The sequence below is a fragment of the Lactuca saligna genome, chromosome 6, assembly GCF_052625555.1.
Source record: "Lactuca saligna cultivar CGN05327 chromosome 6, ASM5262555v1, whole genome shotgun sequence".
Classification (NCBI taxonomy): Eukaryota; Viridiplantae; Streptophyta; class Magnoliopsida; order Asterales; family Asteraceae; genus Lactuca; species Lactuca saligna.
Genome location: NC_136422.1, coordinates 45613663 through 45685751, shown reverse-complemented (window position 1 = coordinate 45685751; position 72089 = coordinate 45613663). Strand labels below are relative to the sequence as shown.

Here is a 72089-nt window from a genome sequence, read left to right as displayed (position 1 = left end):
TCAAATTCTTATTTTTGTTGCAATTGTCTATTTAAATCATAGTTAATTCTAGTTTGTTTCAAGTATTTCAAAATATCAAAACCCCCATTTTTAATTTATTGTCATATTCCAAGTATTTTACAAAGAGATTTTTCATAGAGTTATCAAATTGAACCAGTCTCCGTGGATTCGATCCCTTTACCACTATACACTATTTTAGTGTGTAATAATTAGGGTTATTATTTGTGTTGGCCTCGACAACCACCAAATTTTTGGCGCCATTGCCGGGGATTGGTTTATTTTTAATCAATTTGTTTCTCTATGCCTAGATCTCATTGTGCAGGTACTCAAATTTAAATTCCTGAAATTAAAAAAAAAAAAAAGAAGTATGGTTCGGAGATGAACACTCCTTGCACCGAAGAACGACTTTTTGAGCTAGCTCAGTTAGTTATGATGATTGAAAGTGACCAAAGTGTGCAGCCCACACCTCTTCTTTGCGATTTTTGTGCCCAAAATGGACATCATTCCAACATGTGTTCATATTTACAAGGAGAATGGGGAGACGTGCAAGAGAAGGGAAGCTACTATTTGTCAAACCAATCGAGTTATGATCAACCTCAACATGATCAATGGTGGGACAACAACCAAGTTTGGGGAAATAACCAATACCAAAACCCATACGAAACTTGGGGAAATAACCAATACCCACCAACTCCACTGTTCCAAGAACCCTATCCTTACCCTCCTCAACAAACTGAAACGACAAGCATGTCCTTAGAGGACATTGTTAAAAGCATTGCCACTTCTACCCAAATTTTTCAGGAAACAACCCAAGCTAGCCTCAAAAGCTTAGAGCAACAAATAACACAAATTGCTCAATCAATTAGTTTAATGGAAGCTCAAGACAAATTACCATCCGAAAAGAGCCCATCGCATAGTGGATGTTCCATTCCTTTGAATGATGAGAAAATTTTTGATGGCCCAAGAGTGTTATATGAAGAAGAGGAAGAAGAAGTAGAAGTGGAAGAGGTTGTCAAAGAAGAAGAAGAAATTGAAAAAGCTGACAATGAAACTATAGAGGAAGTGATAGGGGTTAATGAAAGAGAGGTTGAGCCGCCCACTACCATTAAGAAACTAACTCCATTGGTAGACCAACCACAAGAGATGGAAGCGATAAATTTGTCGGACTCTTCAAAGGATACGTATCACAAGAAAGAAGACGCCCAACCGGTCACCTACTCAAAAACCATGTCAAAGAAGGAAGAGTTGGTCACCTTAATGAACAAGTACAAGAAAGAATATGGTTGGATGATTGCTATTATCAAAGGTTTGAGTCCGGTATGGTTCTCCCGTAAAAAGAAAGTCAAATACAAGAAAAGAGTCTCAATGGAGGTGTGGAAATTAAAAAATGTCGACACGGGGAAAATTTACAAGGTTAATGGACATCGATTGAAGCCATTCAATGAAGTTTTTGATTCAAATGTCCAAGATGTCGTCCATTTGGACGCCCCAAAGTGTTAAAGTGAAGTTTGGAGGCGTCTCGCCAAAGACGTTAAAGAATGGCATTTTTGGAAAGCATTGTGTTTTTGTGTTTTTAATTTGAATAAATGACTTTTGAAGATGCTTTTGGGATTCAAAAGAATTGTTTTTGAAGAAATCAAGAGTTTCTAGGTTTTTGGGGCCTTCCAAAGCGAGAACGGGTGAAAAACGAAGAAAAATGAAGCAAAAATGAAGATCAGGATCAGGGGGTTGCGCGACCCGCGTGCTGTTGCGCGGGTGGGTTGCGCGGCCAGGTGTGATGAAGCGACATTGGCCCAAGACTTAACTGCAAGGTCTGCGCGACCCGCGTGCTACACTGCGCGACCCGCGCACTGTGCTGGGCAATTTGGGCTATTTTTGGCTATTATTTGACCAGGTGTTGACCAAAGGTTTTAATGAGTTGACCTTTTGACTTTTCTTGACCAACATTGACCGAAATTGACCCTTTTTGACCCATAGATTAAAATGTTCAGCTTCTCTTCTTCTTCATTTAATCATCTTGACCTCCCACTCCATTCCTCTCATATAACCTTCCAGCACCCACCTCGCTTGAAAATTCAAGATTGGCGGAGTTCTACCGGTCGTAATTTCACGAAACCACCGCCACAGACATTTCCCGCCGCCCGACCCTCCGATTTAGGTCCTTTCCGCCCTTTCCTTAAGCATTGAGGACAATGCTTGTTCTTAAGCTTGGGGTGGGGCATTTCCCTTTTTTTTTTCTTACTCTTTTTCATGCATTTTTAGTTAGGTTGCATAACATATTAGTTTAAGTTAATTTGCATTCATTTTTTTTATTTTATAAAATTTCAAAAAGATTTTATTTTCTTCTTTTCTACTTTTTATTTTTGCATAACATTTAGCTTAAGACATTAGCATTCATGCATTTTTGTTGTCTGTTTATTCTCACCTCTCTTGGATGCCATGGAACAGGTTCACAGTTATTGTATCATTATTGGTCCAGGATCTTGTTGCTATCTCACCCATCGAATCGGGACCACTAGCTACAGTTTGGGATTTCATACTTGGGATCAGATGCTGGTAGCTTAAAGGGGTAAGTGATCATGGCCAGGTAGTTTCATGAAGAATTATGCATACAATACTAACAACTGTAGGATATACTATAGCAATGGGTGTTCTTAGCCTTGCGGTCACTACCGCGGAGTGGATCACACTTGATCATGTTTGAACTGTTAGGATGAAGCATTGGTGCTTGTCCCCGAGTAGAATACATATCCGGTCTCTTTACATCACCATATCTTTTTGCGATTTTCTTAGAATTTAGAGAGCCTTTTAGTCCACATTTGGACATTTTCATTATCTTTGAAAAACCACAAGTTTGAAAAGGAGCTTACATTACATCTTTATGCTCCACACATGGTCATTTTTCACACTTAGGCCATTCGGATTATATCATTACCCTTTCGGTTCCACCTACACACCTTTGGGAACCAAATTTTGAGTCAAAGGGTTTTCTCATCAAAAAAAAAAAAACAAAAACAAAATGAAGCATGCAAATTTTCAGTTGCAACTATCTTAGATAGGTGGCCGGTTCATTTATTGAACAAATTTCCCAACATCTTGGTCACCCGGCGTTTGATATTCATTTATTTAGGTATGTTTTATTGTATATAGATCGAGTTGTTTTTCGCAAATTGGTGATGTTAGGGAGACTGTCGAGTCGGATACTACGGGAGGTTTGGGCCAACACCAAGTGAATCGATTCCTACAACGGTGCCCGAGCGATTAAACCTAGTTACACATGAGAGAAACCGGCAGATCAGAGTGTGCACTTAAAGAAGAGCTCCACCCGAGCCCATCCAGTTGCTTTCTCCCTACTACAGATGTTCTTCATTGTATACATGTTCCATTGAGGCTGCGACTGCTCATCCCTCCTTACTCACCTAAAGGAGTTGTCCTGGCTGTGGTTTATGGTTCCATTGTCATTGGATGAAAAAGTTGTGAGATAGCAACGAAATCAATTCTGACCATGTTGACTAACGTCGAACAGGTTCCATGGTTCTATCCATTCTTTTTATTTCTAGGGTAGTTCATCCCAAGTTCATTTAGTCTTGTCTTACTTGAGGACAAGTAAGGTTTAAGCTTGGGGTGATTTGATAGCTTCATTTTAATTACTTCTTTTTATAGTTTATTTTAGCATATTTCATTAATAATTTAAATAATTTCCATGCATATTTTCCTTTTTGTTATTTTATGACTATTTCGGGTACTCTCGAATCTTGTGAGCATAATTGCAGGTTTTCGGGTCTAGCGGAGCGGGAGTGTTCGGGACGTATAGGAGGCGATGAGATTTGGTAGACAAAAATGACGTTGGGCTTGATGGGTAGTGGAGATGATGCATAGAGTGATCTTGATGATTATTTGAAGACTTGGAGAGAAATAAACTTTAAATTTGCAAGATGCAGGGGCAATTTCGGAAATTCTTCTTTTGAGCTATTTGAGGAAGGTTGGTGCCCATCTTTTGCATACTCTTGGACACCCGATTTTTGAAGATTCTCTCTGGAGTTTTGGAGACTTTTGAAGGCCAAGAACCCTTGAAGAACATCATATTTTTACCTCTTGATTCTTGCTTAATGTTTGGTACAAATTTCTCTAACTTTGTTTCTTTGGGTTTAGCCATGCTTGGCTAAGCTAATCTTGGTTGACTTTTGGTTAATCCTTTGAACTTTTGTTGAATGTTGAAGAATCCATGAACATGTTCTTGAATCTTTATGGAAATGTTTTGTGTTTTAACATCTTATCATTACTTGTATGTTTTAGTTCATGAGTTTAAATGTGTTTGTGGTGATTAGTTGGCTAATTTCTTGATTAAGTAAAGGATCCTCAAATTAGCAAACAACAAATGATTTTTGTGTTGTTTTTGCTTCACACAATCATAAAAACATTTCCTCCAACATGGTGGTGAAAGCATTTGACCCCTCTTGGATTTGGTGACTTTTTGGTTCTTAATGCTAGTTGACTTTCACTAATTACATGCTATTTGGAATTAGTGACTTTGACTAAGGAAATTGTTATGAGCTTCTCTAGCCATTTCAACAATTAAGAAAAGTCTAGGTAATCTCAAGCTCCTTGGATTACTATAGCCAAATTGAGGATTTAAAACAAGTATTGCACCATTGAATTCTAATGATATGTTCATCAAAAGTCAAAGTGAGAAAACTTTAAGTCAACCATCTTTCCCTTATTGATTTTACATCAAATTCTTATTTTTGTTGCAATTGTCTATTTAAATCATAGTTAATTCTAGTTTGTTTCAAGTATTTCAAAACATCAAAACCCCCATTTTTAATTTATTGTCATATTCCAAGTATTTTACAAAGAGATTTTTCATAGAGTTATCAAATTGAACCAGTCTCCGTGGATTCGATCCCTTTACCACTATACACTATTTTAGTGTGTAATAATTAGGGTTATTATTTGTGTTGGCCTCGACAACCACCATTAACCAATGACAAGCCTTGGCGAGCAATGACGTTTTTCAAGGCGTGACTATTATATATATATTAAAAGAGATAAATCATATAATTATTGATTTTTATCAAGTATATCAAGTTTTTAGAAGGGTTATATTAGTATTTAATATAAAAAGTTAACAAAAACTCAATTATTTTAGGCCTGATAAAAAAAATAAAAGAAAAAAAAACAAAAATAACTCACGCCTTGAAAAAAACTCACGCCATATCGCGATAAGGCGCGCCTTAACATGTTATTTGGGCGTGACACTTAACAAACCCGCCTTGGACGTTTTCGTAACGGCTATACCACGCCTCGCGCCATGGAACGCCTTGAGGTGTGCCATGACACGTTTTTTAGAACCATGATTACAGATAACATTATATTTATTAAAAGAATTGAAAAGTTTGGGATATTATAACTATAACTATACCACCAGTAATCACCATTAAAGTTCCACCAGTTAAAGCAGCAACTCCAATAATACTTCCGCGTCTCCACTTAGCCCACATGCTTTTTGGTATTATATCAGGAAAAGGAAACATCATGAATGTTCGAAAGCACATATCATCACAAATGGCATTCACAATGTCCTACCTGAAACAAAAAGAAAAGTATTAGATTGATGCCAAACAATACTTGTAAAATAGAAAAAAAATTGAGATATGATTAATTAATAGTTATACTGGTGCAATCGGCTTCCATTTCAAGTTTTGCAAGCATTATAGAAGAACCTGAAAAATAGAAACAAATTGTTAAGAATATAAGTATAATACCAAAAACTTTTAAAAATTGATTGTTTGAAAAAAGGTTAAAAAGTAAAAACAATGACCTGGATCTTTTTCTGATGGTTTTACAATGAAACTATTACCACTGATAATAGCAAGTGGAAACATCTGCAAGAAAAGATTAAATAGATGATTGAAGTTAACATATTCTTGTTTATTCATAGTGAAAGAAAGTAAGGGAAAATTGGGAATTATAATCATACCCACATGGAGATTTTCATTCCCATCCATTGCCTACTGATTCACAGTTTCGTTGGAATACTTTTTTGATAAAAAATTCCACTTAACAAATAAAAATAAAAAAGAGCGATGGTAGTTCCCACACAATTAGAATCTTTATGTTTTAAATCCAAACATACAAAAAACATAAAAATTAAAGCCTTTGATGCTTTGAAGGCAGTAAAAAAGTAATTAAACACCTAAACTTGTATTAGTTGTATAATTAACTGATTATTAAACGTTAAAGAAAATCTGAATCGAAGTATGAAACCCTAAGTAAGAAAGTCACAAGTTTGGGTAGAAGAAATTCAATTCAACTGCAATCTTATTTTCTTTTTTCATTATATCATAAGATAAGTCATACACTTGTAACTCCAAGATAATTTGCATTGCAGTAAATAAGGATAGTTTAGTAATTCTTACCTGGCCATATTAGAAGACAAATAAATGATTGTCATCAAGCATTCAAACTTATAAAATTACTCTAACAATATCTAGTTTCTAACATGTCTAAAAATGTTTAATTAAGAAATAAAAAGCATGGAATTAAGTAAAGAAAAGGACATAAACAACTTGCCATGATGCTCCCATATCAAATGAGTTATCAGTATGAATGCAACCACCAATTCTATCACATGATCCCAATTACACCACTTGTATGATACCATTTTTATTAATATAATGAAAAGAAAAATAAAGCCAAATATGATTTTTTTTTTTTGCATTTCATAAGAATATCACCTCAAATTTATCATTTTTTTTTGGAAAGGGATCTTCCCTAATGAGGGTTTCCGGGCCAGCTTTCGCGCACCGACTAATCCCCCGCTGCAAACATAAAGCTTTGCTTCATGCCCTGGAGTCACTGCAGGCGAACCTCCATGGCCACATGGGCTGAGTGGTGCCAGGATTTGAACATGGGTCAATAGGTTATCCACCATATCTTCCACATGCCTTACCACGTCACCACAACCCAAGTGGTTACCTCAAATTTATCATTATTAAGCCACCTTGAGGATTGTTATGTACACATCTTACACGCTTAACATTTCCCTTCTTAATCATAAACCCTTCTGGCCCCTTCCTCACCTCATCTGTGAAAGAAACCAAAGTATCATAAATTGATATTAATTTGCATACTTAGAACTGACTAAAACACCATAACAGATTGTTTATCTTACCAACTTCAGCTACCTTGGAATCAACAAAATCAGAGTCATGCTCATTGAAACTCTCTGCCATAATTTCAAAACCCATTAACAAACAATCTTGATTTTTTTTTTCAGTAAATAGGATTTGAAAACTACACATTTCTTTTAGACATCATACTTTTCATAACCCACAAACAAAAAACCAAATTTTACATCAATTAACCTCACCATATAAGTTCCCCAACCTTATGTGGTCCCAATCCCTTGAGAATGAGGAAGAATAGTTGGTAAATTAGTCTGATGAGTCTATAAAAGAGGATCAAATACATATGTTGCTCTTGGTAATGACCATGTAGAAAAATCATTGATAAGAGGTGCAACCTTCTATTTAGATAAAGATGTGAACCTTTAAAATCAACCACTACTTGAGTACATGTCAATATGGTTCCACCACCATTTATTATGGTTCTAGAACCGAAGCTTCTTCCCACTTTTAACCTTTGGAAACCTTCAAAAAACTATCATTTGTTTAATAAATGTTACCATGAACTACTCAAGTTTTATAATTTCATATATTCTTGAAACAAACCTTTTGGAACTGAAAGATTGAAAACTTGGCCAACTCTAGCAGCTGCTTTTGCAACTATATCCCTGCCAAGACATCAACCTGCGACGACCTTCAATGGATGAAGCCATGGTGTAGGGTTTAGACGCCATCGCTGCACTTTCCGGTGGTCGGCTTTTTCTCCACATCCGGTTTTTCTAGGAAGACGGTGAGAGTAACGATGGAAATCAGATCGGAGAAGAAACCCTAGAGATGATATGAAATCGGTGGAGATTAGGTTTAAAATGAAAGCTTTAGTTTGTCATTTGTGATGCTCCCGAAACTCAATCGATCGATGACGGTGGTACGCAAGGCGTCTTCAAGTGGTTAAGACGATTATAATTCAAACGAATGTAAAAGAAACCTAGTCTGTGAAAAGCGAGGCGATGGAGTAACATATAGCAAAAGGAAGACACACATCGCGTGAGCAGAAGGCACGTTTGTTTTTGCCAGTGCAAAGTCATCGACTCCAAAGCACCTGGTATCGAAGCGGGCATCAAACCAACCATAATATATACAAATGAAGGTGGTGGGAGATACCTGGAAGGTAGAAGGAAACGACACGTATAGCCAATATACGGTGGAGTAATATTACTGGGGAATATAAACGGTGGGAATAGAAATGGTGGAGTACACTGTGTTGATTTCAGCAAGTCGATGGAGAAAGAGAAGGACGCGTGGAAATAACAAAATAAAATAATGAAAAGTAGACCAAAAAGAAAAAAAGGAAAAAAAACTCACCAATCACAGGGAAGTACTGTTCATCTGGTCCTTCTACATATATATATATATATATATATATATATATATATATATATATATATATTGATATAAAATATATTAATACAAAATATATTAATAGAAATAGAAATTCATTAATATATTAATTAATATGATGTGGTATTTAATAGGTGAAATTTGAATAAAAAATGAAAAAAAAAATATAAAAAAGACTAGTGGAAAAAAATAATTCTAAAATTCCAACAAAATGACATATGTCAAATTCAGTGAAGAATTGATATATGACAAAATTATCTTTATTTATTATGGTAGAAAAAACATCATAACACAAAAACTTTACTATGAATTAACTCAATGTTTTTTTAAACTTTTAAGTTTTCTATAAAATTTTATGATTTTATTAGTTTTGTCTTTTTGGAAGTTTTCATAATAATCTTTATATTTTTAGCTATTTTTTCCAAATAAAATTATTCAAAATTCTAAAATATATTAAAAAAGCAATTCTACTAAAAAACATTAAATGTTTTTCATAATAATCTTTATATTTTCAGCTATTTATTTTTCAAAAAAGTTACTTAAAATTCTAAAATATCTAAGAAAAAATGTTCATATTAAAAGAACATTTAGAAAACTATACATATTAAAAAAAACATTTTAAAAACATTTTTTATTATACTATCTAATTTGTGATCATGGAAGAGTTTGTCAACTGTGAAGTGTGAAAATGGTAATTTCTTACTAAAATTATAATAGAAATTAAGATTTCAAAGAGTCTCACTAAAAAGCCCTTAACTAAAGTATGTGAATAGCTCTCAGCCCTAACTTAATTGTGGTTAAGTCACTAGGTATAATGAATTTCGTTTTATAAAGTTTATAAAAGTCAAGTATGCTTGGTATGTATATAAAAGTGTAATGTACTCGCTTTTATAAAGATGTATGTTCCAAGGTAATGAACATATGTATAAACTTTATGTATTTAAAGATATAAATATACGTGCATAGCAATAGCTTGACTCTTTGAAATACTATAAAATTTTATGATGTGTTTTCTATGATATACAATGTCACATAAAAATCATATATTTTTGTATCATGTAGCATTTGTTATGTGGACTAGTTATTTCACGATAAAATGACTATAATATGTAGATGAAAATTTTAAACTAGTTTATTTGTAACAATATGTTACATTGTTATAACATTTTTATAAACTAGACTTATTGTATTTTTGCAAAAAAGCATAATTTGTTTGTATAAACTAAGTATACAGGCACATGTATCCCCCCCCCCCCCCCCCCCGAAATATTTTAAACGGTCTGTAAGCACTCACTCTTCAAGAGTGAGTTCCATTTGTTCAAAGTCGATTTTTAGAAACTTGTCGTGAGAAAATGCAAAACCTTAATTCTTGAACTTTGAAATACTTTCGGGACCGTTTTGTGACAAATTCACACTATAAGGGTTGATTTGTAACTTCACTAATTTAATTAACCAAAAAAGGACTACTTTGGTTAAAATAAATCAAGGGAGGAACTGAAATGGTTCAAATGGAATTAATGTTTCAAAATTTGGGATGATTTGGTGAAGAATTTCCAATGAAGGGGCTGAAATGCTTATTTTAATTCAAAGTTTGAAGATTTGGGATTTATTTTGTTAAAAAAACTCATTGAGGGACTTGTTTTGTTTAATGGCCTAAACTAACTTATATGTCCCATGTTTTGTTTGATCAAGGAAATAGAAGGAACAAAGATAGATGTGAACGATCAGCGGAAAACGAATGACAACAACAATACACCTCCGATGGTTCGAAGCCGAAGGAGAAATCGAAAAAAATTTCGATACCATCGTCTGATTGAGAGATGAGGAGCAAACGAAGGCACTAAAAAACACAAAAAACAAAGTGAAACAAGAAGGTAGAACGATGTTCTTGGGTCCGGTGGTGGTTGTCATATCGTGAAGAAGAAGGAGCACCTCTAGTGTGGGATTGATTTAAAGAAGGGAGAAATTGAAAGCAAAATCAATGAAGGGTTCGATCCCGGTCTAATCAAGATAAAGGAATGAAAAAAAGAGGAAATAGTTTTGGTCTTTGATCAAGGAAGTAAATTAACGACAAAGTCCTGGAGTAACTTTGGTTTGGTGGTTTTGAGTTTATGGATGGTGGGTGAACAAGGATGGAGCACTATCGGGGATTGACTATTTTGAAGAAATAAGGTGACAAAAATAACTAGGGATGCCATTACTTGTTACATATGGGGAGGGGGTTTGCTCCGGCAGTTGCAAGTAAGTGGATGGGAGCTGCTTCGGAATCTCCCTTGTTGCCTCCGTTTTTTTACAAAAATCAATGGGGCGTTGGTGGGTTTTGGGGTTTGATTTTTGACAGGAAAGAAGGAAGAAATTAGTAGGTGTTTCGTTATTTCATTCGATAGGAAGAAGAAGAAAGAAAACAGGAGTGCTGTTGTCCCATTGATTTGTTGATTTCACAAGAACAACACCTCCAATGGAGATGTTCTTGGTTGGAACGAAGGAAAAGAAGAAAAAAGACGTGATGTTGTTCTCTTAGTGTTTCACTGAAAGCTTCATTTGAGAAAAGAGTTTCTAAGACGTTTACTATATGTGTGGTTTTGTATAAAAATGATATTCTAGCACTTGTAGCTGATTTTTAATCAAGATATCGGAGATATGAGTTTTAAAAATTGTAGGACATATACTCAAGCAAGCATATGTATTGTTGAGGATTAGCGCTACCGGTTGATCTAAAACCAATTGGTGTTAGAAAGGGCGCAACCTTACCCATATAGTGTATTCAGCCCTCCAGGACCAGGCATTCAATTGCAGCACTCCAAGCCATCGTGTGAAGACTTGGTCGATGCCATTTCTGACCCCAACAATCCCCCCTCCCTAAGAAATTGCTCCCTGAGAGAATCGAACCCTTGCCACTGGCTCTGATACCACTTGTTGAGGATCAGCGCTACCGGTTGATCTAAAACCAGTTGGTGTTAGCAATGACGCAACCTTACCCATATAGCGCATTCATCCCTCTAGGACTAGACATTCAATTGCAGCACTCCATGCCATCGTGCGAGGACTTGGTCGATGCCATTTCTGACCCCAACATGTATTCTTATGATTTTGGGAAGATTTTGGTTGTACTCCTATGATGTCTGATGTACTAGATCAAATTAATGAAGATTTGCTTAGACTTTTATGACAAATTACCTAGATAAACAAATATATATATATATATATATATATATATATATATATATATATATATATATATATATATATATATATAAAAGGTACTTTTAATTTAATATTTAGTGAGGAAATCATCACATGTTTTCTCGATTTTTATGTTAATAGATCCTGCTATGTAAAAATTATTATAAATGTGCATGTTTATTGTTCCAATCGTCATGATTCCAAATATACAGACATAACTAAATTTCGATATGTTGATCTTCATGAAATCGCGTTTAAGGTTTCGTGATTAACTAATTCAAAAAGTCAGATTGTTCGACTTTTATAAATATTTTTACTAAAAATATTTGAAGTATGAAATTTAATATTAGACTATATCTTGAGTCCAAAAACATTCTCGAAATTTCTCTTTGAGGTCTGCAAGTCCCTGAACGAATAGAAACGGTTTTAGCAGTTTTAAAAAATAATATTGGTCTAGATTCTTAAAACGGTCGTATCTATTGCATATGGATTCCGTTTTGGATGTTCTTTATATTATCTTAAATAAGGGAACATGTACAACGAGACTAGAATGTTTCCTTTGTTTACATTGCTTAATACAAAATTTTAGTTTTTCAGATGCATTAACTAGGGTTGTAGTTTCAGCTGTTTGATTCGTTTGTTAATTTACATATTTAGATTAGAACTCAATGAGTCAAATTACGAAAAGATTTATTATGCATTGAACATCTACGGTCTTTGACCTAAATTTGAGATCTATGATTCTTCATGTACTTGTAATTCGTTTGAAGGAATGATGCCTTACAGAAAGCCTATTATTCAAGATGTTCAAATGCATGAAACTCAAAATGTTTGTGTACGAAAGGCTTATGATACTTAAATTCCAAAATGTGATGAGCTTGTTTAGATCTGAAAATTAGTTCTGAAGTCTTGAAATTTGAAAAAGAAGAAGAATAAGAGAAAGGTGAAAAAGGTTTGGGTGCAAAAGGTGAAAGTTTCTCACATTTGTTAAAAAGTTGAGAAAACTGAAACCAAGACTGTTGACTCGCATATTCGTTCTTAAAAGTTTGATAAAATGTAACATCCCAAAAATTAAGACAAAAAATTTTCATTTTTAAATTAATAAAACTGTAATCCAAACATCATCATAAAACCAAGATAGAACAAAGTGTGTCAAATACATCATGAAACATTAGAGTAATCATAAAATGCGGAACGAGGTGGTGTATGCACATCTGGGTACTCCCGTACAGTCAACACATCTGGCTCTTCTCTTTCGAACCAGAAGTACCTGAAATATAAAGTGAAAGTCGTAAGAACAAATCTTAGTGAGTTCCCCAAAATACCACATCTGGGTACTCCCGTACAGTCAACACATCATCCACGATCGCCTTAACCTTATCACGGATGTCCATAACATTGATGACAAATCCTAAACAACCCTGTTGAATATAATATCTGGCCCTAGCTGCTGACCATAAAATCAGCCAATGCTGAGCTCTCTCCCTAAATCACCAACTCTCCTCCACTTGGGTCCAGATACATACCAACTGATGCTCACAATCAATCACTTCCCCATTGGGGCTCAACCAGACCATCCCTATAATAACCTTGTTCTTGCACAAAGGAATGCGAACCAAATCAATCAGATACGGTTCGTTGAACATCTGAAGAACGCAACCATGATGAACCCTTGATATCCAGACAAAACGATCATCTGCAATCTCAATGGCTAAAGGAAAATCCATCACCCATGGAGTTCCGACAAACCTCTAGCTTTAACTGAGAGAAGACCAACAGTCGGTTCGATCTTTGGTGGTATCCGCAAGAAACTCAAGGAATCCGTAAGGTGGGTATGCTAGGTTTGAATGCAGGATTTTTAGGGGTCTTTTGGGGATACGATGCAATAACAAATTGGTTTGATCGTGGGTGTAACATCGATAATTGTCAAGTTTATACCTTCCAAGTGTGGTCAGTTGCAGGTTCACATTGGGATTTCCCTAGTACACGTAGGTCATTGAATTCGTTGAGTACCTGTTTTGATAATTTAGATTTTGTTCTTCGTCATCCGATAAAGTTTTCGAGGACATGGTCATAGATTCAGTGGAAAGTGCTTGGGAATATTGAGCTTGTTGAGATGTTGGGGAGTATTCATCTGACTTTGGAGTGTGTGACAACTAGAAAATTTTGGATCAAACAATGTCTAAGAGGTCTTGTGTATAAGAGTACCTACAACACACACACACACACATATATATATATATATATATATATATATATATATATATATATGTATATGTATATATATATAACCTTGATGCAAAAATATTTATTGAAAGCCAAGAGGGCACCATTGTATGATTAAAGATAATATACACTGGGAAATCCTATTTATAATAACCTCATGGAAGCAAACAAGATATAACATGGAAAGACTAGTCAAATAGATGGAATAGAAACCATGAATTTAAAACAATGTTTTATTGTGTTTGGCCTACTACCCCACCTACCCCAGAACACCCCTAAACTGAAATCACCATGAAAGCAGGGGTAGGACCGAAATCACCAGCTAGGAATGTCACTAAGGCCAAAAACTCAAGCCATTGGACCACACAAGGCCGAAAACACAATCCTAGAACACCCTAGGACCGAAAACTCCCATGGTAAGCCCACTAAGGCCGAAAAGTGTTGGATTATGTGTCTAAGCCCATAACTATTATTGGTATTTATTTAACCCGATAGTAGCATGGTCTATTTTGGGTTGCATTCACCAGAACAATTTGATAGGATGAATATTTGAGAAAGCAGTTATTTGTGATTTATTAATAGATTATAAATATAATATATTAATTAAGAAATCATATTATTTAATTAGTATTGATCAAGAATTAATTTGGAATTAATTTTGTTATCAAAAGAGACTAATTAAATTAACGGAGATTGATTACGTAACTTAGTATTACATATAGTTTGGGCTAATGATCCATGTTGATTAGAATGGACTAAAAGTTAGTCCAAAGGGATTATTGGATTCTAAGCCCAAAGAATTGAATTAGGGTTTACAAGTTGAAACCCTAGGAATTTCACACTATAAATGTAACCCCTAATGCACCTAAAATTGGTGGAATGATTCCTAGTTGAACCCTAGCCGATTTTAGTGTTTTATGACCTCTCTCTCAAGTCCTCCAGTTGTTGGTGGTGTTTTGTAAACCATTTGAGGCATCACACTTGAGGTTCTAAGCTCTTGAAAGTCCAAAACTCTACAAGCTACAACAAAGAGGTAATAACTTAACGTGTTTTATGTTGCAATATTAAAGTTGTATTCCATTTATAGGTTTCATGCTTTGGATAATTTTTTGTTGCATGTATAACTAGAGAAAACTTAGATCCAAGGAATTAGGGTTGTATGTGAACCATAGGAGTGTTACAGTACATAAAACCCATCAGTGGTATCAGAGCCATGAGTGTTTTATGTTATATTGATGGATTGGTTAATTGTTCAAAGTTGAAAAAACTGAAAAAATTGTTGTCTGGAAAGTGGAATCGATGAGCCCATGAGTGGACTCGATGAGTTGACTCATATGACCATGAACTAAACGAGTCCATAGCCTGGCTCGACGAGTTGGATCATTAGATGGAATATTTTTTGAGTTTTTTTTTTTTTTTTTTTTTTTTTTTTTTTGGCTTATTTTGGATTAGGATCATTACCACAAAATGTTTTAGATCATAAAATTCGATTTCACTGATATGGTAATGATTGTTCCCATCCAATTAAAAGATAAATATCAAATATTAAGATAATTACAAGTTATATGATAAGTTAATTATTTGTATTATTTGATTTATCTTGCTATATGAATTATGATTAGGTCAAATTGGTAAAAGATAATATGATTATTTTATTAGTTAAACATATGATCTAAATGGCTTTGAAGAGTTTCATAACTAGCCCTCAAGTTATTGAACTTGGAAAGTTTCTTTTATGACTAAAGAGAGTTATAAAACTTGCCATCAAGTTCTGAAACTCAAAAGTTTTTTAAGGAGTTACAAAAGTTGCCATCAAGTTTGGAATTCAAGAGTTTTTGAATCAAGTTTTGGAATTTGAAAAGTTTAATTAAAAGGTTTTAATTTGAAACATTGAATTCTAAAACATCTAGTAATTTGAAAAGATTTCAAAAGGTGCAACTATTGGGTTCATAACTTAAAAAATTAATTACATAAATTTGAATTTTGAATTTTTATAACCTTGATGTTTTTTGAATAGTTCAATTACACTTTTATGGATTTTATTAAGTTAATTAAATGTTTAATTAAGAAAGTTAATAAATCCATAATCATATGGTGTAAAGTTAATTAAATTAAAAGTTTAACTTATTAATAGATTAAACCACTTAGTATTTTAAAAGTTTAAAATACACCTTTATAATATATAAAATTAAAAGTTTAATATATTATATATGTATAAGTTAAAATCCAGTCTTACTGTTAGTATGCCTTATTCATGAAGCTAGTCTATAAGGAGTGTTTAAGGAAATTGCCTATAAAATGGCAATTGAATGAGTATCGACTCTTACCCACCACACTCTTGACTAGTGGAGGGTCGTTAGCCGAACAGGTTTGATAGGACATTTAAATCCTCAATAAAAGTATAATGAAATATAAAGTAACTAAACCATTTATAAATTCTCAATCTTAGTTACTTTAGGAAAAATGTGAATTTGATACTAATCCATGAAATTGCACTTTGCGCCTTGCCAAGTCGTTAGTGAAGAGTGTGTGGTTAACTTGCACACTAACTTGGACTAGTAAGGGTGACAAAGGGTAGCTCGATCTTTATCATTAATCAATGGAGCATGTGTGGTTAACCGACACATTGATTAGGTGATAAATGACTTCGAGAGTACCAAGCTAATTTGCATGGTTATTCACACTGTGTTTGTGATCCTCGGTATCCCAGTCACAAACTTGAAAGGCATAATCGAGATTAAACATGCCATTGAAAAGTTAAGTGAATCTCAAAAGATCTAGGAATTTCAATTCATTTATAACTTAATTCGTTTAAAATTTCGTTTTTCATGGTAGAAGTTGGTAAATCGTCACTTACCTACCAACAAAAAGTTTGTAATTGGATTACAACATTCCTCTTCCGAATTGTGAATTATTGTGTTAGGTCCTAGCCTTAATATTTCATTTGGGTGTTATATTAAGGACTTAAATCAACTTACTTGAATTTCTCCCCTTGTAGATATCTAGTTTTGACAACTATGGTCTTCCCGATTCCTTTGCAAAAAGCTTTCCTCATGAAGATGATGTTCCATGCTTCGATCATGAAAATGGAAATAATTCTTCACTTCCTCCACCTCCTCCAATTATTCTTCCTGATCCATATGCTTGTCAAGTTGAAAAGTTCAAGGTCACTTAAGCCCTATTAGCAAGCAAACACGAAGATAGAAAGTATTTATGTGCTCACGTCTTGGAGATGAAGTTGCACATTAATAGGCTGGGAATGTTGGCTGTTGTTTTCCTGAGAAAGTTAGCTGTTGACTTGGTTCTTCAATCACTTACCGAGTTGTATGGTCGGTTTGTTAAAAACTACTATATGACAGATCATGACGTGACCCTTATTGATCTTACCTATTTGCTAATTGCTATTGAATTAGCAATGATTTGGCGCACTGGTCAAGAAAATTTGTCTGGAAGATCAATCTCCCAAACTTCCATGGACATTGACAATGGAAACATTGGATGTCCAGAAAATTCTTCTCTTCCCAATGGAAAGGTATTGACCAAGTTCATATCGTTTGACCAAATGGAAAAGAGAAAGGCTAAGTCTAAGATTGTCCCGTGTACCATTCTGAGAGAGTCTATTTGTTTTTATTGCCAAGAGAAGGGGCATTGGATGCGAAGCTTCCGTTTCTACCTCAAGGATCACAAGGATGGTAAAGTCAAAGTGTTAGACTCTGCTTCAGGTAAGTTCACTATCTAAATCTATTAAGTTCCTATTTGTAGATTTTTAATAACATGATGTGATAAGATTACATTTTGATGTTTTGCGGAATAAAAGAGAAACAAGTAAGCTTAAAGGAAATAGCATGTTGTGTTTGATCATAAAGAAATGGATTTCGATCGCATAATTCGATGATCAGAATTATGAGCTGCTACTTAGGAGTTATGATAGATTGCTTAGAAATATGTAGTAACATAGTTTTCATTTGTAAGGAAAAGTTTTCCACATTTTATAAATAAAGAAAATTTTTGATGTTTATCTTATTTTATATTTCCTTGCAATGACATTTGTGAAAATTGATGTTTGTATGTTTCTATTTTTAGCAATATGGATTTGATTATGTCATTTGTGGTAGTGTTTAAATTTATCAAATAAAGAAAGATTCTCATCACCAAGTTTCAATTGGATAGAAACTTGTAATCATGCAACTTGTATTGTATGATGAATGAGAACCTTCGTCTTTCAGAAATTAAGACTAATTCGTTGTTCACATATGGATGTGAATCGAGTGAAGGACTAGGGGATCTAGTACACCTTCTTATGCACTGATAAGGCCCACCACAAAGAACGATAAGACTATTCGTCATGATTTACTAAAAGCTTAGTGAATATGATTATGCTTACAAGATTAAGTATAATTCTGAATCATTGGAAAAGTTTAAATGTATAGTAGGATGAATAAGAAGAATCAAATAGGCAGAAAGATAAAAGTTTCTCTAATCTAAAAGGAAATGAGAGTACTTTAGCATCGTGTTTAAGATCATCTTAATGATGATCATATCTCAATTGATCCTCTAAGGACATATTAGTGCATGCATTTGTATGGCTAAGAAGAGGAATCGAGAATTGTTGAAATGGTTATATGTCAAGAGGTCAGTGGGAGTCTTAAAAGATCTTGAAAAGTTCAAGAACTGATCAAGAATAAACATATCGATTATCACTAGAACACGACTTAAGGTTCATAACCTATCGTGTTGACACATTTTGTTTTTGTTTTCATTCTAGTTAAAGTTGACTATGCATGTGAGTTCTATGAGTTCTTAATTGTTTGCATAAGGCAAATCACCTTGATCAGTGAAAGTTCATTGATCAGTAAGGGTGATCTGCTCAACAACTTGGAAGACATGGTAGGCCCTTGTGCTGCCAAGTGGCAAGAAATTAAGATTGAACAAGTTGAGTCCATATGAGGTTGAGTTTGTCAGAGACCTTATCTTATGGTAATGGTTGGAAATGATAGATTCACATGGATAGGAACACATACATCATAAAATCTAAGTGGCATAAGGATTCTCTCCTCTTCATGAAAATGATTGTGAGCAAACACTTTCACTAAGTTGATTTTGAGAAGATAGTAGTTGTATTAATTGTGTTCTCAAATTCGATTATGATTACGACATCCAATAGTTTGAACATTCAAAACATATTGTTGTAAGTTCTGAATAGTTTAGACACACATATGAGCTTTCAAATAAAAGGTGTATGAGTTTAGATAAAAGCTTATCGAAGCATCTCGTATCAGAAATCTAAAATTTGGTAAGAAAGTCAATATGTACTGATTTCTAAAAGTCTAGCTGATTTCTGGATACATGTCAAAGCTAGTGGGATCATAAATGTTATGCTAGTAACAAAATAATTATTATGCTAGTGGGAGCGTAATTATTATGGTAAGTGTTGTGAGTTAGCAATTCTATTTATAGGAAACAAAGTTCTAATTTGCAAAGCTGTAAAGTTTGAAAATTTGTTTCGCTATAATAAGGGAGAGGATACTTATACTTTATTTTGAATCTAAAAGTTTAGATTGGATTATTAATTAGACTTAGTCATGGAAGTGTTATAGCAAGAGACTGGTCTAGTATCATGTCTTTATGTAAGACATTATGGATCGTGTCCAATATGCTTCATGTATGGGATCGATTTCATATGCTAAAATATTCTCCTGTTCTGATTTTCCAAATCCCTAGGGAATTAAGATGGAAAAAAGGACTAGAACCAGATATGACTAAAGTTATTAAACAACTATCAAGAATGATCTAAGGGTTGCTAATGATTGATCGCTTGTAGTTGGAACTATAGTAATGGATGGACTGTTGGATTAGTGTCTAAGCCCGTAACTATATTTGGTATGTACTTGACCTGGTTGTGCATGGTCCTTTTGGGTTTCCTTCACCAAAGCAACTTGATAGGATGATTGAGAGAGAGAGAGAGATTATTATGGTTTATTAATATATTAAATGAGAAATCATATTGTTTAATTAATGTTAGACAGGAATTAATTAAGAATTAATTATGTGGCTAAAAGACATTAATTAAATAAAGGGGACTAGAATTGTTAATTGTGTGATAGTTGAATATTGGGCTAATTGACTCCATAGAATTTGGAGTGGATGAAATATATGGGGAAACCCATTAGAATTCGTCTAAAGACTCTAAGAACGGAGTCCATGGGTTGCTTAAGGCCTAAGTAGAGAATTAGGGTTTCTCCTAAAACCCTAGCAGCCCATACAAGTATAAAAGGACCCCCTAGGGCTCCCAAAACGTGGCTAAGCACTATATAGCAGAACTTGGATGTTTTTGGTGCTCCTTTCCTCTCTCTAATATCATCCTCTTGCTTGTGGTGTTTGTAAGCCATTAGAGGAGTGATATTTGTGACTCTAAGCTTCGAGACAAGAAGATCCAAGCCATTCTTGTAAAGGTAATCATCTAGATCTGATCTTATATGATAATTTCGAAATATGTATGCTAGATCTAGGGTTTATTAGCTTTGGATGATTATTGCATGTTCATTAGACAAACCAGGTCCAAAGCTTTAGGGTTTGCATGTACACCATAGGACTGATGTTTTGCATAAAACCCATCATGGACCATATTGACATTATTATGAATAGACATGATTCTATTTATAATAAGTTGTAATATGGCATATATGGAAACGTTTCCATAAAGGGAGATGGATTTTAAGAATCTATTTATGAAAGAAGGATGTTTAAAGGAATGTACTTTGAATCTGAGACTTCGCTTATTTGGAATTGTTTTGTTATCAATCTCCAAAGGAATACTTTTTAATATCGTTGGAAAAGTCTCTGTGACTTTTATACCTCGACATTGCATGATAGTGGTAAGAATTAGGTGTTCTTACACTAAGGATTTGGAATTGTGAAATGAGTATCACTAAGGTGTTGTCAACTGATCTATTTCACAAAGTAAGAACCATAGGTAAACGTAGTGTGCATGCTTGGAGCATAGGATAACTATTGTTTTAATTCGAGTATTAAGTTGATTAATCGAAACATTATACAATAAATAATGTGTAATGAATATGGTGATTAAATAAAAGGTATTGTATTTACATTCAAAAATTTTGAGACCATATTGAATTCTATTATTCTTGTGTTTCACTTTGCATGTTTTGACTTTCTGAATAATAAGATTATTCAAACCATCCATATTCGATCATACTTTGGAAGTAGGTATTGAGGCAAGACTGCCATGAATCTGTCTGTAGATTGTCTAAAGTGTTTAGACATAGCATAGGTTTGCTGCAGTGTTCATGAGTACTCCTGAAATAAGATTTAAGTATTGGATTAAACCCATGCTCATTTAAATCACTTCATGGATTTTATCACGAGTGATTGTTTGACGATAATATTGTATATTCTTGAAATGGAAACATATAGTTGCAGTTTACAAGTCGGTTGCACATTGATGATACGTAAATGCACCAATAACTTGGTGTTATAAAATGTATTGTTGTGTGTGATTTGATGAGTAAATAGAGCAAGCATATGAGTCGAAATTTATCCATTCTTTTTACCCTAAGAGGGATAAAAGCGATATCTGTGGGTCCCTCGATGATTTAGTGATGACACCCTAAGTGCTTGGCCAAGCCTGGACTGATTTGATTTGTTCAAGTAGTCAGTCGTTATAAATCGGAAATCGGGAAACAACACATGAACAGATAGAATGATTATAATCCAGTCTCAGTTCATATGATATCTAGAATCGAGGAATTTATGATCCCTTATCTAATGGACGCGTCAGAGTTCGACAACGGCTTTTGAAAGCTACGATTGCTAATCGGATTTTGGAGTCGTACTTGCAATAATAGTTATTAGACTTATCCAAGTGTAAGACTGTTGGATTAGGTGTCTAAGCCCATAACTATAAATGGTATGTACTTGACCCAATAGTAGCATGGTCCATTTTGGGTTTCATTCACTAGAATAATTTGATAGGATGGATATTTGAGAAAGAGGTTATTTGAGATTTATTAATATATTATAAGTATAATATATCAATTGAGAAATCATATTATTTAACTAGTATTGATCAAGAACTAATTTGAAATTAATTTTTTAACCAAAAGAGACTAATTAAATTAACGGGGACTGATTAGGTAACTTAATATTACATATAGTTTGGGCTAATGATCCATGTTGATTAGAATGGACTAATAATTAGTCCAAAGTGCTTATCATATGGATTATTGGATTCTAGGCCCAAGGAAGTGAATTAGGGTTTACAAGTTGAAACCCTATGAATTCCACACTATAAATGTAACCCCTAATGCACCTAAAATTGGTGGAATGATTCCTAGTTGATCCCTAGCTGATTTTAGTGCTTCATGACCTCTCTATCAAGTCCTCCAATTGTTGGTGGTGTTTTGTGAACCATTTGAGGCATCATACTTGAGGTGTTAAGCTTTTGAAAGGCCAAAACTCTACAAGCTACAACAAAGAGGTAATAACTTAACTTGTTTTATGTTGCAATATTAAAGTTGTATGCTAGTCATAAGTTTCATGCTTTGGATAATTTTTTAATGCATGTATAACTAGACAAAAATTAGATCAAAGGAATTAGGGTTATATGTGCACCATAGGAGTTTTATAGTACATAAAACCCATAAAAACACCATGTGTGAGAGTGGCTAGGACCGAAATCACAAGAGAACAAAGTGATTTCGGACAAGAAAGGCCGAAAACACCCCCTTGATCCCTTTTAAATGTGATTTTGGCCAAATAAAAGTGATATGAAGTGTTCACTTATTCTCTTGATGCCTAATTTATTTTTCCATACACAATTTGACAGTATCCCAAGTAAACATCCAAGGAATAAACATATTATCCAACACATAACTAGGCATGAGTCCTATCATCTTTCCCTCTTAAAAATCCACAGGAAGCACCCAAACTCCACCACTCTTCCATTCTACTTCCTCTTAATCTCTTCTTATTCTCTCAAGAATAAATCTAGGATCTTCCAAGTTTAACATTCCCCAAGCATCATCCTTAGATTTTGGTAAGTATTTTTGAGATTTCCGAGTGATTCTATACATTTTTATGTTGGATTCACTCTATTTACACACATTAAAATGTGTTAAAACCTTTAGGATAACATTATTCTCAAGGAAAGTTCATTAACTCCATTCAAGAGTTTAGGCTCGAAATCTTCACTCCATCACTACAAATCCACTCAAGGTGAGTTCATATCCCCATATTTTCAAGCTTTTTCATATTTTTAAGGGGCGAATACAAGTAAAACTTTGTTTATCCCACTTTATACATGTTTTCATCTTATGTTAAAGATAAAATATTATTTGCATAACATATGGTTAATACTAGTTTTTGTATAATTATTGTGAAATATATATCAGTTTAAATTGCAAAGCTAACAAAACAAACATAATCTTTGTTATAAAATCATAAGAAAAATTTATGATTTGTAAAAATCCATATTTTTTTGAAAACTTTTATTAAAAGATAGTTTTTCTAGCAAAAATGGTTACATTACAGTCATTTACTAATTTGGTGGGTTCTAACCCAAATATATTATGTTTTGATTTCATATTTTAATACTAGACAAGAATACACATTCATATTTATATAAAAGATTATATAAATAGCTTCAAACAAACAAGATAAACATAATTGGTATAATTTGGGAGGTACAAACCACACTTTCATTTCAGAAGATACATATAAGTATTCAAAGATATAATTATTTCGTTTTACAAGAAAAAGGAGTCATAGTCCACGTATTTTTGTTAATGCTCTTGTGAGATACACTCTCTTCATGTACTTTACCTAAAGTACACCTTATGTCCTGAATTATAACCAGAGTCTCATGGAGGGAGAGCGAGCCTGTTATGTGTACATCTATACGGGATTAACAACCCCGCACCTAAGCTGTTCGCTATAGTTAGACCAGAAGTCTAGGGTGACAAGTATCTACCAGCTCTGACACCTGAAGAACGTCGTACAAGCCACTAGTTGTATTAAGTATGGTTATAAAAACTCACATAGGGATTAGCGCCACTATTCAGTTTACATGGTAACTTACACTTCAATAGTTTTATAAAAAGATAAAGCTACATACTATTTTCTGCACAACATCACTTACATTTTTGGTTTTAGGGTTTAAGACTACAGTTTATACTTAAAAAAATATTGGATTTCCTGGAAAAATAGATTATCATTTTACAAGGAAAACATGCAAAGGAAATACATACATCTACAATTCACACTCAAGAATACACTGGGTTTTTCTGGGAACATACATTACCATTTTACAAGGAAAACGAGCAAAGGAAATACATACATCTACAATTCACACTCAAGAAAACATTGGGTTTTTTCTGGGAATGTACATTATCATTTTTCAAGGAAAACATGCAAAGGAAATACATACATCTACAATTAATACTCAAGAAAACATTGGGTTTTCTGGAAACGTACATTATCATTTTACAAGAAAAGATACAAAGAAAATGCATACATTTATAGTTCATATTAAAGAAAATATCAGATCTTCTAGAAGTATATAAAATCATTTTTTACGAAAACGTTACAAATCATTCTCACACAAAAATGCTTATGAACTCACCAAATTAATTTTTGACACTTTTCAAAATCACTTGTATTCTCAGGAAAACAATAGACAAGTATTCAACCCTTCTCGAGGGCCAATGTCGTCGTTTCATGCTTTCTACTTTTCAGTTATTTGTATTCAACTTTTGAACAAACAGATATTTGTAAACAATGTAATATTTTAAATCTAAATGTATGAATGTTTGTGCTGTTATGTTTCATATATATTCAACTGTTATGATATTGTACATGAAGTCATTCCATCTGCCCCCAGACATTTTCGCCGTTCTAGTTTGGAGGTGTGATAGATTGGTATCAGAGCATTGTGTATAGTGAACTAGTATATCAAACCATACAACGTATACAACTATAAATATAATGGGACTAAAACACTCTGACCAAGAGTTATACTTTTAAATAGAATAATATTTTATAGAAGTATACATACATACATATTAGAACAATGTCATAATAAGAACAAATCAAAAGTATTAACATAAGTTGGACACTACGATTAAACCTTGGTGTATGTAATCAGGTCTGAGATGAATATAACCTGATCAACTATATTTATCGAAGAGGTGACTATTGTATACCTGGGAATAGTTGTGGTGAGCAACAAGTCTGAAACTTACCAACTCTATATACCGAGACACTCTAGAACCAAACATAAAGCTTAAAAATTATATAGTAGTATTTTATAATACTATAAATAAACCATGTGAAAACTAAAGACCCTTACTGACAGGTCTATAATTACTTAATGTATACGTTAAGGTTATATATAATTAAGATTTTATAGACTTAGCATTTGTGATTTTGCTCTACTTCCTGTTCCTTGTTTGGTTGTGGTCTTAGAGTAGGATCACTTATTCGAAGGTTTATTCAATCTTAGTTATATACAAATTGTATCCACTATGTGATTATAGGAGGACCCGGTAAGGATCAGAACAATTTTTTTTTTCATTAAAAATGTTTCTATTAATCTCATAGATTCTTTATGTACCACTATTCTCGCACAAACAACAAATCTAGACACCACAACCCCACTACAATAGCCAACAGATGAATCGAGGAAAAACCAGAGGGAGTTCATGAGGAGGATTCCAAGAAGGGATTAGACATAGAGAAAGGAGCTAGAGAGGTCGTTAATACAACCTTACCCTATCAAGAACAAGCATGAGACCCTTTCACCCCTATTTTTCCAAGATACATCCCCACAATATACACACACCAACTACACCATAGTCTAGACCCTAGCACCTACAAATTAAACACTACCTCTGATCGTACCATAAGAGGCCCACATGGACATTCGGGTTCAAACTCTTCATCACGAAGTAATGGGGATCAGTGGCAAGGCCCAGAGTATGACACAACAAAAATTCAACACATCTGCGGGGAATAAGAACATCATATGGATGCCAGTCCTACAAGTAGATCAAGAAAAAAAAATAAGGGCCACTTGCATTCTTTAGAGGAAGAGATGGATACCATGAGGCGATAACTCCTTGCAGCTGAAGCAAGGGTAGACTTAGCGAAACAAAGAGCGGAGGAGGCTACTCGCGAAATGAGTGAAATTGTTGGGCACCTTATGTGCCATTTTGGCTTAGGATAGACTAGTATAGCCGAATAAGTTAGTGACTACACTACTCGCACTATGTCTTAGGCTTATTGCATCTTTCATCACCACTAGTAGTAGTAAATCAAGAGAGGTATGCCCTCCAAGACCCCTGTAACCCAAATCAACTTAATGTATTGACGGTTATGTTCTATTCATACAATACCTACTACTTACCACCATAAGTACATTTTGATGAGGTGATCAAAACATTTAGGAATCATGCAACAAAGCTTGTAATATATATATATATATATATATAATATTATAGATGAGATACAACTAACAACGACCATAGTTACTTACGAACTCGTTTCATATTATACGAAAGAATCATGCCGCAACACGGAAATAGCCAGCATGTCGGCGAAACACCTGTTCTACAAATGGATCTCACTACATTTTAGACCACTGTAACAGCCTCCGTGACAGCCATCATGGTACAACTTAGCGCTAACAACACAAACGGAAATAGGAGCGGTGCTAGCAATACCAACCCCGGTGGCAACCAAGGACACCGGTAAGTGTGTTATTGCAAGGGTACCCCAAATCAGAAACCTAAGAATTTCCATGACAAAGGAAGGGAACTACCTAAAAAATGAAAGTTTTAGAACTAGAAAAGGGGTCGTTTGACTCAGGTACCTGTTGAAAGACAACAAATTGTGGCAATTCATGCAACCACTACCCCTACTGCCTTAGTGCCGACAAAATCATATGGTGGGAACCTACCCGAATGCCATAAGTCTAACTTCCATCACAAAGGATCATGCCAGGAGATACATTGCAAGAATTACAACAGAAAAGGGTATCCCACTCACTCTTGCAGAGTGCCAACCCGATAGGCCACCCAATCTGCTAAGGCTAGAATGAGTCAGGCTTGCTATGAATGCAGGGATACGAGAAAGTTTAAGAGAGAGTGCCCAAGGACTAAGGAATCGGATGTCAAAGACGTCGGAAATATTTCAACAATGGAACATGAGGAGGCAATGAAGGACCCCACTATGATTACCGGTAAAGTTCTCCCTAACTAACTCATACACATGCGTATTTTACGATAGAGGTTACGGAAAGAAAACTCGTAAGTCACAAGGTATAATTGCATGTTAAATAAAAACCCTCAAATGTTCACAAAAATAATCCCGGTAGAGATAACTAGGGGAAGTACTAAAACCACCAACAATACGTACCTAGGATGCACTCTAACTCTAAAAGAACATTTCTTTTAAAATCAACCTAATATCAGTAACAGTAGGAAACTCCGACATGACCATTTACATGTTTTAGATAAGATCTCGCCGAAAACATATCATACGGGAGACCGTTCGACTTAACTTACTAAAAAACGAAACCCGTACTACCTATAACGAAAAACCCGACACAAACCTCCGAATCGTCCTTGGCATCTAGATTCAGAAGTACCTATGAAAAGGAATACCATACTCTTTCTAGCCCATAATAGAAATAGGAAACAAGAAGAAAAAGACATCAAGGGTATCCTAGAGGTTTATAATCTTCCCGAGGTGTTCCCAGAAGTTCTTTTGGAAAGACCACCCATGTGCTAAGCTGACTTCGGAATCGACTTAACTCTTGGAGCCATTCCCGTAGCCAAATCCCCAATACCACATAGCACCAACATAATTACAGAAATTGTCCGGTCGAAGGAACGACCTATTAGGTAAGGAAAAAGCAGACCGAGCCTCTAACCTCAGAAAGCACCCGTCTAACTCGTAAAAAGGAAGGGTGAATTGTTCATAGGACCATTGACTACAAAGAGCCAAACAAACTCATCATCAAGGGTCAATATCCCTTATCCCGAACTGACGATCCGTTCAACCAACTTCAAGGAATGAGCCAAAGTTGGCATACCACTAGCTCAAAATTTTGTAGGAAGAAATTCTCAAGACAACCTAAGATATATAAGGCCAAATGCACCGCACGTACCCCTAACCCTGTAGACAGTAGTGTCCACCTTAAATTTTATATGCACTACCCCCAGGGCGTCCAGTACGCAATCTTCATTAGACCATTTGAGATCCTTGACATGATCGGTTTAGTGGTTCACAAGCTTCGGTTACCACAAGAACTCAACAACATATATCCTACATTCCCCGTGTCCAACCCTAAGAAGTGTCTGACCGACAACACTCTTGTAGTCCCACTCAAAAAAATCAAGGTAAACGAGGTCTAAGAGGTCTAAGAGGTGTCTGACCGACAACACTCTTGTAGTCCCACTCAACAACATATGGGGGGATGATGTGACAACTAGAAAATTTCGGATCAAACAAGGTCTAAGAGGTCTTATGTATATAAGAGTACCCACAACGTGTGTGTGTGTGTGTGTATATATATATATATATATATATATATATATATATATGAGATAGGTTCAAATGTTCTTAGCAAATATTGTGTGCCTAAATGCTCCAATCAGAATTTAGGAAAAAAGAAATCATTAATTAAATAATAAAGGGTAACTTAGTCATTTTACGTTTATAAACCAAAAATAAATGTTGTATATTTGGAAAATCATTAAATGAGTATCACATATCCTTTTTAAATCGTTGTTCATCTCACTAACCCTAATCCCTGCTCTTTTCTTTTTTTGATCGGTAGGCACATGAGAGACCCGATTTCTTCTTCCTCCTTCTTCATCAGATCGAGAAGGCATCAGGCGACCGAGAAGGCATCGTGGCTGGTCTTAATCTGTTCTTCTCTTCTTCCTTATTCCGTGGATACTGTTGGTGTTGTTCTCATGGAGGGGGTTCCTCCTGATTTGGAACCTGATGATGTTATTATGAAAAAAGAAAGGGGAAAAATGTGAACCCGAGAAACAAGCTAAAAATCGATTCTGGTAAGGCTTCTAAGTTACCGTAGGATCCTCTAAAAGCAAAATCAGTCACTCTTCTTGTCAATAAGTTTGAATCAGAAGTGAAATCTACTGTGATAAAAGGATCGAGTGATGTGATAAATCTGAAGGCCCTAGGTCTGGAGTGAATTTGGTGGATTCCCTTTTGGATGCTGGATGTGATGCGATTTCTATTGAGAATAAGGGCTTGGGATTGTCGAATGGTTCTGAGGGTGTTGTGATGGGATCGAAGATTTCTTCTAAAGTGGTTATGGCTGATATCGCTAGTTCTCCAATGGTTAATCATGTCATTCGCAATCCCATTAAGGAGGAAGGAGTGACATAAGGTTTGAGCTCCGCTATGCTTGAATTTGGAAAAGACATTGAGCAACCAATTATTTATTTAGTGCTTACCAATTGTTTGTTAAAAATCCTAAGAGACAAGATTTTTGTTTTTCATGTTTTTTCATAGGTTTCAAGATTGGCCAAGGGATAAGCTGTCATTATTGAGAATTTAAAGAAAGTTTCATGTTGCATACCAACTGCTCGATAAAATGCTTAAATCAAGTTTCTGGATTTTCTATCCAATCTTTTTATATAAGTTCAACTTTTTTTTGGCAAATATAAATGGTTTCTTCATAAAGGTTTTTGTTGTAAGTAAGGTGTTTAACAAAACTCTTGAATCAACTTTGTTTCAATTGTATTATAAATTGTTTTACAGGACCATGGAAGTATCAAATTTGTTAATTTTTTTTAATCATTTGATTGTTAATAAATTAAGAGGATAAAAATTTCTTAATTTTTTTTATTCATGTCTTCTGATTATGGTTTTGGTTAATTATTTATATATTGATAATAAATTCTAGGGTAAATTACACGGATGGTCCCTGTGGTTTGGGGTAACCTGCGCGCCTAGTCCCTGAGCAAGATTTTTAACTCGGATGATCCCTAATGGTAAAATTCATAACCATCCTGGTCCCTCACTTAACATCCCGTCTAGTTGCTCCGTTAAAACACCCCACGTGCAAGGCACGCAGGGGTATTTTTGTCTTTTTAATATTCTAGTGTTAAAACACCCCACTTGCACGCAGGGGTATTTTTGTCTTTTTAATATTCTAGTGTTACCGCCATGTTGTATACGAAGAGGCGATCATTTTGCTCTGTACTCCATCTTTTCATTCAGAAAACCCAGAAAAATTTCAACATTCCGATAAGAAAACCCTAATCGTGATATCTTCTCCTCTAAAACGCAATGGTGTTGTGGCGTATACGTGCAAATATGGAGGAAATCGATGTTGGACGTCGTTACTGTAAGTATTCTCTCACTCTCAATCTTCTATAACTTGGATTTTGTTGAAACCTTATCTGAAGTGGGCTATTTCACAGGGGGGCATCCGACAATCTTTTCCATTAGGTTATACCATGGTGGAGAGTTCACCAAATTTCCTGGAAGAAAGTACATCAAAGGAAAACAAACGTATATAGACTTACTCGACATGGATACTTTCTCAGTGCATGACATTGATGAAATGATGGAACAGTTAGGCTATGTTGATGAAGGTATACCTTTGTACTATCACTTTAAACGACCTTTTTCAGATTTAGATTTCGGGTTATTTGCTTTGGGTAGTGATCAGGATGTGAGACATCTGGGTACCTTCATTTCCAAGCATAAGTTGATTGAAGTCTATATTGAGCATGGAAAAACCCAATTACATACGTACACAATGTCCCCAAATCAAGCAAAAGTTCAAATAAAGGAAATTATTGAACCTCCATCATGTTCTCGTAGGCTTTTCTTAGATTGGTATGATACTGGGGAGACAAATGTTGTTGGGGATGCTTCTAAAGAGGCTAATGTAATGGACATCACTGGAGATGACAATATGGACATAACTGATAATGGGGATAATAACAAGAAAGGAAATCCATGCGTTGAAGTTGAAATTGGGGACAAATTTGAGCACACGAATGAAGTTGAATTTAGGGATGGTAACAAGGGTGGAGAAGATCCATGGTCTGAATTTGAAAGTGGGGACATGTTTGAGGACATAAACGAAGAAGAATTTGGAAGTGGGGACAACTTTAACGATGATAGTGGTTATAAATCTAGTGAGTCCGATGATATAGACTTTTATGTTGACAATGACAACATCTTAGATGATGTAGAAGTTGACATGAATGATTTCAATGATAACATTGATATGGATGCAGAGTGGGTTGGAGGTATGAATGACAATGTGGTACAAGAAGAGAATGAAGTTGGAGAGCTTAATGAAGTACTAAATAACGAGGTACTTTTGTCAGGATCATCTTCGGATGAAGGTCCAGTTGGTCAACGAAAGAAGACCATCAAAGCTATCCAACGAGCTCATGAGAATGATGAAGCAAATGTTGCTGAACCATTTTATATCCTTCAAACCTTTAATACAGCCCAAGAGTTTAAAGAAAGAGTTAAAGTCCATGCTATTGAGACAAGAAGGGAACTTGGTTTTGAAAAAAATGACAAGAATAGGGTAAGAGTTGTGTGTAGGGGGACAATACCAAAACTGGGAAACTTAGACAAAAGTGGGGAAGGTCAACAAGAAGTCAACAATGAAGATGAAGAGAAGTGCCCGTGGAGCCTCTACGCTAGTAAATGGAAACGTGATATAAACTGGATGGTCAAGTCTTACAACAAAGAACATCGTTGTCTCCAAACTCGGAATGTTAAAGCGTGTACTTATAAGTTTCTTGCCAAAAAGATTACAACTCAGGTGGAATCTAACCCAACTATTCCAATTCGTGCTTTACAAGAACAACTGCAACGTGATTACCAAGTGGGACTTTCCAAGATGAAAGTGTTTAGGGCTAGAACTGAAGCTCTCAATCAGGTGCGAGGGGATTATGTTGGTCAGTACACTCTATTGAGAGACTATGTTCAAGAACTTCAAAAACATAACCCAGACACGACTGTAAAGATTGATGTAGAGAGTGAACCAAATCCAAATTCAGAAACTAGAACTTTCAAGCGCATATACATCTGTCTTGGTCCTTTAAAAAAGGGATTTGCTGCTGGAAGAAGAGACTTTCTTAGTCTCGATGGTGCTTTTATGAAGGGTCCATACCCAGGACAAATACTTTCAGCTGTGGTAACCTTTTTTCATATGAACTACATTTATATTATAAAAAGTTGTATTTTAGGTTATTGATGGTGCTTTAATTGTAAATTTTTTACTTATGTAGGGAATTGATGGTAATAATGGAACATATCCACTGGCTTATGCTGTTGTGGAATCTGAGAGTACCAACTCATGGACTTGGTTTCTAACTTGTCTAGGGGATGATTTGGGTTTAGGAACAAACTCAAATTTTACGTTTATGACAGACAGACAAAAGGTATTAATTCGAATATCAAATTAATACATTATATATGATATACTTTTAATACAATTTTCCATTATATAGGGAGTGTTACCTGCTATAGCAAAGTTGTTTCCATGCGCTGAGCATCGTTATTGTCTTCGTCATATCCATGAAAACATGAAAGCTAATTGGAGGGCAAAGCAATTCAACGACTTGCTATGGGATTGTGCAAAAGCATCTACTATTCAACAGTTTCAACGATCAATGGAGGAACTTAGAAAACTTAATAATGATGCGTATGAGTGGCTTAAAAACATTCCTCCTCAACATTGGTCTCGTTCACACTTTACAGGTAGATTTTAATGTTAGATCATTAGTTTGTAGCTGTGCAATATGTGTGAAACTCTAAATAGCTCATACATATTTTAATGATTTATTAGGTAGAGCTCATACAGATGCTATGCTTAACAATATGTGTGAATCTCTAAATAGCAAGATTGTTGAAGGTCGTGATGTATCAATCATTACATGTTTGGAGTACATTAGAGAGTACTTAGTGAAGAAAATTGTAACTGTGCAAAAGGAAATTGATAAAGCTGTAGGTCCCTTGACTCCTACAGCTACCATATGGGTTGAAAAACTGAAGAAAGAGGCTTCACAATTAAGGTCTGTTTTTTGTGGGAATGGGAAATATCAAGTCAGTAAAAATCTTTTGGAACAGTTTGTGGTAGATATGGGCCAACAAACATGTTCATGTAGAAGGTGGGAACTAATAGGGATACCATGTGCACATGCAATAGCATGTATGTGGGAGATGTTGAAGAACAAAGAAATTGATAAGATACCTGAACATTGGGTCCATCGAACGTATTGGTTAGAAACATGGAAGAATATGTATTCTTTTACAATTCACCCAATCAATGGAAGGAACATGTGGGAGAAGTCTACATGCCCTACAACCTTACTCCCTCCAAAACACCATGTGCCCATTGGAAGACCAAAGAAAAAGAGAAGGAGATCTGCCATGGAGGTTGAGGATTTGGTGAAAGGTAACCAATTGTCAAGAGCACAAAAATCAGTGACATGTTCTAAGTGTAACAAAAGTGGGCATAATGCAAGGACTTGCAAGGGACAGAAGGCTGGTGGTTCTCAAAGTTCAAGGAATGTTGGTGGATCACAAACTTCAAAGATTGTTGGTGGTGCTGGTAGTGAAAAAGTGAAGGTTGGAAGTGAAAAAGTGAAGGCTGGTGGATCACAAACTTCAAGGAATGTTAGTGGTGCTGGAAGTGCAAAAGTGAAGGATGGAAGTGCAAAAGTGAGGGCAAGTGTTAGCAAAAAAGGGAAAGGTGTCCCATAAATGTGGCTTTTAGGTGCTTATGTATTGTTTTGGTTGATGTTGACAAACATTGTCTTCTTTTGAACTAATTTATGTGTTGTGATGGTTATGTTAATTGCTTTTGAAAAACAATGGTGTAATTATAGTATCCAGTTTTAGCAATGTACTTTGCCTTTGACAAACAATGTAATCTTTTGATTGCTTTTATTTTGGTCATATGTTTTGCTTTTATTTTGGTCATCTGCTTTTGTCAATGTAATCTTTTGATTTCTTTTAGCAATGTAGTTTAACCAATGTCCCAAGATACATCACAAATTGTAAAATACAATCAAGTTCAACAAAATATCATTTTCATTGATAAAAGGGTACCCTTGATACAAATAAGATTCATTACAAGGCATTGTAAACAACTGCAACTACTTCAGTTGATCTTAAAACTAACACTACAACTTGTAAACAACTATCCCAAAAAACAAAAACCAACTGATTATTAACAATGCCTTCAGATTCCGATTTTGGACCTCAAGTTCTTGAATTTGGATTTCAAGCCCCTCATTTTTTATTTCCGCCTCATGACCATGCTTTTCTTCATCTACCCACTTAATAAAGCCAGACCTTGGTCCCTGTACTGTGAATAGCTTCGATTAGCACATACACATACTAGGGTTACAATAGAAAATCCCCCAAAACAATTCCAGCATCGTACCTCTAATGGGCAAGCATAAAATGCCCTACCTGGGTTTCTTTTCGTAGTTGAAGTACGTATAACGCCTATCGCACCACAATTGCATTTCACCATGTTTGATCGGCTGTGAGAAGAAAGGTGGGAGGAGAAGACTGCGATTGAGAAAGAAATGGGGGAAGAAGACAAATAAACCATGTTTAAAGAAGACTGGGTGACATGAAAAGACAAAAATACCCCTGCGTGCCTTGCACGTGGGGTGTTTTAACGGAGCAACTAGACGGGATGTTAAGTGAGGGACCAGGATGGTTATGAATTTTACCATTAGGGATCATCCGAGTTAAAAATCTTGCTCAGGGACTAGGCGCGCAGGTTACCCCAAACCACAGGGACCATCCGTGTAATTTACCCTAAATTCTACTAGAATTTTACTGTTTTATTTTGATAAAATTTTAATATTTATATGTTGATAATGTATTCTAACAGAATTTTACTATTGCATTCTAACAGAATTTGTGATAGAAATGGCTTGAAGAATTGATGGGAAAAGTTTGAAGAATGAATTAAAGAATGATCACACTTAATGTTTAAGAATGTTGTTATTTTTTAAGAATTACTCTTGTTATTCTTTCAGAATGTTGTTATTATTCAAAGAATCACAATTAATTATTTGGTAAATTATTAGTTCAAGAATCTATTTTGTGTATTATTTTAAGAATGTATTTAGTAGTTTATGATTGACATTATGTATTCTGACAGAATATGTTAGAATGTTGTTATTTTTAAACCTCGGATTCCAGAACTTTATTATTATTCAATAATATTCTAATAGAATAAAATTCTGAAAGAGCATCATTCTAACTAAAAAAAATATTCTGACAGAAAAATCGGTTATTTTTACAAATTATGTTAGAATTAAAATTGAATTAATTAAAAAAATCATATTTTTAAAATTAGGAGAATTAATTATCCACAAATATCCGAAAATTTCCTTTTATAATTGTAGTTAATTATCCAAAATACCATTTTGCTAAAATTTGTGTGATTATATGGTACATGCTATCCCATTGTAATATCATACACTCTCAAATCATATCCATTGATGAATTCCATCCGTTGGTCTAGATTTGTCCATTCTGACACACAATAATTAGTACAAACAAAATATTTAAGCCTATATATATATATATATATATATATATATATATATATATATATATATATATATATATATATATAAATTAACTCGTGTAATACATAAGTTTCACAACTAGGGGGTCATACAAAATAAGCAAATTGAAAACTCTCGTGTCGTGAAGATCAAATATATTTTCTGATTTGAAGTTTTTCATGAAAAATCTCTACTAAAAAGATCTATTATAGATGTTCTAAGAAGGGTAGTTAATGAAATGTGGTCATTGAAGATTATTACCTTTCTTCACCTAATATTTGTGGTGTCTCATTTAACATGCACGACTTTACCAATTTTTATATGTCAATAGAAAAGTGAAACATTCTTGAATTTGTATTAAAATACACACTTCGCTTAAAGATTGTTTAAAAAAAAAAAAGTATCCCATCATCTTTTAGCCGTTGAAAATAGTCTTTTTGGAGAAAATTTTAAAGGTTTTAATTATTCATATTAATTGGTATTGTAGTTATCATTTACGTTAATTTAGCTAAATAATTTACTTGGTTCTATTTTTTAAATAATAAAAGGACTGCATTTCATATATGCAACATAAAATCTAAAACCATATCCGAAATTTCAAATATTTGGAATTCAAAATTATTTTAAAATTAGGATATAGATTCATATATTAAAATCCATATCTTTGCTCTACTTTTTCTCATTTGATTGACTTCTTTTTATTAAAATAAATATCTCATTATTCTTTAAGGAACTATCTTTGTTCGGAAGGATGCTGGTTTGAGATGAGTTGTGTTTTTCCAAGATACACATGGACTCCTATTCAAGGTTCATCAAAATGATTTTTTTAACAATATTATAGTCTAACAAGAATTTGGTATAACAATTTTTTAATATGTATTTATTCAGGCAATTTTGCAACTGCATACAGTCGTGGACATTCTTTGGATTCCAGATACAAGGATTCAACACAAACTTCACTCAAGTCTTCTACATGGTTTGAATGTATAATGCAAGATTGTCCTACAACATTGCCTCCATCAACAAGAGTTGGATTTACAGTAAGTAAAATGATTAGTTTCATTTCATCAATTTACAATACTGCCATCCAGGACCATCTTTTGACTTATTATGTGATAGATCCATGGCTTGCATATGCACCTATGAAGTACAAAATTCTGATGATGCTGCAAAGGCTAGCAAAACTAACTTAATAACTTTCTAATAAATGTTAAGAGTTATTTACATTTTCGGTCCCTGAGTATAGCTGATTTTTTCAGCTTTGGTTTCAAAAAGTTTTCTCTTACAATTTTGGTCCTTATTTTAGGATTTTGTAATCCTCTTTGTCCTTGTTCCACGTAAAATGATTTTTTTTATTATTATTATTATTACCACAGTATAGCTGATAAAAATACTAAGGCAATATCAGGAAAATTGGAGGATATGGATTTCCATTGAATTTGTAAAAACCAAAAAACTTCAAAAAAGTTCTTACAGTCCAAGCCACAAGGCCGATTACAATCCCTAATGGTCAAGAGTTAGGCCACATATTGTGTGGAAGCCGCAATGGGTTGTTCTCTTTTAATATATAAATAATTAATAATTAAATATTTAATGTGTTTTCAAATACTTAATAGTTATTGTTATAATATTTCAAAACGGTACTAAACCGATGGTTTGCTTTTTTTTTTTTTTTTTTTTTAATTTTTTCCAAACCGGTTTTTTTGTGCACCCCTAATTTTCATCCATAATGTCTTATTTCATACAACACGATTAAAATGGCCACCCATGGTGTTAGTGACAAATGTATTGATATCAGGGACTTAAAAAACCCTGCTAAATTACATTACATTACATAATGGAAAATAAGAAGTCAAAAATACAAACTACATCACAAACTACTGCTATCTAGCCTATTGCAAATTTGCAATGAACACAACCACCTTCACATAAACCCAATCTTTGAAGCTGTCATAAAATTGAAAAAATGCATGTCTCCCACGTCGGTTGAAAAGTAAAACCCCACATGCTATCCAAAATCCGGTAACGAAACCCATGCCCCCACCAATATAAAACCATCTCTCAAGTTCATCATCTATGTCTTCCCCATCACCCTCACTTTTACCAATGATGGGTGGTGATTCTGATTCTTCATCTCCTGGACATTTTTTTGTAAGGGGAGGTCCACATAAATGTGCATTTCCATTGTATCTTGAAGGTTGAAAGGATTGGAGTTGAGTGCTTGTTGGGATTCTCCCTGAAAAGTTATTATATGACAAGTCTAGGTAATTCAGGAAACTCATATGAGACATCCTTGATGGTATCCGGCCTGAAAAACTATTTCTGGATAAATCTAAAATCTCAAGATTTATCATCTCACCAATTTTCGGTGGAATCTCTCCAGATAACTCGTTCTTTGACAGGTTCAGGGCAATCAAGTTAAAAAGATTGGTAATTTGATATGGGATTTGTCCTGTTAAATTGTTGCTTGACAGGTCAATGCTCTTCACCAATTTCAGAGTTCTACTGAATTCACGTTCATCTCCTTGCCACTCAATCATTGCATTGTCAACATATGAACCCTGTAAATATTTTGTAGAATATTGTACATCTTGTGAGAATCCTCCTTGTTGAACCATGCTCGTAAGATTACTCAAACATGAGGGGATGCTTCCATGGAGATTGTTCATCGACATGTCTAAAATCTGAAGATTAGATAACTGGCATAACTGTAAAGGGATGGTTCCAAAGAATTTGTTTGATCTTAGTAGTAGAAAATACAACCCTGATAAGTTTTCCCCAATCCAGACAGGCACATTATCATAAAACTTGTTGGCTCCCAAATTCAACGAGATTAAACTCGTGCAATTTTTTAAAGATAAAGGCAATTCTCCAGAGAAGTTATTCTTGTATAAATACAACACCTGGAGTTGTATCAAAGATCCAATAGAGGGAGGAAGCCTTCCAAAGAGATTGTTGTGTCCGAGATTGAGAACTTTTAGGTCTTTGAAATGCCACAAACAGTCCGGGAGTTGTCCGATGAATGAGTTATGAGAGAGGTCAATAAATTCTAACCACCCATCAACAATTTGACATATAAAGGAGATTCCTCCAGAGAACTTATTTCTGGAAAGATCCAACGTTGCCAAAGCGGAAGAGAGTTTCGGTATTTGGCCATTAAAGCTGTTGGAACTCAAATCTATCACTGAATATGTGGCGAAATTTGATAATAAATCTGGTAGTTTCCCACTAATGTTGTTGGAAGAGAGATTCAAATATATTAATTGAGAAGGCCACATGTCCCAAAACTCCAGAGGAATTGTGTCTGAAATTCCAGTATTGGAAAGATCAAGACGATAAAGATTTTTGAGTGTCTGAATCCATTTGGGGAATCGAGGCCCTAGCATCTTGCAAGACCTCAGGTGAATATCCTTTCCATAAGAAAGGCTTGACAAGTGATATGTGGAAGGAACTATAAGATTATTAAAAGAAAGGTCAAGAATAACAAGCATTGGTAGTTCCCACAGTTTCTCACTTATACTTCCACTTAAGTGATTATCAGATAGGTCCAAATAACCTAGGGATGAAAACTTTTGGATCTCATTGGACAATGACCCTGTAAATTGGCTTCCATAAGCAATCAAATCTGCTAATGTAAGCGATGTACATCCAGACAAGTTGGTGAGAAAATCAGGAAATTTGATAATGGCAGAGTTGTCACTGAAGTCCAAACTTACCAAACTACAGATGTTACCAAGATATTTGGGTATTCCATCTAACATGTTGCCAGAGAGATCAAGGATTTGAAGGCTATTGCTGGTTAATGGGAGCAACCAGCGATACATCGATGAGGTGAGATTGTTGTTTTGGAGAGAAAGGTCAGAAATAGATGAAGAAGAAGAAGAAGAGTTGAGAAATGAAGAATATGGATACATGACCTGTGAGAGCTCACATCCCCCTAAAGATAAATGTGTTAGTTTTGGGAGACTCAGAATGGCATCTACCCAGTGATTTGCTGAGGCTAGGGAAATCCCATCCATTCTCAGATCCTCCAAACGAGAGAGATGAGACAACCACTCTACCTTTTCAACTCTACACCTTCCAACAGAATCAAGATGAAGCTCTTGCAAGTTGGTGAGGTTTCCAAACTCTGGAGGAATTGTTCCATAAAGTGAGTTAAAGGAAAGATCAAGACGCCTTAATTCTCTCAAGGAACCAATGGACCTGGGAATGGTTCCATTGAAAGAATTGTAGGAAAGATCAAGGTAACTTAACTCGGTCAAGGAGCCAATGAAGGTGGGAATGGTTCCATGAAAAGAATTGTAGGAAAGATCAAGAATATTCAAGTAGGTTAGGTTAAGCAATGAATGGCTTATCTCACCTACAAAACTACAACCGGAAATATAAAGCTCTGTGACATGACCTGTTTGGGTGCTGCACATGACTCCACTCCATTTACAGCAGTCATGTTCATCAACTCTCCATGTAGAGAGACAATCATCAGGGTGTTGAAGGGGAGCTTTGAAAAGAAGGAGAGCATTTCTCTCCTTATCCAAACACTTTTTCATATTAACACCATTTGTATCATTTCCTCCTTCTCCCACTGCTACCAATTGGCTGGCAGTTGTAGTCACAAGGAGGAGCAAGAGAAATGAGAGCATTATAGAAACACAAGGATTCATAATGTAAATGTAAATGAATATCTTGATGATTTTTGGATTGTATTGATTCCTGCTATATGAAGTACCTCCATGGGTGGATCAAATTGGTGGATTCTCCACTGTGAAGTGTGAACATGAAGGATTCTAAGTGGGTGAGTGGCTCAAATTGGTGTCTGCTTGTGTGGGGCATCCACTATGCAATTTCCATGAAAGATGAAGCATCGGAATTAATTGCCCCAAATTAGACGTTCAAAGACTTTCAAGTCTTAGAAATTTGTATTTATTATAGGTACCTTTTCCAATCGTGTGGTACTTTTTGAGGCCTCCCTGATGTTGACGTTGAATATAAAATCTTTAACAGAAACATAACGCCACCATTCAAAAACAGATAGATAGTACAGAACAGAAGAACAAATGCGCTGAGATAATTTAGCTGATGAAGAACAAACAACACGACAATGGTGGGCGGTGAAGACGACGAGGGAGATGGTTAGAAATTATATCTCCGTCCAAAATCCCTTGGATGATTTATGATTTATCACACAACTTTTCTATAGATAACACAAAAACTTTACTATGAATTAACTCAATGGTTTTGTAAACTTTTAACTCTTATATAAATTTTTGTGGTTTTATTAGTTTTTTCTTTTTAGAAATTTTCATTATAATATTTATATTTTCAGCTATTCTTTAAAAAAAATATATATATTCAAAATTCTGTAATATCCTAAAAAACAATTAATATTAAAAAAACATTTAAACTTTTTACATAATAATTTTTATATTTTTAACTAGTTTTTTCAAAAAAAAAAAAAAAGTTACATAAAATTAGAGTGGTAAACGAACCGCACAACTCTCGCTCGTGTTTGTTAACAACCCTACTTCAAATTTTAAAATATCTTAGAAAAACCGTTCATATTAAAAAAACATTTAAAAACCGTATATGTTAAGGTTTTTTTTTTTTTTTTTTTTTTAGAATTCTATCTAATTTGTGATCAAGAAAGAGATTTTAACTGCCAAGTGTGAAAATGGTTCGATTTCTAACTAAAATCATAATAAAATTGTAATATCGGTTTTTGATTTTAGAAGTTAAAATCATCTGCTTCTGGGTTTCGATTTCTCGTTTTGTATTTTGGCAACTTTTGACATGGTGCTACAAGCACCAACGAACATTGATAGTGCGATAGAGAGCATGGTTAAAGAATTAAGAAATAAGGAAGCCGAAAACGTGAGGCGAAAAAAATATGAATAGAGACCATGAAGCTGCCTATCAACATCTCATGCATGCTTATTTTGGCGAACATGCGGTTTTTCAAGGGTACTTTTTCGATGATGGTTCTGAATGCATAAATATTTGTTTGAACGTATATTTGAAGATGTGATATGAGCATGTTCATTTTTCCAATAAAGTACAAATGCAAGAGGTGCAGTAGGGTTTTGTATGATACAAAAATGCAAAATCGCACACATATGGCACCCTAACCAATGGATTTAACGAGAATCTTAGGAAGTCTCCATGTACAGCACGAGAAACTTTTCACAAATTTAGCTAGTACGTCATGAAGTTGTATGGTCCACACTATTTGTGTAACCCTATTTACAATGACATCCAACAATATCATGCTCATCATACAAACCTACATAGCCTCCATGGAATGTTAGAAAGCTTGGATTTCCTCCATTGGGAATAGGAAAATTACCTTAAAGCACTTTTTGGTTAAAACACTTAAGGTAATCAAGGCTATCTGACAATCGTACTTGAAATTGTGCACAATAATTATGTATTTGGCATGCATAAATATTTGTTTCAATGTATATTCAATGACGTGATAGGAGCATGTTTTTTTTTTCAATAATGGACGTATGCAAGAGGTACATTAGGGTTTTATATGATACAAAAATGCATAATCGCACACATATGGCAACCGAACAAATGGATTTAACAAGAATCTTAGGATGTATCCAAAGTTCTTATATGTTTTGTGATTATGTACTAATCTTTAACTGAAATTAAAACTCATGTTACTGACAGATCATTGTTATTCCTTCACAAAATTACAAATTTGGTATGTTAGATTTTAGGGAATTTCAAATAACAATTTGAATCGGATGTTTCAAGGATCATGATTCTTTCATTTTCTGAAATCTGTAATTCTCCCTTATTGCCTAGGGTACACGGATTCAAAAGTGGGATAATCTAGTAACTTCAATTTTGATTACATACCTTATTAGAATTGAAAAAACACAATACTTGTGTGTTTTTTCAAAGACACATGGAAATGCAAAGTATTTAATTTTCAAGTATGAAAGTTGTAATGTTTGCATGGAACATCCATATTCCTTTTATACAATGAAGATGGTTATAGAATGAAGTTACCATTCATCTTGGCGCTAAAATGGCGGTTTGACTTGTAACATCTGGTTTTAGGATGTTTCTTTTGTTGGAAAGCTGGACTTGAATTTAATCATGAAGGGATCTTGGGTCTTAAGGGATGAAGATTGGACCTTAAGGAATGAGGTTTTAGAGCTAAAGGTATAAGACTTTCGATTCTAGGTTTAGTTTTGGCCTGAAAAGCAATTTGGTATTAAGTTAGTTTTTGGCTTTATTGGATCAAGACGTTCGTGACGCGAAATGAGAGAGTCATGATGTGAAGTATGTGTAGTCTAAGCCTATGAAATTAGGGTTTTATCCCATATTTAAAGGCTTTATCTCCTAGAATTAGGTCAATTGCAGTCCCCGTCACATTAGAGATCCCTTGGGAGCACACCCTAGCCTCTCTCTCTCTCTCTCTCTCTCTCTCTCTCTCTCTCTCCTTTGATTGTAGCCTCTCGTGTTTCTTTACACACCTTGAAGGAGATGGGGTGCATCTTGTAAATCAAGAAGTAAGTCAAATTTAACTTTTTGGATATCTTTTGGACCATTGTAAGTGTTTAAGCTTGAAGCTTTGGGAGCTATTAGGTCTAGATCTATGATTTTGTGCATAATTTGGTTACTTGGTTGATGTTTGAGGAATGCCTTAAAGGTTGTATTTTTATGTCTTTTGGACCTATTTAAAAAAAAAAAAAAAAAAAAAAAAAAAAAAAAAGATGAGAATTCATCTTGTCGTTCGGTCCATTCATGAGTTTATGAGATTTTTGGTGTCATTTTGACCTAGACTTGGTATGATAATGTTAACGGCATGCATATGGATAAAGTTGGAAACTTTATCCGTTAGGACCATGTGTTGATATGTTATGGAGGTTTAGAGCTTAGGTCTTAAAAGATTAAGACCTTAGTTGGAAATTGGGTGTTTTGCCAAAATCGCATCACGATATGAGGTGTAGTCACGCCGCGATGTTTGAGCAGATCGCAACTATCTTGTCTCCTAGCAGTAGCACCACATTGTTGGTCGTTGCAAGATGACATGGATTGTTAACTTTTTGACCAAGTTTGACTTTTGGTCAGTTGGGTTTGGGTCTTGGAGGGGCAAAATGGTATTTTTCCTATATAATAGCTTTTATTAGACCTAGAGTCGATAAGGTAGTGTAGATAAAAGTTTTACTTTAATTATTAAATTAGGGTTAATTATTGTGTAACGACTAGAGGAAGAGTTGATATCACTAGCTTGGTTTTGTGGATTTCATCTTGTTGGTTACTTTCGTGCGATCTCAAAAGCTTTCTTATTATGTGGACTATGTGATCATTGTTTGTACGACCACAAATAGCCTCTCATAGGGAAGTATGGTCGGTATGTGCAATACTACTAAAGAATACCTTTAGGATGGAAGTTCAAGTGTACCTTAGCAAGATGTATGATCATGAATAGCCTCTCAAAGGCAAGTGTGATCAGGATGATTTGTATAACACGTAATAGCCTCAAGGAGGGAATTTCTAGTTGTATAGTGGTTAGAGTTATGCTAGCATATGTTATGTGAAAAAATGTAAAGTAATATGTGATTTAATACTAGGGGTATGCATCAAACCGCATAAACCGCCCACACAGCACCAAACCGTACCGCATAATTCAGTTTAGATCTTTTGTGGTGCGGTTCGTGGTTCGTAATTTCGATAAACCGCACTATATGGTGCGGTTTGCGGTTTTTAGTTTCAAAACTACGGTTCAAACCGCACCGCACCGCATATATATTACATTAGCTTTTATGAAGAAATTATGTTATAACTTCACCTCATGAAAATATATATTAGTTGTAAGATATTATGATATAATACGTTGAATAAGATGTATAAAGATTTGGCAGTATTAAGCAATGACCATAGATATATGTTAAAAAATATTACGATATAGTATTTCTTTAATAAAATATAAAATTTTAATTTAGATCAAATGATTGAAACTATTTTCAAAGTTTAACAACTAATCAAACTACACAAACTGCACCGAAACCACAAAACCGCCCGTAACAAACCGCACCGCAAACCGCGGTTTACACCTTTCGCGGTGCGGTTCGTGGTTTCCAAAAATCCCAAACCGCGTATGTGGTGCGGTCTGCGGTTTGGACTGTAAACCGCACCAAACCGCACCGCGAACACCCCTATTTAATACCTCATGAAGTTTCTGTGTTATTGTGTGTATTGCATATAATTTGTACAATGGATGAGTGTTGTGATTACTCATTAAGCCTTACTGTTGATTTATGTCCATGTATGTTCAATTGGTTTCTATTACATTACTATATTAGATGTTTGTTTTGGTTCATATATGTTCAATTTTGTTTGTTTATCTCTGTTCGTTTAGCATGTTCATGAACATAAACAAACAAGCATGAACAAGGTAATTTGTTAAATGAACGAACATGAACACAAAAACTGGTTCGTTTATCCGTTCTTTTGTTCGACTAACATAAACAAACATAAACAAGGTCTTGTTTGTGTTCGTTTACAACCCTAATCTTTTCACTTGTTAGGTAATAGATCCATGGATTGCATATACACCTGTGAAGAACATTTCACATTTCTGATGATGATGCAAAGGTAGTATGAAATTTTATTAATGACAAAATTAAATCATTTCATGAATTTACAATATTGCCATTTTGATCGTCTTAACATGTCACACCCCAAAACTGGAACGGCGGAAACGTTCTGGGGTGGATGACGTCATGTCAAATATCACAACACATGCATCATAGTAATCAAAGTACAACAAAACATTGCATTAATAGTAATAATTTTACATGCTTTACATTTCAACATAATAAAGTAATACAAGTAATAGAATAAATACAGCGTGGTACTAAGCTATCTTCATCAACAGCTCCGGGGATGTACCCGTCTAATGCTAACCTGAGAATACAAGTTATTTGAAAAGCGAGTATCAGCATTTTTACAAATGTTGGTGAGTTCATAAGCATTTAGTGACATTTCTTTTAAATAACTTAATAAAGTAATAGTTTAAGAGATTTCAGTGTATTAGAGTCCTTTCCAGAAAATCCTATATTTTCTTTAATAAAAACAGCCTTCTACCAAGACTGGTCAGTGATGTGGGGTAAAAAGTAGTTTTCCCTAAATTGCTATCATTATCAAAATACTGAATTTGATTATTGAGGAAAGCAAACGACATCAGGGAATGTCATATGCCTCAGCAGTGAGGACTGCTGACTAAGGCAAGGAACCATAGACTCCAAGAAAGTATCAAACAAACGACACGCCTGGTTCAGTCTAACAAGTGGAGACACAGACCCCAGAAGGTACCAAATGAAAGGTACAACTAGTAGGGTCTCAAACAGTGAATACAGACCACAGACAATATCAAATGAAAGATACGTCTAGCAAGGTCTAAAACAGTGAACACAGTGAATACCGTGAATACAGTGGGTTCTGTGAATACAGTGGATACAGACCCCAGACAGCATCAAATGAAAGATACGTCTTGTAAGGTCAAAATAGAGATAACAGACCCCAGACAGTATCAAAGGAAAGATACGTCTTGTAAGGTCAAAACAGAGATAACAGACCCCAGACAGTATCAAAGGAAAGATACGTCTTGTAAGGTCAAAACAGTGTGACTCTGAAAATGAGTTACCAGCATACAGTGTAGATTGCCGGTGAAATACCGTTACCTTAAAGCCATGAATTATGAGGTAACCCGGGATACTCGTAACCATACTGACTAGAGTTCCAGACGCCCTACAAGCATCTATAATGTGACATTTGTCACCCGTTGGCTTGGTAGGCCGGGACTGTAGCTAGCAGTCTGGGTGCGGGGTTGTCAATCTCGTATAGATCTATACACACAATGTCCGCTCTCCCTACAGGAGACTCTGGTTACCAACTAGACAACGGAGAAGGCCGTGTACTGAAGATGCATCCCAAATAGTGGGTAGAGACTTCCAAACCGTGGGTAGTGTGTAAGTGCTGAACTAGAGGTAGAGACTTCCCAGTACTGGGTTTCTAATGTAAGTGTAGACTAGAGATAGAGACTCTTTACTGAACTGACTAGAGAATTACTATATGTCCATACTCATATACATAATATATAACTAATGAGCCAAACGACCTTCGGACGGCCATCCGATCCCACCAGACCACATCTCAACGAAGAAAAGGAAATAGGGCACACGAGCCTTCCTAGGTCTTTCAATCATTACTTATATGTACCTATATAAGCACAGACATACATCTAACTACGACTGAGTGTGTATCAAGTAGAAGTGATCTTTGGGAAGTAGAAGTGTCTAACAAGTGAAGTAGAAGCGGTCACAAGTGAAGTAGAAGTGTCGAACAAGTATAAGCGTATCACGAAGTAGAGGCGACAATAAGTGAAGCAAAAGCGTATCAAGTATAAGTGGAATAGAGTCGTTATCAAGTATAAGTGAAGAAGAATCGTATCACTAAGTAAGAGTGTGAATAAGTATAAGCGTCATCAGGTATAAGCGACTACAAGTATAAGTGAAAGCGTTACCGAGTAGGAGTATAAAATAAGTATAAGCGAAGCAGCAGTATTTAACAAGTAAAAGTATACGTCGAAAAAGGAAATCTTTGATGAAAAGCCTTTATGTACAGAGAAAATCACAAATTGTATTCTTTTGTAAAATATGTTTAAAAACCTTAGAGAATCTTTCATAAACCAGTTTAGAATGAATTTGGATAAATCAGTATAAGTAAAAGTTATGAAATAAGTAAATTCATTATAGTGTCCTACTCGGTAAAACAGTGTAAAGTGGTAAAATCTTGTGCATGCGGGTTATCAATCACATGTGATTGATATGATAACTGACATGTTTAACTTGTATTCCCCCCTATAAAACATTTAAAAACATTAAAAGGTTCATTCAGGGGTATGAACTCACCTGGTGTAAGTAGGTCCGACGAAGGTGCCGTTTGGGCATTCAGTGTCACGCAAGGACTTGAACACACACAATGACCTATTAACATATGATAACATATGTTCACATACAATTAGTATATTTAATACTAATTAAACAAATATACGCGCTCACAGGAGCGGAAAACACTTTGGCTAAGTGTTTGGGTGTCCCGGGTAGCGTTTAAGGGTGTGTATGGCTAAGGAATGGAGCTTGCTATTCAAGAATACTCCCTTATTACTTAGTTTACGGCCCAGGGACATCTCACCATGAGTTTACAGCCGTAAACTCATGGTGATGGGTTCTAGGGTGTTTAAGGCTTCTACTTGCATCATGGAATTATTCTAAGCACTTTTCCTCAAAGGCATGAGTGGGTTTAAGGTCTTTAAGGGCACTTTATAGGAGTTTACGGCCTAGGGACACCCCTAAGGGAGTTTACGGCCGTAAACTCTCATTCTTTGAGTTTAGTGAAGTTTTGAGCCCCTATTACCTTTCTAGCAATTGCTAATGGAGTGTGATGCCATTTTGGGGGACTAAAACCATGATTTGGGCATGTTTTGGGGAGGTTACAGCCTTGGTACCTACCTGGGCCGTAAACTCCTTTTGACCCTTCATTTTGTTGTGTTTAATTGATCCAAACCCAAAGGACAAGTCCCTAATTTATGTCTTAAGCCTTGGTGTGAATTTAGGGCACCCTTTAACATGTTTTTATGAGTTTACGGCCCTGGAACTATTTCTTGGGAAGCTTTGGCCGTAAACTCCTAAATGGAGGGTGTTTGACATGTTTAAGGTCCCCAAACCATTTTTAGATGATTCTAGGATTTATTCCAAGGCTATTGGTGGAGTTCTATGGCTTTTAAGCATGTAAAAATGAGTTTACACCCCATGTTTGAGGGGTTTACGGCCCAAGATCATTCCTTGGCCGTAAACTCCTATTTGCTCCCCAAAATTCATGACTAGGGTGTTCTAAGTCCGGATTTGCAATCCATAAGGTCGTATCTAAGTCCCAATGTTGGTTTGGAGGGGTTAAATTGCTTAAAAACCCACTTATTAAGTGTTTACGGCCCAAGCATGATCTTTGGCCGTAAACACATGTTCCAAGTCCAATTCTATGCTATAAACACGAATCTTAATGTTTAGAGTAAGCTAGGGTAAGCGGTCTTACAATTTGGAAGCGTCTGGTTGCGGATTCGGGGCGAAAACGAGTCTAGAGAGAGAGTATAGAGAGAGAGTGTAAAAAGTCTCTAATAGACTCCACTCACCCTTATATAGGGTTTTGAGTCGGGGCTCAGTGAGATTTTACCCGATACTGCCGTTAAACGGGGCTTTTGGTCGCACCCGATTTAGTGGTCGTAATAATAAAACTTGACATTTTCCAAATAAATGGAAATGTATGTCCTGTGTTTTTATCTCCTTTTATCATGACTTAACGGCATGTTAATTGCAACCAAATGGAATGTTTATTAAATTGACGCCCTCTAAGTAACGGAACTTTTATACAGTGGGATATTCCGTTAACGGTAACGGGGAAATGTAACGGAACAACTTGGGTTGTCATATATCAGGTTTTCAAATACTTACTTTATATAAAACTTATAGGTCCCTAGCTAACACAATAACAAGAAAAATGGAGGATGAATTTTTAATCAAATTGTACGAACCAAACCAACTTCAAGAAGTTCTTCTCGTCCAAGCCACAAGGACGAATACATTCCTTAGTGATCTTTTTAGGAAATTAAATCATGACGTGCACCTCAAAATCATGCTTCACTAAATAATATTCTTCCAACAAAATAACTAGCTCGTGGCATCACTCCCCTACACGTGGCTTGAGCCTTCTCTGATAGACTTTCCACATCCTAAGCATGTTGGTCTGTTCCACGAAGGGATTGGCTCCAGATCTTTATTAATAGCTAATGTATTTCACTTTTGGCCCAAAAATATACTTATTTTACTTGGAACAAGAGCACCATGTTAAAAAAAATCCTCAAACATGGACAAAACTGCAAGAGACAAACTTTTCTTGACCAAAACTGAAAAAATAAGTTTCAATAAGGGACCAATAATCAGTGGCGGTTTTAGGGTGGGTCCAGTGTTGCACCGGCAACATCTGCTTTTTGTCCGTGGTGAAAAATTTTCGAATTTTTTTTACATATTTTTCATGTATCGGCAATAGCTACTATGTATTCCAGCATCCTCCACTCGCGAGTAATGTGATTCGCTCATAATCTTATATCTTTTCTTCGGGAGGATGTTAAGATAGATGATCCGACTTCAGAAGTGTTTAATGGTCGGGGTACAGGTTTGGGCAAGTGTTTTGTGGAAGCCAAAATAGGTTGTTTTGTTTTAATGTATAAATAATGAATAATTAAATATTTTATCATTTCAAATGCTTGAAACTATTGTTACAATATTTCAAAACGGTACTAAAGCGATGGTTCCGCTTCAAACTGTATCAGTTTATATTAAACCGGTGGGAATAGGTTTCCGCTTTTCTTTTTCCAAACCATTTTTTTGTGCACCTCTAATTTTCATCAAGGGAGTCTTATTTCATACAACACGGGGAAAATGACCACCCATGGTGTTAAGTCGCAAAATTGATTTACATTATATACTAGGAAATAAGAAGACAAAAAATAAAAATTAGATTACAAACTACGTCTGCCTAGCCTTTTGCAAATTTGCAGTGAACACAACCATCTTCACATAATCATAAAACTGAAAAAATGCATGTCTCCCACGGCGGTTGAGAAGTAAAGCCCCACATGCCATCCAAAATCCAGTAGCAAAACCCATTCCCCCACCAATATAAAACCATCCCATGAGTTCGAGTTCATCATCTGTGTCTTCCCCATCACCATCATTTTTACCAATCACCGATGTTACTACTGGTTCTTCATCTCCAGGACACTTTTTGGTAAGGGGAGGTCCACATAGTCCTTTGTTTCCAACATATCTTGAAGGTTGAAAGGACTGGAGCTGAGTGTTTGTTGGGATTCTCCCTGACAAGTTATTAAATGACAAGTCTAGGTAATTCAGTAAACTCATCTGAGACATGCTTGATGGTATCTGCCCTGAGAAATTGTTTCTGGATAAATCCAAAGTCAAAAGCTTTTTCATCTCACCAATTTTCTGTGGGATCTCTCCGGATAGAGCGTTCTTTGACAAGTTGAGGGAAATTAAGTCAGAAAGATTGGTAATTTGATACGGGATTTGTCCTGTTAAATTGTTGCTTGACAGGTCAATACTCTTCAACAATTTCAGAGTGCTAAAGAATTCGCGTTCATCTCCTTGCCACGCAATCATCGCATGGTCAACATATGGCCCTGGTAAATATGATATCTGAATCTCTTCATCTTGTGAGAATGTTCCTTGGTGGACCATGCTCGTAAGATTACTCAAACATGATGGGATGCTTCCATGGAGATTGTTCATTGACAAGTCCAAAACTTGAAGATTAGGTGACTGACATAACTTTAAAGGGATGGTTCCAAAGAAGTTGTTTGATCTTAGGATAAGAACATACAAACCTGATAAGTTTTCCCCAATCCAGACAGGCACTTTACCAGAAAACTTGTTGGCTCCCAAATTCAACGAGATTAAACTCATGCAATTTTTTAAAGACAAAGGCAATTCTCCAGAGAAGTTGTTCTTGTATAAATACAACACCTGGAGTTGTATCAAAGATCCAATAGAGGGAGGAAGACTTCCAAAGAGATTGTTGTGTCCGAGATTGAGAACTCTTAGGTCTTTGAAATGCCACAAACAGTCCGGGAGTTGTCCGATGAATGAGTTATGAGAGAGATCAAGAAATTCTAACCACCCATCAACAATTTGACATATAAAGGAGATTCCTCCAGAGAATTCGTTTCTGGAAAGATCCAATGTTGCCAAAGCGGAAGAGAGCTTCGGTATTTGGCCATTAAAGTTGTTGGAACTCAAATCTATCACTGAATAGTCAGCAAAATTTGATAATAAATCTGGTACTTTCCCGTTAATGTTGTTGAAAGAGAGATTCAGATATTCTAATTGAGAAGGCCACATGTCCCAAAACTCAAGAGGAATTGTGTCTGAAATTCCAGTATTGGAAAGATCAAGACGGTTAAGATTTTTTAATGTCTGAACCCATTTGGGGAAGCGGGGTCCTAACAACTTGCAAGAGCTCAGATCAAGATATTTAACATAAGAGATGTTTGACAAGTGATGTGTGGAAGGAACTGTAAGATTATTAAAGGAAACCATAACAATCTCAAGCATGGGTAGTTCCCACAATTTCTCACTTATACTTCCATTTAAGTGATTATGAGAAAGGTCCAAAGAATATAGGGATGAAAACTTTTGGATCTCATCAGACAATGACCCTGCAAATTGGCTTTCCACAGCATGCAAGGATTGTAATGAAAGCGATGTGCATCCAGACAAGTTGTTGAGAAAATCAGGAAATTTGACAACAGCAGAGTTATTATAAAATACCAAATATTCCAAACTACAGAGGTTACCAAAATATTTGGGTATCCCATCTAACATGTTGCCAGAGAGATCAAGAGAAAGGAGGTTATTGGTGGTTAATGGGGACAACCAACGATACATGGATGAGGTAAGATTGTTGTCATTGAGAAAAAGCTTAACAATAGATGAAGAAGAAGAGTTGAGAAATGAAGAATATGGATACATGACCTGTGACAGCTCACATCTCTGTAAACTTAACCATGAGAGTTTTGGGAGACTTGAAATTACATCTACCCAATGATTTGCTTTGGATAGGGAAACCCCATCCATTACAAGTACCTCCAACTGAGAGAGATGAGACAACCACTCTACCTTTTCCACTCTACACCTTCCAACAGAATCAAGATGAAGCTCTTGCAAGTTGGTGAGATTTCCAAACTCTGGAGGAATTGTTCCATAAAGAGAGTTCTCGGAAAGGTCAAGGTAAGTTAATTGACTCAAAGAACCAATGAAAGTGGGAATGGTTCCATTAAAAGAATTGAAGGAAAGAGCAAGAGTATTCAAGTAGGTTAAGTTAAGCAACGAATGGCTAATCTCACCTCCAAGATCATGGTTTCTGATATCAAGCCCTGTGACATGACCTGTTTGGGTGTTGCATGTGACTCCATTCCATTTACAGCATTCGTGTTGGTCAGCTCTCCATGTAGAGAGAGTATCATTGGGGTCATGAAGGGGGGCTTTGAAAAGAAGGAGAGCATCTCTCTCATTATCCAAACACGTTTTCATATTTCTATCATCTCCTCCTAATTGGCTGGCAGTTGCAGTCACAAGGAAGAGCAAGAGAAGTGAGAAAATTATAAAAACACAAGGATTCATAATGTAAATAAAAAATCTTAATGATTTTTGGCTTGTATTGATGGATATATGAACTTCCCCATGAGGGTTTATATAATATCGAATGTGAAGATAATGATTCTAAGTGGGTGGCTCATATTGGTGTCTTCTTCTGTGGGTCATGCAATAATGAAAATGGAATTGACGTCCAAAGACTTGCAAGTCTTCGAAACTTGTATTTATTATCTATATATAGGTTTTTCTATATTGTGATATTTTTTGGTATTCAATATTATGTGATATAAATCATAAAACAAACAAACTAATGACATCTAAGTATAAATCTACCTATGAAAATAGTAATTATATTATTTGGGTCTCTGTATAAAAGTGATGTAAAATAAAAATTACTGTTTATTTTACAACTGTTATCAGTTACATATAGCAAAAGTGCAAAACCTTTATTCAATACAAGCAAATAAGAATGTAGACGCATACATTGAATTCTGTTATCAATTTAACAGTAATTATTTCATGAATCTCGTATTCCCCATCCCTTCTTAAACACTTTATGTTAATGCCCATATAGCACGATTCACAGTTCATCATATCCTCAAAGCATTTGATATCCTGAACAGATTTATTATATCAATTAGAAAAGTTTCAGAATAAACATATCTAATTTATCATGTCAATTAAAAAAAATCTCAACAGGAACATAAATGGAGAACAGAGAGGAAGAGAAAAAATGCGCTGAGTAACGCCGATAGTTTACCTGGTGGAAAACCAAGAAGAAGACAACAGTGGGCCTGGATGTCGGCAGCGACGACATTGGGAGATTAAAGCAACGACTTTCTGTATCGACATCAAAATCTAGCATCCATAATTTGGCATATAAATTTAATGGGGAGTGATTAAAGGAGATTTTAGTATTGGATGATTTATCTCATATTTTCTACTGATAACTAAAAAAAATAATGGTTTTTTACAAAAGCTTCGGGATATGTTGATGCAAAATCTGAAAATGTTAAAGATATGCAAAAGCTTTAAGTACTATGTATTTTGGTCAAAAAAAAAACAAAAGAATCAAGATAAATTTGTTTAGCGTTATGATGTTTTTAAATGTTTCAAGATGGTGGAATGATGTAGAAAGCAAACAACAAAATATATTACAAGGAAATCCTTTGATCAATTAAGATATCCGACATAAAACCTCGAGATGAAAATGTCATATTGCGTATGTTTCTTTATTGATAAGAATTATTAGTACATAACATTTGACAGTGAGTACATTGAGTGATCAGTCTTAAAGTGTTAGGATGTGTGTGTTTTTGTGTCATCTGATATGCTATTTATACAAATCACATTAGTTAACAAACTATGCTAGAACTCCAGGATTATTATTGATCTTCTCTTGAACGTTATTGACTTTCTCTTGAACGTTATTGACTCTCATTGCGATTATCAAGTTGTGTTTGACTAGATATTGACTTGACTTGGTCTTTTTCATTTATAGTTGGTCATATAAAAAAGATAAATAATAATAATAATAATAATAATAATAATAATAATAATAATAATAATAAGCTTTTGGGGTGCTACTATATGTACCCCCCCCCCCACTCATATAAATTATCACATCATAGGGTATACAAACACTATTACATTCACATTGGGAATGAGGTACACAAGCACTATTACACTCACATTGTGAAGGGGGTATACAAATCAATTGGGGGTATGTATAGAATTTTCCTTGTTTGATAATACATATTCAAGATCCTAAGAAACTTTAAGATACAAGATGCGAAATATGACTCGCAACGATTGCCTCTAAAATTGCATCCAAAGGGGATTTCAAAGGATGAGATTTTAAAATTCAAAGTTAAACTGATAAATCATGATGGGACACTGTTATCATGAAACATCAACTTTTTGATGATGTAGTTATCCTTTCGAGGCAATATAAATAGGGTTTAATCCTTGTCATTTCATAACCTTTATCTTCAAATAAATCCTAAGATGTCAATAGTGATAGTGTTCAGGTATGTTCTATATTCGTCTCTTAGCTTAATCTTTAACTTCATCGACTATGGATACTTTCTAGATCAATTCCTTCTTGCAAACCAAATGATGAGAGTTGTTCTTTTTCTAAGCAACAAATCGATTTGCTAAGATCGAAGCATGGATTTCTTGTTGGTATCGTTTTAGACCCTCCGATTAAAGGGTTAGGCTAGACTTTGTTTCTTATGCATGAATTTTCTTTCATGAGACTCCTTTTACCCTTGGTCTTAAGTTTCCTTTACCTAATTTGATTTATGAGTTTTTCGAAGTCATTATGCTTGCTTATGTCCAATGTGTTGGATATATACGCTCAATAATCATTTAAGAGTGATGTTTCCAAATAACATATAATCCTATAAGGTCATACCTTTAGCAAGTAGTCACTTATTGAGTATTTATTATAAATATGATTATTAATAAATATATTCAACTCTTATATGTAATGAGGAAATAATTATTATTTATTGAAAGAATATTTTCTAAGAGAGAATAACAACTAGTAACTCATAATGTATGATTTATATGTTGTGTACCTATTTTTGGATCTATTGTACTCCATTTATTTAAAGTTAGTTTATATAAATAAAAGGTACATACGCTAGTGTATTATAAGGAATGGAAGACCATCATGATTTGACCTTGTGAGGTCAAAGTTGTAGCTTTCTAGTAAGAGAGTGTTTGGGATTTCATTTTGAAGTTAAAAATGACTTTTACCCAAAAGGACTATTGACTTATGAATGTGGAAAATGAGATTTTTAAAAAGTTTTTGGATTAGCTTTTTATTGGAAAAAGTCAATTGGTTAATAAGTTAAAAAGTGTTTGGTTGACTTATTGACTTTTGCTTGTTTTTTATTCTAATAAGTAATAAGTCATTCTAAGAAGTCACAAATTGTAACTTCTTCAAAACTCATTTTCAAAGGCTAAACCAAAACTTGTTTTAAAAGTCCTTATTAGGTATCTAAACATTTTTTAACTTATTGACTTTTCAAGAAGTCAATAAGTTAAAAAAGAGTTTTTAGATGAAATCCCAAACACCCCCTAAATAGGATAGGTTTCTTGTGAAACAACTTCTTACACATCCACGACTCTTTCCTTTATCCCATACTTTCATTTATAAGGGTTGGTGCTTACTGCTTTCATGCAAGGTTTTAAAAAACGCCGAAGTTAGCTAATTGGCAATGTTTTAAAAATCGGTTTGAACCGGTTGGACCGGGAACCGGGAAAGGGAACGATTCAACTATCAGTGGTTTTACATTGATTTTTGAACCGGATTAAACTGGCTGGTTTTTAGAAAAACCGGTTGAAATGGTCAAAATAAACCGGTTGAACCAGTTAAACCGAATGAAAACATACGAAAAAAATCATTTACATAATAAACTTTGGTGATTTTTTTGTCATATCTATTTAATTTTCTCTAAACAAAAACATATGGTAAACTATATAAAAGTTTTTTGATGTCATATTCATCTAAAATTATATATCGTTACGGTATTATACTTTATTTTCTGTTTGATGTATATAGATTGACGTAAAACATTAGAACTTATGTGTTATTTTAATGTATTTGGATTCATCAAAAACTTATTTTCATGTGTATCTTTAATGTTTGAATTTGTAAACATCAAATTCATTATTTATATATGTATTTATGTAAACGAAAATAGGAAAAAACATGAAAAATATAGAAACCGGTTAACCCAGCGGTCGAACCGGTTAAACCGGTTCAACCGGAAACCGGTCACCATACCAGTTCAACTAAAAAATTGGTTTTTAAAACATTGCTAATTGGTGGATTGGGGTTAAGTGATTAATCGGTTAGACATAGATTAATCAGGGACCTTAAACTACTATTTCATTGAATTTTTAAAAATTAAAGATGACTAATATCATAACAAAGTTCGTGAATACAACTAATATCATAACAAAAATAGGTTAATATGATTAATACAACACTAATAATTCCTAAAATCGTTTATGTTGAGATAAAACTTTTTCAAAGTGTTAAAATTTCATCATTTGCTATTGTTCTCTCATTTTGTAGGTAGGGATTAATCCCTAGACGCCTTCCAGTTTGTCGTGTAACGCCTAGGGATTGATATGAGATTAATCGGGACCCAGTCAGGATTTTTACAATACTGCTTGCATGTAAGTATAAAATAAGACCCAAGGCTTCCATTTTGGAGTGAGTTTTTGGGTGAACTCTTTCTCTCTTTCATAAAAAAGTCATAATTGTAAGACTAAGACGTAGCGACTAATCATACACTTAATCACTATATAAATGATAAGCATTCTGAAACTTACACATAACATCTAACTGATCACATAAACTTATAACGAATACATATAAATTTGAGCATATATAATTGAATATATATAAGTAACACATAAAACTATTAGCATGCTAGCATAACTGGCCACAATTACTATATTCCCTGTGGCGGTTTATCTCTAACTGACCTAGTATTGACCACTTCCTTCTTATCGGTCTATCACTATCTTGACCACTTCCCTCAGAGAGGTTTATCATGATCATGAATCCACTGGATTCCCTCTAAAAGGTCTATCTCTAGTCCGACATATAACATATAATCTACATAGTAAGTAAGTCCGTGAAAACTCACCTGAAGTAGCAAACACACAAATAAACCACTGGAATGGATAAAATAGATTTTCAACTCTCTAAACACCTACAACCATAATAATGGTCTATACTTAGTTCATATTTCAAGAATTACTTATTAATTCTTGATAATGAACTTTTTTATTCACTTCTACTATTGTTATAGCGGTTGGTTCGTGAGCCGTCTACCCTTCTTATCCACTCAACTCATCCACACAACAATCAAAATAATCATACTTTGATTTATCTTGCATTTAATTATCTCAATCTATTACAAGGAGTCTAATGCTAACCCGTTATTATTTTCTTATGAAACGCCCCCTTTTAGAGTTGATTACATGATTTATTATTGATGCATTTAGATATTATTAACCTACAATAAATCAATTAATCGATTTTAAATTTATGAAATATACTCATGCAATGCTCATCTTAAAATACAAAACATGCTAATTATACATTTTATGAAAATGTATGATATAGTTACATCAATTAAACCGGGGGGGACTAAAGCTTCACATATAAACAAGTTTAATTTGAGATCAGTTCTCCATAACATGATTAGTCGTAGCTAGTAGTTGCATCCAAAACAATTGACGATGATTGTTCAGAATATTGTGAAAAGCTTGCATATTTTTTTAGAAAACTATCAATACTTTGTTTTTTCTAATTGATATACACTAAATAACATAATTAACTAACAAGTAACCATTAACCAAGAACCAAATGAAAGAATAATTAACAATTGTATATTTCAAATTGATTATTTTTAATTTATTGTAATTCTTTTACAACAATGATAATTATATTTTGATGAAAATATAAAATTAATTAATACTTAATAAATATAATAAAAGAGAATATATACATCTTTAACAAACTAAATTATTCTAATTTCAAATTAATTTTTCGTAAGATTTATGTTATAATGTTTAGCAATATAATAATATATAAAATTACAAAACAATAAAAAAAAAAAAAGTTTTGTTGGAGGCTTTTAATACATTAGTAGACAAGTACCTACAGCCTAGCTTCATATGTCTTTCAACTTTTTAATATAATATATTACATGTAATAGAGAAAGAAAGACAAATAAATTAGAGATAGAAAGAAACAAAAACTTACACATATTCGGAGGATGAGGATTTTGGAGTGGGAAGATAAAATAAGAACAAACAGAGGTCGGCAAAAGTCTGGTGTGTAGAGGAAAACAGTGAAGAGGAAGCAAAAACAAACGGTAAACAACAGTTGGTGAACGATAGAGAGAAATTGATAGGTCATAATATAGTGGTTTGGGCTAGGCATTCATCTTGTAGAGGTCTTTGGTAGGATTTTGTACTTTGTAATGGTGTGTGTAGCTTGTTGTGTGGTTGTGTACGGTCGGACTCGTCTGTACGTCCGTACACCCAGTGTACGGTCGTACATGGGTGTACGGTTGTACACGTGTGTACAGCTGGTGGTCCTATAAATATCGTGTGTCAGTATCAGTTTGAGAGTGATGTATGTGTGTATCCATGTGTACCTGATGTTTTTGTGATATTAACGTGTGCATGCTTGGTTTTATCTTTCCTTTACTCCATTCTTATTTTTATTGATTGCTATCTGTTTGATCATTGGTTTGGATCCTAGAAATTGAGACTTACAGAAGACTAGAGAGACAAAGACATTTGTATTCTTTAGTTTCCGAGGTGACCATTTTTTTTCCCAATGAACAATTCTTTTTTGAAGCATTAATATCTAGTTTATGGTTTATTGTTCGTTAAAGATTGAGTTAGAAAAATTGTAAACTACAATATGTTTTTTTTGGATTTTATAGATTTTAGTTTCCAAATCAGGTCGTATCCTAATATATGATTAATTTTGATTCTTTTTAGTAATATTTAGTCATTTTGTTGATAACTTATCTAGTTTCCTAATTTTATGAACTACCTTTTGATTTTCTTGTTTTGTTTATAAAGAATGAACGAGAGGGGCCAGAAAAATACTGTAAATATAAAAATCAATCATTTACATAAAATCTGGGTATTATAAGTTCAAAAATCAGGGGGGCCATGGCCCCCTTGGCCCTATAAAGGATCCGCCACTGGTTAAACCAAGTATACGGTTAAACCAAGTATACAGGGGCATATGCTCTTGTGTTAATTTTATTTTAATTATTAGATACATGTATCACAACTAATGTTTAACCATTTAAATATTTTACACATGGCATTTTACATAAAAACGTGTCATGTTTGCTTTTTTGTTCATAATGTTATGTAGTTCTTTTGTAAATACTATACATGTTTGACATGAAGCTTTTGGAAGCATTTGGAAGCTTCTAGCTTTTGACAAAATGCTTTAGTTTAAACAAAAAGTTTCGTTTAGCAATACGAGCGTTTAACTTTTAGTTTAAACAAAACGTTCCAAATCTAAAATCTACTTCCTGTAGCATTTAACAAAACGTTACTGAGCTTTTGAAATCAATTTACATAATTACCCTTAAAAATATATTTATATATTTATTTATTTTTAATCAATTGTCCTTTTATGTAATTTTATATATTTTAAAAGCTATCAGCTACTTTTGTCAAACACTCGTATAACAAATAAAAATACAGCTTCCCGCTACCAGCTACCTGCTACACACTACCCACTTTCAACTAACAGTTATTTTTGCCAACCACACCCTAAATATTATTGAAGGACTGTAGCAACATAATCAAGAATATGTAGATGAAAAGTGAAGGTCGATGAATAATGATGGGCCATTTATGTAAATTTACTCCAAGTCAAGGATTGTAGCAAGAACGAACTTCTCGTTATGGCAAATCTAAGAAAACATAACACATCCATGGCGAGAGATTTTTTAGGAAATCAAAACGGGATTCGTATCGTCTTCAGAAAATTCTGGTGGGTGTGATCTCGCTGCCTTTTCAATTTTTGGGGTTCATGTCATTGTTGATCAAACACCAATGATTTATACAAAGCGAATATGGATTTCACATTTCATCACTCAAACGTAATCCATTTTCTGAAACCCCCCAAATTAACCTCTCCACTTTGAATCTGTCCTATTAACGAATTTCCCACATTCGCAATCCATGCGACGTGTATAATTGATCGATTCTATGTTGCCTTTTTGCTGTTTGATAAAAGGTCTCAAAGAAAAAGGGTAAAAGCAACGAGGAACTAGGGATGCGGGCTTCTGTAATGGCCAGAAGACCGGCAACTTGGACATTTTCCGGCATTGTTGTCGCCGTGCTATTGCAGGGAGTGGTTGTTCTGTGTAAGGCTCCGGCGACTCTTAAACTGGAAAGAGCTTTTCCGCACAATCAACGGATGGAATTGAGCAAACTTAGAGATAGAGATAATCTAAGGCACAGTAGATTCTTGAAGCAGCAATTATCGTCTTCTACAAAAGATGTTATTGACTTCCCACTTCAGGGCACTTTTGATCCTTATCGTGTTGGGTATTTCCTTAATCTATTTCTTCTTAATACATCCTCTCGATTGTGATATACTATGATTCTTCATTTAATTAGTTTAATTTCTTTTGTATACAATCCTAAATTGAATGAATTTCGTGCCCAATTTTTTTCAAAATTTCTCCACATTTTCGTAATTTTTTTTTATCTCCTCTACTCATAAGAAAACGCAATTTTTTTCCTTTGATATTTAGGTGCCTCAATTCCGGGTCTTTATAGAAATGCAATTTTTTTCCTCGTTTTCATTGGAAAGACTGAGCAGTTAAGGGTGGGAGGGAAATGGGTCGGGTTGGGTTGATTTGTATAATTAAACGGGTTGAGATTTTCAACCCAACCCAACTTGTTTAAAATGAGACTTAACCCAACTTCTTAGATTAACGGTTCAACCCGTGGTTGACCTTAGCTTACTTTTTTTTTTTCTCAAACCAATTTGTTATATGATAAACGGTTGGATCTTGGTTGACCTATTTAAATTTCAAAGTTTACATAGGATAAAAAATGTTTACAACATTCATCGAGTCCCATACAAATGAGGTAAGAGGGAGGTAGGATGGTCGACAACCCCTCCATAGGGTTGAGAGACATGTTCTATAGAAGCCTTTGGCAAAAAAGAAAATAAAAATGCAAATACAAATAAATATGTAAAAGAAAAGTTTCGTAATCATGCCCACATCAAAGATATCCTTCCATAAGATCTTTGCATATAAAACGTCAACTGCTATTTAGTGATAAAATGGTATGTCCGTATAAAGAGACCGAAAACAAAAAAGAAAATTCACACATAAAGAGGAGCAAGGATGAACAAGTAAAACATGAATAAATATGCTAGTAATGGATCCATATGTAAGGAGTAACTTGAAAGAATATGCGAGTTACACATGATGTAATTAAATAGAAAAACAAGAGTAAGAAAGTGAGAATAGGCCGACAAGAACTAACAATGAAGAGGGAGCTAGACCCTAGACTATGCTAATACTATTTTGGTACCTTAATTCTAAGTCTCCACACTCCACACTCTACTATCTGAGCTCATGTCCTTGGTAAGGGCTAACTCCTTCAAGTCTAATCTCATGCTATCTTCCTACTTCCATATCAACCAACCACTCCTCCTCACACCCTCAACTGTAATGGACTCCACGCTTTTAACAACAACAACCGATTGTCTCCTATAGACATGACCACACCACCATAATCTTCAGTCTCTCAATTTCTCGATAATTGATGCCACACCCAACGAATTCCTAATTGATGTGTACAAAAATGTTATACCATCTTCCTCACTTCTGCCACCTACATCTTTCTCTCATATTCCTTTTTAATTGGCCAACAACATTCGAATCCGTACAACAAAGCTGACCTTCTTGCCATCTTACAATGTTTTCCCTTTACTTTCAGTGGCACCTTCTTGTCACACAAAACTCGTGTCATTGCCCTCCACTTTAACCATCCCACATTTATGCAGTGTGTAACCTTATCCTCAACATCGTTTTCCTTATGGATCATAGTATGAAAAATGTTTCCAAAGTTTTAAGAGTTTAGGATTTTGTTTTTGTATTTTCTAGGTTATAAGATTAAATAAAATATAAAATAAAAATAATATATATATATATATATATATATATATATATATATATATATATATATATATATAGATGGGTTGGCGGCTTGGCATCAGATCGGAAAGTTCAACCCTAGCACAACCTATTAAATAAAACGGGTTGATCGGGTTGACCCGTTAGATCAAATTTTTCCATCTCGAATTAAGGGACTGCTGTTTTGTTGTTTGATATGTCAGTTTCTTTATTTTGAAGATATATATATATATATATATATATATATATATATATATATATATATATATATATATATATATATATATATATATATATATTTGTATATGTAGGCTTTATTATACAAAAGTGCAATTGGGTTCACCTCCAAAGGAATACTATGTACAAGTGGACACAGGAAGTGATGTGTTGTGGGTCAGTTGTAAAGACTGTAAAGGTTGCCCTACATCTAGTGGACTCAAAGTATTACTTACTCAAGTTCTCATTTGTAAAAAGATTCATTGACTTTGACTTTTGAATAACTAACTGTGACACTATTCTTTCCTTCCATACTGAAACAGGTTCCAATTGAGTTTTATGATCATGAAAGCTCGAAAACATCTTCTTTGGTCAAATGTTCAGATGATATGTGTCTTGTAGGAATGAAATTTGGTGATGCAGATTGTTCACATACAAGCACTCGTTGTATTTACAAATTTAAATATGGAGATGGAAGTGCAACATCGGGTTATTATGCGTCTGATTTAATTCATTTAGAAATGATATCAGATGAGTCAAACCCTTCATCAAATGCTTCATCCAAAGTGATATTCGGGTGAGTTATTAATAACTCATTCCATTCCTTTAACTCTTTAACTCAATCAAGCATGATGATTGAATGTAATGATGCCTTCTATTACCTTGTTCTTTCATATCTTTTATGATTCTATTCCATCATACCAAACAGACCCTAACATATATATAGAACAGTTGTAGCACATCTCAATCTGGGGAGTTATCCGAACCCGAGAGAGCGGTCAACGGGATCTTTGGTTTTGGTCAACAGGGTTTATCCGTAATTTCACAACTTGCTTCAAAAGGGGCAGCTCCAGATGCATTCTCTCATTGTCTTGATGGTGGTGGTGATGGTGGTGGCATTCTAGTTCTTGGTCAAATTATGAATCCAAAAATGGTCTATTCACCACTCATTCCATCACAGTAAGTTTTCTTTCACTCAAAAAAAAAATTTAGGGTTCTTCAAAATATTACTCCTTTGATCATTTTTTTTGTGCATGTAGGCCACATTATAATCTACATATGACTAGTATTTCAGTCAATGACAAAACATTGCCAATTGATCCATCAGCTTTTGAAATATCAAAACACCGAAAAGGAACAATAATTGATTCTGGAACAACACTTGGATACCTAACAGAAGAGGCTTATAATCCTTTTGTGGATGCTGTAAGTATGAAAAAGGGTAAATATGTCATAAACTTTATGTTGCTGATCTTCATGACTAATGAGTTTGCATAATGTTTAGATTACAAAGTTTGTTCCTCAATCTGTAAAAGCTTTTGATGCAAAGGGATACCAGTGTTATCTAACTAACGATAGGTTTTTTTTTTTCATCTTGAAACTTCATAGCTCTTTAATGAATTTAGTATTTCCATTTAATCATATTTTAATTTCATTTCAGTGTCTCTGAGATCTTTCCAACTGTGAGCTTCAATTTTGAGGGTGATGCTTCGATGAATTTAAAACCAGATAATTACCTTTTGGAACAAAACACTGTGGTATTTCCATGCTAAATATTATCATAAGTTATTATTATTTTTTTTTTTTTTTAAAATGAGAGAATATACAAACAAGAATTACATCTGTTTAGGATGGTGGATTGGCATGGTGTATAGGGTTTCAGAAGGTTAAGGGTCAAGGACTTACGATTTTAGGAGGTATAATTAACTTACAAGCAGTGACATGTGAAGATTTTATTTAAATTTAAATTTTTTATATTCTTGATTACCTTTTTAATTATGTGTTCTTATTTCATGCAGACATTGTTTTGAAAGACAAGGCTATCGTATATGACTTGGGTGCTCAACGAATTGGATGGGTAGACCACGATTGTAAGTCCTTTAACATAAACTTCTTGATTGATTGAAGATGAAAATAGAAAAACTAGTTCTCTAATTTTGATTAGGTAGAAGAGTAGGATTTTACATTTGTTATCCCAACTATACATAATTGACATAATTAGTCCTTAAACTACACATGATGCACTACACATATAAACAAACAAAAAAGATTGTAATATTTTGAATCTTGTTATCAGGTAGAACACCTGTTAACGTGTCTGCTACATCAAGTGGTCGCAGAAGAATCTCAAGTAGCAGCAGTTCACTGCAGCATAAACCTTATCAACTGACCCTCATCATGATTCTTGCTTACATGCTACATTTATTGGTATTCTATTGTTTCTCATCGTAACATCTTAGTTTTCTAGAAGTAAATATTTTTGTTTGTGTAATATATATATATATTATATAGTATTAATCATCACACACACATGGCACCTTTTATTTATTTATCGGTAGGTATGTCAATTTTCGATCATAGTGAGCTAGGAAATAACAGACTAACAAATTCATGTACAAATTTTTTGTTGTAAATGTGACACAAGTATATATAAGTTACACATTGTTCGTTGTAAAGTTTTATAACAGCAGTTCCCTTTCATTGTATAATCTTTCTAACGAATAATTGATTGAAATTATCAGACTACCACAGGTAGTACTACATGATACATCATCTAAAAATCAAATTTTATAGGTGACATATTTGCTTATCAACAACATTCATGGATGATGTTATACATAACATAAGTACATGGTAGATACACAAAATCACGTGCATATGATTATTCTGTCTATGGTTGCCTCTTTTGCACAACAGTTTTAAGATAATACATGGCATGTGGTACAATTGTTGATTTATTTTCCCAATCTCTCGTTGTTTAATGATGATCAAACCAAAACCCAAATTGTATTTATGTTTAACAATTCGTTGTATTTTGTAAATTTCTTGCAATGCTGATCAAAGAGAAGAGAAATCTCCATCCATTCCTACTTAGAAGACTCGTAAAAAAGATGGTGATAACATAAGTCTTGCATTCAATTGAAAATTGTGTTGTACATGTTTGAGGAAGTCATAAAGTTGTGATCAAAAGTGTTGCTGAATCTGCAAATTATTGCAAAAACTTTGCAACAAAGAACGTCATAAATTTTGTAAATAATATCTTACTATATATTGTTGTAATATGTAATTGGAATTTTTTTACTGAATATTCTATCTTATAAATTTTTTTAATGTTTTAAAATTATGTGTTTTTATAAAAATTAAGAAGTGAAACTTTTTTTATGTCAAAATCAAGAAAAAAGTTAAGGGTTTGCTCATTACCTTATATGACAGTTTTAGGAAAAATATTTTTTTTTCTTATAAAAGTTTCTCCAACCCAATCAACTATGGTCACGGAATGTCAAAAGCAAAACCAGATAGTTCCTACATTAAATATTGTGGTACCTTTTTTTTTAACGACAAACTATCCTAGTCCTAATCAAATTCTAAGCACCACATATGTCTCCAAATGAGATTTGAACTCATGACCTCTCATTTGAGAGGGTCACTCCTTACCGCTAGGTCAAAGGCCCTTTGGTAAATATTGTGGTACCTTACTGGGTGGATTGTCGGTACCCTTCTAGGAAATAGTAAACAAGGTAGTTCCTGAAGCTCTTCCTCAAGATAGGGTAGATCCCTACCTTCGTGCAATTATCACTTAAAAGGTTGCACACCACGGAGCTGGAGAGTTGTAAACCATGCTAGGTATCCAAAAAATAAGTCATCGATGTATAACTGTTGTATAAGATCAAAGTCCATATACACAAGTCAAACACACCCAAAAACCAATGGGTATGTTGAAATATTTACAATGTACATGCACAATTCAGGGGGAGGGGGAATCAAATTTTGGATATTATATTATTAGTAGTATAAATTTATGTAATTATTCTTTGAGAAATCTCCAGAAAAGTCTTAAAATTTTAGTTCAATTTATGAAAAAGCCCCAAACTAAATTTTATTTACAAAAAAGCACAGAATACCAGTTAAAACTTCGAAAAAACCCTTTTCGGCCGGTTTTGCAGATTTTGCTGGTATTCTGTTCTTTTTCGTTAGTTTGCTCAAAATTTTGAGACTTTTCCAAAAATTACATAATAACCAAAATATTTGGATTTTTTTGAAAATTACCATGAAATTAGTGGATATTATTATTAACGAATCATTTATTAACATAAAAAATATTTTTATTTAAAAAAAGTATATTTATTGCTAATTTCTATGAATAAATTGGTGGTCTAAATACTCTATTGCTTCCTAGCCACTCAAACTCTCTACGTTCTTCCTATGCATTGTTGTGGGTATAATGGTGAGATGAACTTAGTTAGCATTCCTCTAATGTTGGTGTTTCTCTTATGTTGTTTAATGTAACTACCAACCAACATTCATACCTTACATGTTAACAACCATCGGCTAACACACATCTATAAAATGTGAAAAGTGAACCGTCAATGATAATTTATATGGAAACAAGTGAATGGTTATTATCTATTTAAATTGTCATTAAAAGTTTGCTTTTCACTCTCGATAGATGTGTGTAATTTTATGGTTGTTACCGGGTAATGTTTGGAGGTTAGGTGGTAGTTAGGTTAAAGAACATAATGAAAGATCTATATGTTCGTGTAACGATATTTTCTAATAACACGTGATCATATAACATCATGTTTAATAGCAAGTAGACACTTATTGATTGTGTATTAATAAATATTATCAGCTCTTGTATTGATCATGCGTAACAGAGTACTTCTCACTATGACACCCATAACAATACATAGGAAGAACATAAGGACTTTGAAGTGGTCAACAACCAATAGAGAAGTACATAGTCGACCATTCTATTCCTAGAAATTAGTAACAAATGTATTTCCTTTGTTTATAATAAAAAAATATGTTTATAAATGATTTGCTAAAAATAATATCCATTAATTCCATAGTAATTTTCAAAAAAAGTCCCAATATTTTGGTTATCGGTAATTTTCAGAAAAGTCCTAATATTTTGAGCAAACTAATGCAAGATGATAAAATACCAGCTAAATCTACGAAATCGACCACAAAGGGTTTTTTCGAAGTTTTAGCCGGTATTATCTGCTTTTTTGTAAACAAAAATTAGTTCGGGACTTTTTCATAAATTAGACTAAAATTTTAGGACTTTTCTGGAGATTTCCCTTATTCTTTTGAATGGAAAATCCAGTCTACATATAAACTATTCTGAATTCCGCCTTATGTCCCAGAGGGAACTTACCTTCGACCTCAACACCTGATCGCTGCGCTAGAAGCTATTTGGTATTTATGTAATATATATTCATACATATTAAGTCAACATCAAACCAAGGTGGGTAAGTTGTCCGATCAATAAATTTTTCTCTGATCCAAAGCGTAGGGTACTGAAAAACTGGTCGGTACAGTCATCCATTAAACATTACATGTACTACACTTGATAAACAATGGCACCCATATCATAATATGTAGACAATAAACACAAAAATTAACACATTCAATAACATAATAATGTGTTAAGTGTTAACACATATAAAGAGTTAGAAAATCTTTAACCAAAAATATCCATGGTCATAGTTCCCAAAAGTGGACTCCTAAAAAGGCATTATCGCCTGCTCATGACAAAATGGTGGAGGAACTAGTACTTGTCTATTCCTAACGATATATATGATGATAATGACATCGTTAAGGGAATCATCCATGCTATGGGGATGTGGGCATGAAGGACCCATGATTTTCATTTGGGTCCAAAGGCATCATGAGGATATGCGTATCTTCCATCAAGGAGTTCAATGTTATAATAATGGGTTCTTCAACATGGGCATATCAATCTTTATGGACTATTTGTCAACCTAAATTTAATTTATAGGTTAGTCATTATCAATAGAGCAATGATGATATAAATTGTAACGTCCCAAAAATAAGACCCAAAAGTTCCATTTTTAATTTAATAAAATCAGTATTCCAAAAACATCATCATTACAATCCTAATAAAACAAGTGTACCAATCATCCCAAACTCTTCCCGTTGAAACCAGAAGTACGTGAAACAAATGAAAATCGTAAGCACAAAGCTTAGTGAGTTCCCCAAGATACCACATACCATACATATCGTACATATAACAGGCCCTGCCCGCTGAGTATAACGAGCCCTTCCCAAACTCATATAATGGGCATCGCCCACTAAATACAATGGGCCCCGCCCACTGAGTATAACGGGCCCCACCCAAACTCATATAACGGGCCCCTCCTACTAAACATATAACCATATAGTCATATAATCATTTAAACACATGCAAAAATCACAAAGATAATAACATACCTTAAAATCATAGGAGCCCACCCACAAACAAATCATATATGCATAACCAGATACTAGCATACAGAATAACCATTGGGCCCCGCCCAGTAAGCATACAAACACATACACATGAAAGAATCATGCAGACATCTAGAACACTACATAGCAAACCATGGGCCGACATTGGTGCCTTCAACCCGCTAAACATTGTGAGGAAACTCACCTTGAATTGCTGAACCATACTGATAAATCCCTGGTTGCTGGACCGACAAATCCTAAGCTATCAACATCAAAGAACATCCAATTAATACTTGGATTTCAATCCATAACTATCATCCATAATTAGGTTAAAGAGACCATTTTACCCCTTATCTAGCTTTGTCCAAAACTAAGGCCCAAACCTACTATCCAAAAGGCCCAAAAACCAAATTTTCATATAAGGCCCAATTTTCGAAATTAGGCCCAATTCCCTTCCATGGCCTTAACCCAACGCCCAATGATGTTCCCAGACTAAAAGAACACTTGAAATAAGTCGGCCCAACAAATCCTTAAACATCTAGGCCCACAAGAATGGCCCAAACCAAAACCCAAATGATCTAAGGTCCACTCTGCTGAGTATGCATGGCGTACTCATCTCGTACGCGTAGCGTACTTACCTTAGGGCTTGTACGCTAAGCGTACCTACATGTATGCCCAACATACCCTTGCATATAGCCAACTTCCATTTTAAGCTCTTATTTTATAAAGACTTTACACCATAACCTAGATTTGGCTTCCTTGGACTGATTTACCATGTAAAGTTACTAACTTTATGTTCATGCATGGCTAAAAGAAGCTCTTAAGATTTAAAAGGACTTAATATGTGACTTAATGCATGCATGAGACCCAATACCTCATAAAGTTGGCACCTTTATGCATAAGGAACTCTCAATAAGCTTAGATCCAAAAGAAATAGTCCTTAAAATGTCTTAACTCAATAACCAACCCAAAAGGAACCAAAAACATAACAAATCGAGCCATAAAGATATCTAAACATCTACAAGCCAAGGTACGGACTTGATACCTCCAAAGTCTTGCAAAAAGGGTGATGATTCTAGATCTATGAACTCCTCATCAAGCAAATGTAATACCCGTGTTTCTGGCTAAGCATTAGTATGATGATGTAATAGTTAGGGTCAATAATTCTAACCTATTTTGAAGTAATAAAAAGAATTATTTGAGTATTATGTGATTTTAGGTGCATTATACTTATTTATAACAATGTAATAAAATAGCAATAAAAATAAGCATAAAAAAACTAATAGATAGATCCAATATCTATGAAGAGAGTTGAACTAATCGTAACAAGGATTCCGGGGATATAAGGAATGTTAGAATCCGACTTATAACGAAGAAGTTATGACTTGTAAAAGTTTAGCAGCAAAACCGGCACGACACTGGGAATCGTAAAAAGTGAATTTATGATAAAAAAAATACTTTTTAGACTTAATAATCTAAACAAAATTTGTTGTATACATTAAACCGAGAGCATGCATAAAAAGAACATCCAAATCTGACTTTATATGAGGAAGTTATGATTTTTCTAAGATTTAGCATAGTAGTGCACAACCCAGAAATCGAGTTTTAGATCGGAACTTTTTGGCCGTAAAATTGGGGATGTCACAGTTGGTATCAGAGCATTAGTTTAAGCAAACTAGGAATTTGTAGGATTTCTAGACTTAAACTTAGAATGCTAATCGATGATTGTGAGATGAGTGGTTGGTATATTTTAGACACAAGCACTAGCTTATTTTAGGAAAGATAGATGCTATTAATTGATTAGATCTATGGTCTATTGCTGACCGGATCTGGAAACTTTATGTGTTCAGAATTCTAAACGTATAAATGACGGTATTAGAACTAGCATGTAACTTTTCGTAGTGACAAGGAAGAATTAAACGTCTATCGTAAATAAAGATCTAAAATCACCTACTTTGGTGTATAGATCGACATGGTGAGAACTTGAAGCGGAGTAGGAAATGCTAATGGGAACCATCAGCCTGAGCCACCAGTGATTGAGCGTGCACCAGAAGTAGTAGCTGCACCCGAGCCAATCACAATGGCATGAGTACAAACCATGATTCAAATGATGTTGAATCGCCAGATGGAAGAGACAAGGTGTCTACTTCAACAGAATATGGATGAACCTACTGTGTCTGTTGAGCAACTTGAACTGAATGAGGGTCAGTCAAAAGAAGGAAACTACAGTCGTACTATTGGCCAAGCTGAGCCGCCAGTGATTAGAAAAAATAACCAGCATGAAGTGGTTGAAAGGAATGGATGCAAGTACAAAGACTTTACGACTTGCAAGCCATCAACTTTTATTAGGAAAGAAGATCCATTTGAAATTATGGACTGGATAACTGAAATAAAGCTAACTTTCATAATGTGGTGGTTGCAAGGGCAAGCTACAAACCACTTTTGTAGTGTGTCAGTTTAGGGGTGGCGTTGTTCGTTGGTAGAACACCTTGGGGAAGACCATAATCCCCAATGAGCCACTACAACTGACATGGGCAGAGTTCTTGGTCCACTTTAAACGTAAGTTCTGCTTAGCCCGAAACATGTTAGAACTAGAAAATCAGTTTCTGATACTAAAAAAGGGCAGCATGTCCATTGATGAGTATAACAATGCCTTCACAAACAAAGTGGAGTTTCCTTTACACATTGTCCCTAACGAGCTAATGAAAATCGATAAGTATATGAAGGGACTACCATGGTAGTATACTGTGCCAGTACGCCAGACACCTACTCTTGAGGTAGCTATCTGGGCTGCCAAGTCTGTTGAGGAGATAATCAAGGGAAGAGCCACCATCAAGGTTGAAGTGGGCGAGAAAAGGAAGTTTGATGGATCTTCAAGGTCCAACAATAATAGTGAATTCTTGAAGTCTGGTTCGAAGAAATTTGGAGGAGGAGGGGGTGAAGCAAAGTGGTGCGAGAAGTGCAAAAAGAAGCACTATGGAAAATTTGATTGGGAGGTCATTTGTTTTAAGTGTGGAAAGTTTGGGCATTATGCCAATGCAACAAGAAGGTCTGTTATGGGTGTAATGAAGAAGGGAACATTTCGAGGGACTGCCCGAAGAAAAAGGAGGCGGC

General features: G+C 34.6%; 3 protein-coding genes across 4 annotated transcripts; 1 reads left to right on the top strand and 2 right to left on the bottom strand.

The window, feature by feature from the left end:
- Nucleotides 1-37309: 37309 nt before the first annotated feature.
- On the bottom strand, nt 37310-40285 carry LOC145001247 (receptor-like protein EIX2). The gene has a single exon (XM_078960608.1). The coding sequence runs from the start codon at nt 40216-40218 to the stop codon at nt 37450-37452; it is 2769 nt and encodes a 922-aa protein (XP_078816734.1). The 5' UTR covers nt 40219-40285; the 3' UTR covers nt 37310-37449.
- Nucleotides 40286-50030: 9745 nt separating this feature from the next.
- LOC145001020 (receptor-like protein EIX2) lies at nt 50031-52882 on the bottom strand. The gene has a single exon (XM_078960338.1). The coding sequence runs from the start codon at nt 52825-52827 to the stop codon at nt 50158-50160; it is 2670 nt and encodes an 889-aa protein (XP_078816464.1). The 5' UTR covers nt 52828-52882; the 3' UTR covers nt 50031-50157.
- Nucleotides 52883-60280: 7398 nt separating this feature from the next.
- LOC144999613 (Eukaryotic aspartyl protease family protein) lies at nt 60281-65729 on the top strand. Of its 2 annotated transcripts, none has more exons than XM_078958738.1 (12): nt 60281-60470; nt 60608-60921; nt 62840-62969; nt 63068-63321; nt 63477-63704; nt 63785-63950; nt 64030-64103; nt 64186-64282; nt 64375-64441; nt 64544-64615; nt 64822-64952; nt 65589-65729. In XM_078958738.1, the coding sequence occupies exons 1-12, from the start codon at nt 60444-60446 to the stop codon at nt 65628-65630; spliced, it is 1602 nt and encodes a 533-aa protein (XP_078814864.1). In that variant the 5' UTR covers nt 60281-60443; the 3' UTR covers nt 65631-65729. The 2 variants fall into 2 exon arrangements, with proteins under 2 accessions (XP_078814864.1, XP_078814865.1); XM_078958739.1 differs by having other exon boundaries at nt 60287-60361; nt 65589-65728.
- The last annotated feature ends 6360 nt before the right edge of the window (nt 65730-72089 follow it).

Bases quoted from the DNA above. Each gene is read 5' to 3' on its own strand.
- LOC145001247 (XM_078960608.1), bottom strand. From the start codon at position 40,218: ATGAATCCTTGTGTTTCTATAATGCTCTCATTTCTCTTGCTCCTCCTT.
- LOC144999613 (XM_078958738.1), top strand. From the start codon at position 60,444: ATGGATTTCACATTTCATCACTCAAAC. The intron at 64,442-64,543 runs GTATAATTAACT...TATTTCATGCAG, and splicing joins AGGACTTACGATTTTAGGAG to ACATTGTTTTGAAAGACAAG. The intron at 64,616-64,821 runs GTAAGTCCTTTA...TCTTGTTATCAG, and splicing joins TGGATGGGTAGACCACGATT to GTAGAACACCTGTTAACGTG.
- LOC145001020 (XM_078960338.1), bottom strand. From the start codon at position 52,827: ATGAATCCTTGTGTTTTTATAATTTTCTCACTTCTCTTGCTCTTCCTT.